Source organism: Ochotona princeps, chromosome 11 (assembly GCF_030435755.1).
Source record: "Ochotona princeps isolate mOchPri1 chromosome 11, mOchPri1.hap1, whole genome shotgun sequence".
Classification (NCBI taxonomy): Eukaryota; Metazoa; Chordata; class Mammalia; order Lagomorpha; family Ochotonidae; genus Ochotona; species Ochotona princeps.
This window is the reverse complement of record NC_080842.1, coordinates 38,380,626-38,452,714: the sequence shown is the minus strand read 5'-3', so window position 1 is coordinate 38,452,714 and position 72,089 is coordinate 38,380,626. Positions and strand designations below refer to the sequence as shown.

Here is a 72,089-nt window from a genome sequence, read left to right as displayed (position 1 = left end):
GGAGGAAACATGATTGTCCCAGTTTTTCAGATGAGGAAACCTGGAATTCTACTAAAGCTCTAAAGGGTTTTTATCCATTAGCTGCTGCTACTCAATAGCCACAAAGGTAAGATGATTAAAATGAGAATCACTTATTTACTTCAACTGTCTTATCAGCAATCTATGCTGGGTCCAGATGAATGGCTCTTCTGCTTTTAATCGGATCCCTTATGCTTCTCCAGTAGGCTGTAGTGTGTTTTGGCTATTGACTGGGTCAACAGGGGCAATGGGGCCATGTGTTTTTCATCTATCCCCAGGCTAGCTCAAGCTTGTTGACAAGGCAACGAAAGAGTTCCAAGAAAGTTGAGACGGTCGTTTCTTTAACCTCTTGGTAAAGTTGCAAGTCCAGTCCAGAATGAAGAAGTGGGGCCTGTTTAATGCGAGCAGCTATAGCGCTACACTATGAAGCACTTCTCTGCCAAGAGGAGTGGAAAATCTTAGAATCTGCCCAGGTGCTAACCCAGGTGGAGAGTTTTGTGGTTATCTTATTTCATATGGAGTCTTTTGGTACCTTTCCAATATTTTATAGTCTTTGAACCATCTTTGGTTAGCTGCATTTCGAGTTATGCAACAATCCATAGTGAATTGCTTACTACCATTTCAGTTTTGGATCACACTTTTTAAAAAATCCTTCCTTTTCTTTCCTTTTCTTCTTTCCCACCATCAGCTCCCTTCAGGCACCAGCCTGCTTCTTAGCCACTTGATTGTTGTTTCCAGGAATAGTGACGCCATAATGGGAGTAGCTGTGCAGAGTAGCTCTACAAAGAGCTAGAGATGTGCTTTATGCCATTCTCAAGTTTCCAACTTTTTGGTACCATTAACTGTTAACCAACCTACAATTTACTAAACCATTTCTACAGTATAATAAGATTATATAGGGTGGACATGGATTCAGTAAATGCAATGGAAGAAGGAAAGAGCACCTTCTGAATGGCCAGTAAGTTTGCTAGGAAGGAGAAACTTCAGAGTAAATGTGCTAAACACTTTCTCTACTCTAGAAAGTTTGGGATATGGAATTTGAACTGGATTTGAATTCAAACCGTCTTCTCAAATTTTAAAAATGTATATAAAGTGTACGAATTTCACCTGTTTCACAATACAGGTTTAGGCGCATTGTGGTACTTACAGCCTCCCTCTCTCTTGCCAGTATTTCCCCACCTACCTTCCTCCTTCCTTATTTTTTTTTTTTTATTTTTACAATGACCTACTTTCAGTTCACTTTGCAGACATGGGCTTAACATTCTGTTAAGTAAAGAATTCAACTAATAGTAGATAGAAAAATACCCTACTGTTGCTCAAGATTTTAGACAAAGGCTGTAAATAATAATCAAATGTCAACCTTCCTCATATAGATTCCATTGTTGGTACTCTGGATCATTTACAACAGATCAGGAAAAACATGATACTGTCATTTTGGGATTGATTCACTTCACTAGGTGTAATGCAAACCTTACTTATTATTGGACAAGCTACTTCTTTGAAACTTACATTTTTCAACTACAAAAATAGGAAAATAATATGTTTCTACAGCTGTTAAGAGTAAATGAAACAAATGTGTGTAATATGCCGGACACACATTACTTGCTTAACATATTCTTTTTCCCCTGGAGTGCTGCATCTTCCTTAACGGGAATCCCCAAATCCCTAACTTTCCTGTCTTGAATATTCCTTTAGTTGCTAGAAGATTAACTCAGAGAAAGGAAAACTCCTCCGGGGGGTGGTGGCGTATAACTGAGAAACAGCATGTCAGGTTCAGAGTTCTCTGTGACGCTAACACAGAACCTAGTGGGGAACTTGAGGGCTCTGGTGAAGAGATGATAAGGCAGCACTCACTGAGTCTGTGTTGCCACCTAAGGATGTGTACTGACTGACCCATTCTAGACCCTTCCAAGCTTGTTCTTCATGCTGTGTAACTTCTGACCAAGAACCAGCTATGTCCCTGGTGCTGCTAGCAGGACTGAGCGGAGTAGGAGAGGGCAGGAAGGAGGGTAAACCCTCCTTCATCCCTTGTTGGAGTGCTGGGTCTGAGTTCTGACTCTTGATTTCTGCTTTCGGGTAACGCACCTGCTGGGAGGCGGTGGCATCTGTAGCTCAGTCGCACCCATCTGAGAGACCTGGACTGAGTTCATCATGGTCTCTGCCCAGTGCAGCCATGGCTGTTGCAGGCATCGATGGAGTGAATTAGCAGATGGGGGATTCTCTCTCTCTCTCTTTCTCTGTATATATATATATATTTAAAGGAAGGAATTCGAATTGATTCTGTGAAATTGAATGAACTTTGGATTCAAGCTAGTTTGACACACTTTATATTTGAATTAAATGGTTTTCTATATACCATGAACCGCAACCTAACTTGATATGGAAGAAGATTGCAATGTGTTGTTGTAACAGGTAGCTTAGTCTCAGCCGATCACAAGCAGTCAATTATTCAAAACAAGTCAGACAAATGGAGGCTGTTGCTAATTGGGCTAGCTCTGTACTTCATTTCTTTTTCTGTATGGCTTTTCCTTTCCTGTAGCTATAAATGTGACTGGCCCATGTGGTAGGGTGGATCATTCTGAACCATTTTTGATTTAGTTTGCTGCTTGCTCCTAGAATAATACCAGTTAAAGGCTGTAAAGCTGTATCTGGTGTAATTTTGTCTTTTCACAATATCATAGGACAGCTTGGAGTTTATAAAGCACATCTTCATATACCTTATTTGAGTTTAATCACCCCATTTTTAAGATTGGGAAACTGATATTCAAAATGTCTAAGCTATCAAGATTTCACAGTTAGTATATGTCAAAGATTAAAATTCCTAACTTTCCCAGTTTATCACTCACAGTGTGTTATACATGTGTTGTTGGAGAAAGATTGGAAAAGGCCAACCCATACTGTTGTGAAATCATTACCAGTGTCGTCACAGACCACTTATGATAAAGAGCAACTGTTCTTTTTGTTTTGTTTTGTTTTATCTAAGAATTATTTCATTTATTTAAAATACAGAGTTACAATGAGAGACAGAGACAGAAAGAGATCTTCTGTTCTCTGGTTTCCACCACCCCCCATACATGATTGCAAGGCTAGGGCTAGGTCAGACTGAGGCCAGGAGCCCAGAACTCCTCTGGGTCTTTCATGAGGTTGTCAGAGCCTCAGATTCTTGGGTCATCCTTTTCTTCCTTCCCAGGCACATGAGCAGGGTGTTGGATCAGAAGCAGAGAAGCCAGCTCTCATATGGGATGAGAGGTCTTGACTTAACACACTGTACCACAACACTGGGCCCAGCTGATGATATTTTGCTGACACATACATTTAAATCTTATTTGGTGGCCTTTATGGTCTAAAGATGAGAGGAAAATAAGCAAGCAATTATAAACAGTGTGCTAATTACAACTTTACGAAGTCTTCGTAGTTTTCAGAAGAATAAATTGAGGGGTTTGTATCTAATTTAATTAGGGACACTCAAATAAATTTCCCAGAAGCAAAATCATTCAAGCTGAGAGGGAAAATGCAGGCAGGGGGTAGTTGGCCAGATGAGGCAATTTTAGAAGAATGCACCAGACATAGAGGGCCAAGTAAACAGTTTCTAGAAATTGAAGGTAATGTGAGGTTGGGCATTGAATGGAGACATGCAGAGCAAAGCAAAGTTCATGCCCTAAATTGCTTTGCAATCCAATTAGATCCTTGGACTTCAGCCCATGGGCAATGCAAAGCCTTCCGGGAAATCACAAGATTCGATGCGTATCTTAGACAATTGCTCTTGCTGCTGTGTGAAGAATGGATTGGCCAGGGCCAGGACTATTGGTGCAGAGAGATGAAGGAGGCTTTGTGTTAATCCAGAGGAGAGACTTTTTAAACAAACAAACAAACAAACAAAACAGCAGCAACAACAACAACAAACAGACTGCCATAGACTGGGTAGCATAATCAATAGAAATTTCTGTTGCACAGTTCTGGAGGCCAGGAAATCCAAAATTGAGGTGCCAGCAGGTTTGCTGTCTAAAAGACCCCTTCTGGAGGATTCTATCCCCATGACTTCATTATCTTTCAAAGGACCCCTTGTTTAATACCATCACAGGGGACTTTGGATGGAAGTGAAAGCATTCAATACCTAACAAAGCCTGTATAAGACACAACCACGAACAGAAAGAAATGAACTGATGAGAAAGGGACTCTCAAGCCACTGCAAATGGATCCTACTAATTGCTTGGATGTGGGAAGCTGGGAAATGTGAATGGAATGACTCCATTTGCTCTGGACAGGGTGCTGGAGTGAGAACAGCCTGCCAGAGTGAGACAGAGAGGCTCAGGGAGATGAGCACAGGGTGAGATGTGTTGATACCACTTTGTCCCAGCTCTTAATGTAGGTCATGTGTTGTTCATAGATAATTTGATTTCGTTCTCACAACAGTAACACAGAGTCATTGACCCCAACTACCATATGCCAGGAGCCTTGCACAAAACTACATGCATTGGCTTATTTACCCAGTTATTCTGTGAATGGGTGTCCTTATTTTCCTATTTTATAGATAAAGAAAGTGTAGTTCACAGCAGGTAGGTCATTTGTTCAAGCCCCATACCTAACAAGTGGTGCAACCAAGATTACAGATTTGTTCTAGAGCCCTTACTACTAGCTACTGGCTTCACATTGAAGGTTCAGGACCTGTGGAATATCTGAAACAGTGTGTCCAATGGCTAGTGAAAGGCTAAGCCTGAAGGTCAGGGAAGAAATAGGAGTTGGGAATAGAGACTTATAATTTACCAACTTATATATTTACTTAAAAAAAAAAAAGATTTGTTTGTTCATTTGAAAGGCAGAGTGACAGAGAGATTGGCAGGGAGAGAGAGGTTTTCCATTTGCTGACCCATTCCCCAAATGCTTGCAACATCTAGCACTAAGGCTAGATCAGGCCAAAACTGGTACCTTGGAACTCCATTCAAATTTCCATTTGGCTCACAGTGGACCAAGAACTTGAGCTGTGATCTGCTGCTTTCCTAGACACATTAGCAGGAAGCTGAATAGGAAGCTGAATAGCTAGGCCTCCAGCCAGCACTCTGATACAGGACGTGAGCATCCCAAACAGCAGCTTACCCTGCTGCAGCACAATCCGTATCTCTGCACATGGTATTTACAGCCTGTGCAAGTTAACAAGAAAATGACTATGGACAAAGCTCTGAAGAACCCACGACATGGAAACCTACGGAGCAGATGCTCTGTAGGGAAGTGTGACCCCGGGTATTAATGTTGCCTGGATCTTGAAGACAAGGTGCTGAGAAGAAGATGGCTTTAGCACCATGGCAGTGACCTCAGCAGAAGTCATTTCAGTGGGTGTTGGTGAGTCGCAGAAAGGAAAACAAATAAAGAATGGAGATGTAACTCTTCCAGAAATTCTCAGTAAAGGAGAAACTGCATTAACTGGAGAGGAACGTGGCTAGAAGGAGGGGATTTTTCTAGAAGATGGAAGAGGCTTGGAAGGACTCAGTGTAGGGAGGCTGAAGACAGAGGAAAGGAAGATTGGAGCTGCAGGGAGGTTCTTGAGATGGTGGTAAGGGGAAGGATAGGGCCTGGAGCTCAGATTTATTTTAAAATTTATTTTTAACACACATATTCATTCAGTGTTGGCTCTATGGTGTGTGTGTGTGTGTGATTATATCTTACTTTTTAAAATGACTTTCTTTTAGCTTACTTTTAGTTTTCAGCTAAGATAGAAGAGAAACACGTATGTTACATTCAGTCACAATCATGCACTGACCTAGTTTGGAAGGTCACAGGGCTAGGACAAAGGATCAGTAAGGACTATATTGGTCAGAGCAAAGAGTGGGTCTCTCTTAGTTGTCAGATGGCAATGGAAGTTCTAAATTCACTGGGAGATGACTTCTAGTCAGTGACATGCAGTTCAGATCAGCGTGTCTAGCCCTGACATGTCACAGTTTTGTTTCTCTGGCCTCCTTGGGTGGACAACCTAGCAGTCCACTGAAGCTCAGTCTTGTCTGTCTTCTTTTACATTTCACATCTTCTACTTGATTTGAGGCTCAGAGGTTTTTAGATAGCACTAGGAGCTCGTATTGTGGCACAATGGGTTAAGCCATCACTCTGGATGTCTGAATCCCATGTATTAGTGCCTAGGATCAAATACCACATCTGCTTCTGATCTAATTTCCTGATAATGCATGCCATGGGAGATAGCAGGTGATGGATCAATTTCCTGAGTCACTGCCACTCCCATGACAGACCTGGATGGTACTTGTGGCTCCTGACTCTGTCTTGGCCCAGCCCCAGCTTTTGCAGGCATTTGGAAAGCAAACCAGTAGATGGAAGATTTCTCTCTTTCTCATTTGCCTTTCAAATAAACAAACATACAAATAAGATGGCACGAAAGCCTATAGACCAAGCAGAATGGCAAAGAACAGGATCATGTGTGACTTTTGGTTGGAGGCAAAGGAGGAAGGACGCTGTCTGTGGTCTGACAAGTGAGGAGTTGAGGATGAATGTAACCAAGAAAGTAGGTTGTACTTAAAGTATCCACTGGGTTCCTGGCAAGTGAGAAACAAGGTATGCTGTGTTGTGTTGGGGATATGCTTATCCCAGGAGGCCACATGGCAGCACTTGCTCTCTCTTGTATGTTGTCCACTCTATCAATGCTCACTGCCTGGGTGGTGGAGGTCAGGTGGACAGTGAGTTGAAACCAAAACTCCCCCTCTAAGGGTAATAGGAGCATGGCAGAAGAGTGAGGATATTGGCAGGACTTATATGGATGGACACGATGAGGTCTGTATTGTATGCAGAAAGAAGTGACAATGGAAGTGGCTGGTAGAGAGAAGTGAGAATTCTCAGGGAATCAAAGAACAGGTGGAATGGGTATAGCAAAGGGAAAGCACTGTGACAACTTCAAGAATATCTACACGTTTTTTGGACACACCTTTGCAAAGGTGAGTTCTAATTCCTCTCTTACTTAGTGTGGGCTAAATTTAGTGCTTCTATTCTAGCATAGAAAAAAAAGGAAGAAGTAACCATTCTAAAAGGTGCTCTTGCCTTCACTTGCTGTTGTGGTGGGTCGGGTGGGAGACTCAGCTGGTGTGTCTTAAAGATGCTCAGATTGCCAGGGGTGTAAGTGACTGATGGGGGAGGTAGCTCCCTCCAGCTCTATTAGACATCTTGGCTGCATCCTCTTGAGAGACCTTGAGAATTACCCAGCCCAGCCACTCGTGTGCTCATGACTCTTAGAAATCATTTGAGATGCTAAATTTTTGTTGCTTTAAGTGTCTAACATTTAGAGTAATAGGTTTTGTTACGATAGACAATGACACGGGAACTAGAAAGAAATAAAGAGAATGAGAAGAAATAGTAGATTTCAGTGACTAAATGGGCAAGGGTTAATGGCAATAGATGCTGACAAGGACCAAAAGAGGAAATCAAAACTGAGAACTTTGGGAAACTGATATGTTTGTCAGGTTATCCAAATATATAATGGGTATCAAAACCAAGGGGGAACTTTATTATTGTTATAATTATTATTATTTCAAGTTTTATTTATTTTTATTGGAAAGGCAGATTCTATAGATAGAAAGAGAGACAGAAAGAAAGATCTTCCATCTGTTGGTTCACTTTTCCAATGGCCGCAATGGCCAAAGCTGAGCCAATCTGAAGCCAGGAGCTTCTTCCAGATCTCCCACACTGGTGCAGGGTCACAAGACTGGGCCATCCTCCACTGCTTTGCCAGGCCACAAGCAGGGAGCTGGAAGGGAAGTGGAACAGCTGAGACATGAATTGGTGCCCATATGGAAGCCTGGTGCTTGAAGGGGAGGATTAGCCAGCAGAGCCATTGCACCAGGCCTCTATCATCATCATTATTAGTATAGAAAAAGACTGTGAGTCACAGGCAGGGGCTTCAGTGAAGAGGAATGACATATGGGTGGGTGATGTCAGCTTGTGGAGGTAGGTGGCATGAACAAGAACCTTTATGCAAAAGGGTGGGAGTCACAAAAGAGCAGCACATGCCTAGGAGGAGGACCCCAGATCCGCTGTGGCTTCCAGGTACTCAAGATGTGGTAGAACGAGCGTCACTGGAAAGCTACTCAGCAGATAGCTAGAGTGAGCTCCAAGTAAAGAGCTGAAAATCCACTCAAGCAGGAGGTTAAAAAAATACACTTGACAAAGTACTGGCATTTGCAAAGTGTAATGGGGATGCCGGAAAGCACAGTAAAAGGTATGGGGAAAAGGAAGTACAGTGAGAGAGTGTGTGTGTGTGCGTGTGTGTGTGTGTGTGTGTGTGTGAAGGGATCAGGAAAGAAGTACAGGGGAAATTGAACCACATTGAATAGGACTCCAGCAAGGTTAATGGGCTGCTTGGGGGTTTTCCAGGCTACCCTGCCAACTCTGTCATAGCACTAATTCAATTTACCGGTAGCCCAGGCCTGTGATGTGCACATTGCTGGAGTGGCACAAGCACAGAGGCCCTGCTTGCTAAGCGTGGCATCTGGGTCACAGGGATTCAGGATGCTGAGATGATATTTCCCAGCCAAGAGAAAACAAAGTTTATTTTTCTCATAGAAAATGCTATTCTTAGAACATTCTAATTTATTTTTAACATTGCTTAAAGAATATAACTAGAAAACCATTTTTCCCAGTCCCACACAGGGAGATAATAAATATTTGTTGCTGCATGGCTTGTTAGAAAATAATTCAGTATATGGGATTTATTCAAGTTTTGCATAACAGGAGAATAATGCTTAAATATACAAATGAATGCTTATATAGGAACATTATCTCTGAGTTGGAATTATAAAAAATGGTAATTTAAAGAGCCTTAAAGAATACACACACAGTGTGTGAAAACATATTCCTAAAAGTATATGAGAAAGTATAAACTTTGGGTAATTTCCCTAGGTGTTAAATGAGTATTGTGAAAATGAGTGGAAGATGTGAGATGGGAGGAGGGAGAGGTTACTTGGTGTTCTCTTAACATTAGCAATGAGCAGCAACTAAAGACCCCATTGAGTCTTCTCTGAAATCAGAACAATGCAGCATTCTAGCCTTGATTACATCATTTTTTAAAAATAGCTGCTTTCACCAACAGATATCAGTTTATAATGAAAACGTTTTTTCATTCCTTTGGGAAAGAGGGAGGGGAAGGTTGGGAGCAGGAGTGACTAATGACTAAGTGAGATAAATATTCTAATTGTCCCCAGTCTCCAGTAAATAGAAATGTAACTGGCACCAAACTATAAGGTCACTTGCACATCCTCTCATAAAAATATTAAGCCTAATAGTCGACTCCATTGTTTGAATTTATGACTGTAAGTCATTAACATCATGTGTTTTACTATTAGTTCATTTTAAATGGATTAGAAACAATTGGCAAAAATAAGACAACAACATCTGTGGATGCTTCCCTGGTGACACTAATGGGGATGATAAAGGTGTGGTCTTGAGAGACAGACGTGCCTGGGGTCAGGGCTGTGATGTGGCAGAGGCACGGATGGTTGGCGCCTGCCCAAGGCCTGTGGCTGCTGTGGGCAGATGGGGCCTCTGCTTTCAGACCCCCTTCTGTGCTTCACAGTCTTCTACCACTCAGCATGCAAAATCTCACTGCTTTCAGAGTTACAGAGAGGCCTTGTTGCCCATTGGGTGCTGGGAAATATTGAACAGCTGCCTCTTAGTAAAGTTTGCAGGGTATAATGCTCTCCCCACCACAGCCAGTTCCTGGCTTCCCAGCTCTGTCTCCGGATGTGGAGTGGGGAAGAGTTGCACACATAATGGGCCCTTGGGAGCCAGTGTGAGCAGGCTCCAGCTTGCCCTGGCTGCTGCTCCTACTTCACCCCAAACAATCCCACCAGAGAAAGCCTCCTAGTCCATGATTAAGGCTTTATTTATAAGGCTTGGATTCCTTTCAAAATATAAATCTCTGGGGAAAGGCTGGTGGAGTGGAGTTCCTCTTCCTTGCCTCCTTCTCTTCCTCCCTCCTTCCTTCCTTCTTCTTTTTCCGTTTTCTTTCAGAATCTACTCATTTATGCTGAACTTTGTGTGAGCCACAGGGATACAAAGACAGATCAGAATTTATTTCTGACAGCAGTAACTTGTGTTCTAGCTAGTGGAGACAAAAATATGAGGAAAATCAACATCGGCGTACTATGTGATACATGCATGAGGGACAGCTCAGCCCATATGAGCACACGAGAATAAGGAAAAGCTTTGGAAAGCACAGTGCTTGAGCCTAATTATTAAGTATGTCAAAGGAAGGCTAGACAGCCACAGCTTTAGAATGAGCATCTCCTGGGAGCTGGACATTCTGTTAAGCTCACATAAATGGCCTTTTGTGGCCATGGGTTCTCCACTCACCGCTAGAAATATTTTTTTAATAAAATATTTATTTGCAAGTTACAGTTATGAGAGAGTGATCTTCCATCAGCAGGTTCACTGCCCAAAAAGTCATAATGTCCAGTGCTAGGCTAGGTGCAGGTCTGTAGGCAAGAGCTTCATCCAGATCTCCCACGTGGGAACAGGGGCCTAAGCACTTGGGTCATCTTCCAATGGTTTGCTAGGTGCATTAACAGGGAACTGGATTGGAAGTGGAGCAGTGGGGACAAGGATTAGCACCTGTATATTATGTTTGCATCATAGGCTGCAGCTTAACTTCTACCACGCTACAATGCCAGCCACACTCAGAAATATGTGTAAAATATTTCTGTTTTCAAATATGCATTTGTATGAAACTTCTAGACTTTTTTCCTTTGCATTACTTCCTAAACCATCCAGTAAAACAGTTATTTACATAGGTTTTACATGGTATTAGGTATTGAAGTAATCTGGAGATGATCTTAGGTATATGGGAGTATTTGTATAGGTTTCATGTCAGCACTAGTCCATTTTTTTCTTTAAGATTTATTTATTTTTATTGGAATGGCAGATTTGCAGAGAGGAGAAATGGAGAGAAAGATCTTCCATCTGTTGGTTCACTCCCCAAGTGGCCGCAACAACTGGAGCCGAGCCGATTTTAAGCCAGGCTACAGGAATTTCCTCCAGATCTTCCACATGGGTGCAGGATCCCAAGGCTTTGGGCCATCCTCTACTGCTTTCTCAGGCCACAAAGAGGGAGTTGGAAGGGAAGTGGATCAGCTGAGACATGAATCAGTGCCCATATGGGATCCTGGAGCTTGAAAGGGGAAGAATTAGCCAGATTAGCCATTGTGCTGGGCTCACTAGCCCATTTTCTATAAGGACTTGAGCTTCTGCAGATTTTGGTATCTGCAGAGTCTATTAGAAATTCTTGGATATTGATGGGCGATGGTATTAGCTCATGTCACCTGACATCAACCCTTAAATCATGCTCCTGTGAGCCCTACTTCAGATGAGCAGGTGGAGATTTAGAGAGGTTCTATAGCATGCCAAAGACCACAGAGCTGGCATAAAAAACATGGAGCCAAGGCTTGAACTCAAGAACTCTGACATAATCTCATCCCTTTACAATATATCACCCCCCAAATATGTCACCAAGTGTGATATGATTGAAAGCTTTCCAGCAGTTCAAACAGAGAAAGTGGGATGTGGGTGGGGGACATGGCTTAAACCATTACTAGTCCTAAGGTAGCATTAGCAAGTGCTCTCAAGAAGAACTCAGCCAGTGGCATCAGTGTAGCCCAGTGACTAAGATGCTGGTATAAAGACCTGCCATCTGTATTAGTGTACTTGAGTTTGAGTTCATGCTACAGCTCCTGATCCCAGCTTTCTGCCCATACAGAGCCTGGAAGGCAGTGGTGATACCTCAGGGGGAGACGCAGATTGAGTTATTTGACTCTAGCTGGAGACTGATGCTGGCATTCAGGCTGGTATCCTGTGAATCATAGGATGTGATCTTCCTCCCTTCTCTCTCTCTCAACCCAACCCAATCCAACCCAATCTCTGAGTCAGGGCATCATTTTGCACAGCTGTCTCTCAGTGTCCATGAAAAATTGGTTCTGGTTCTAGAGTCCCTTAGGGAAACAATATTTGCATATGTCCAAGTCCCTTGTAGAAAATGACATATTTGCATGTGGCCCATACAAATCCTCCTATAGTAGTCATTTCTAGGTAAGTTACAATAAATAATGTACAATTTTGTAATTGTTTTTGTACTTATTATTTAAGAAATTCTGAAGAAAGTCTGTACCTGTTCAGTGCAAATGCCTGTGTTTTTCTGTGTATTTTTAATCTGCATTTGGCTGAATCCTTGCTGCAAAGAGCTGACTGTCTGCAGCACCATGAGATGCAATTGTGTGCACAGTCCATCACTGAGCACACAGCCTGGCAACAGCGCATTACATGTGAGTGTGTTAGTAAATGTGCCATGAAGAAATTTTCTGTAACCAATTCCAGTAATAATTGGATTAGGTACTCATTAGGTACAGATTTCAATAAAGCTGCAATACTAACTTCACGCTGAAGCAAACAAGACAGCTTTGCAGAGCTAAAATGACACTGCATAAATCATCATCTGTGATTGCCCACTTGCAGGGTCTTGGTTAAACATGAGGTCAGAGTATCCTGAGATAGTGAACTAAGCCTTGAAATGACCAATGCCACAGGTACACCAGACTTTGGAACTAGAAGGTCCTCTGCTTTCTTATACAGAAGTAAAAACATAGAGCAATTTAAATAGAGGTATATCTGATGCTACAGTGTCTTGCTTTTGTTACTAGTTTGCTTGAAAGGCAGAGTGACAAGGAAGAGGGGAAGAAAGAGAGAGAGATCTTCCATCTGCTGGTTGACTTCTCAAAATTGCTGTAATGACTTGGGCTGGGCCAGCCAAAGTCAGGACCTGGAACTTCATCCAGGTTTCCCATTGTGGGTGACAAGAGGCCCAAGGACTAGAGAAATCTGCTCTGTCCAAAGTGCATCAGCAAGAAGCTGAATTGGAAGCAGAGGAACTGGAATCTGAACTACGTGCTTCAGTATGAAATGTGGGAGTCCCAAAAGGCACTTAGCCTACCATACCAAAACATCTGCCCCAGGTGATTTTTAAATAGAGTATCTGTGAGTGACTTTAGCAGAGCATGTACTATTATAGAAAATCAGTAATGCTCATTGAAATAATATTGGTTTTGGATTTTAGTTTGGACTTAACATATACATTTCCTTTGGTTTTAGTTGTATATAATAAATACAGAGAATTCATTTTATTAAATATTATTGATTCTGGGCCCAGCACCGTGGCCTAGCAGCTAAAGTCCTTGCCTTGAACACACCGGGATCCCATATGGGCACCGGTTCTAATCCCGGCAGCTCCGCCTCCCATCCAGCTCCCTGCTTGTGGCCTGGGAAAGCAGGCGAGGACGGCCCAAAGATTTGGGACCCTGTACCCACATGGGAGACACGGAAGAGGTTCCAGGTTCCCGGGTTTGGATAGGCGCAGCACCGGCTGTTGCGGCTCACTTGGCTCACTTGGGGAGTGAATCATCGGACGGAGGATCTTCCTCTCTGTCTCTCCTCCTCTCTGTATATCTGACTTTGTGATAAAATAAATAAATCTTAAAAAAAAATATTATCGATTCTAAGCTCTATGTTGCCATGTGTTTGAAAGTTTCTGATTTTGATTTTTTAGTCACAGCTAAGATTTTGATGCTTGGCTAAGATGATTTGTGGCCATCCAAGGCATTGTTCAACTGACCTCTCTGAATGTCTTTTGTTCCTAATGTTTACATATTATGGCTAAATATAGTGGTTTTCAGTTTTTCATGTTGTGTGTTGAGAAAGCGCTCATGAATGTGTTTAGACTACAAGCTACAGAAAAGCCCAGTACGCAGCTACCTGGGAGCCTGGAGGAGGCCAGTGTTTTCAGCAGAGGCTGGTACTGTCCTGGACATAGCCAGGGTGTTGCTGACACAGAAACAAGTGGAGCTGGACACTGCCTGGGAAAGTAGCAGAGCCAGCTCAAGTGAATGAGTGGCCAAGTCAGCCCTTGCTCCCCATTGTGTTTTCCTCAGCACCTGAAAAACAATGGTATGCTGATAAGTCCTTGACATTTGATGCTACTTTATAGGGTTTGCCAACTTCCATGGTGAGAGCATGCCCACTACAATGGGTTTCAAGCAGCCTGGATCATGGTACTGAGCATGATGTTGAGAAGAGATACCCAGAGGCACAAGGTGAGGTGGATTTCCACCAGATGCACACAGGAGTAGATGCCCCCAGGAGGGTGGATGATGATAAGATGGGGTATTTGTTTCCAGGGTAGTCTGTCACAGCAAGGTATGAGAGACAGTGTGGATTATACAACACAATACTTATTTTCTTACAGTTCTGGAGTGAGCAAGGTGCCAGTGGGATTGGTTTCCTCTGAGGCCTCTGTCCTTGGCTTACAGGTGTCTGCTCTTTCTGCCTCTTTGTGTGATTTGGCCTCATGTGTACATGTACCGCACATGTCTGTTTGTCCATGTTTTCTCTTCCTAGAAAGACACCAGTCACATTGGATTTGGGCCTTTCCTTAGCTGCCTGTTAGCCTCATTGCTTCTGGACAGTCACCAAGTGCAGTCACATTCTAAGGTACTAACGATTAGGACTTCAACACAGAAAACTTGGGGGAGCACAAGTCAGCCCATAGATGTGTTGAACATAATTAGGGGATAATGGATTTTGAGGAGTTTCTTTGTTTTTGAGAAATTATAAATGGAATAGAATTTGAATTTTGATAGCATCTGTGTTTCACAACCAGCCTAAAAAGTTCCTAAAGATTTAAAAATTGGCTTTCTTGGGCCAATCTCACTTTAAAAGAAAATAAGCAATTCTCCCTGTCTCACCCACTCAAGCTGAAAAAGACAAAAGCCCCCACGCACCAGTGCGTCAGTTTTCTTAGCAATCTTTTTCTGGCACTGAGCTCATTTTTGGGAAGGAGTGCAAAAATTCCCAGGATCATTCTAGCCTTAATATCCGTTCATGTTGGTAAAAGATCCTAATAATAGCTAGCCATTTCATGATATTTTTACAACTCGAAGAATTTCACGTGATTCTGCACTGTATTAAAGTGTTCATTGAGTTCCTGCTATGGACTGAGAGCTTAAAATTCTTCCCAAATCCCTATACTGAGACCCCCATCATTCATGTGAGGGTACTTGGAGGTGGGATCTTGGGAGGTAATTAGGTCGTAAAGGTGGAGACCTCGTGATGGCCTTAGTGTCCTTGTAAGAGTGGGCAGGAGTTCATTGTAGCCGATTAAGCCACCATTTAGGATACCTGCATTCCCTATCAGGGTACTCGTCTTCCAATCCAGCCTCTTGATAATGTACCTCCTGGGCATATGATCACTCAAGTATTTGGGTTCTTAGCTTCTGCCAGACCCAGCCATGACTATTGTGGGCATCTGAGGAGTGAATTAAATGGCTGGAAATTCCCTTTCTTTGCATCTCTGTCTTTCAAATAAAATGAAAAAGTAAAATTTAATTTTAAACAGTTAACTCATTTGTTTTTAACAAAATGGAAGAGAATTTCATTTTTTTTCTCTCCATTCATCTGTTTGCTTCCTGAGACATCAATGTGATGACTGGATCACTAGCAGCCACCATGGGCAATGAGGCCATCAGTGGAGGTGGAGGTGGGAGAGGCTTCAGTCTGATGGCTTATGGAGTTGTCATACCAACCCTGGAATGGCTAAGTATAACTTTGTATATGAGAAAGAAATAGAATTCTATTGGATCTAAGACTTCTTGGGGCATAGAGAATGTGTGAGTAGGAATGTTTTAGTATATGCATGTAAACTAGGTTCTAACTGATGAAAAATATATGTTGAAGCAGCATAGCCCTATTTTGCTAGGAAACCCTCTTTTTTTTTTATGCATAGGAAGGGATTATGGCCAGAGTAAGAGAAGTCATTTTCATTGAAGAGCCCATAAAATTTGATTGGTCAAATATGCATTTACTGTGTATTATTAATGTGTCAGGGACCAGAGAGACTCTACCCAGAAAGGCCTGCTTCCCTTACTTCACAATGGCATAGTCAACTGACTTAAAGCATTAGTTGCATTTCAGAGTCCCCATTGCAAGGGGGAACTGAAACGATCTCCAGTCACTGGCCCCGCTGGGAGAGTTGAGGGTCATGATCACAGGCCAAGCTGTCACGACTCGCCCTCTTTTGAACTTCACGCCAATCTGGCAGGAGGTGTCTTTGTCTTCAGTTTGTACAGCTGCAAACTGAAATGTAGAGAGCTAGACCAACTAACTCTTACTCTCCTCTGGTCTTTGTGCTTTTAGAACACAATGCACATTCCATAAGTATATGTTGAAGGAATTATAAAGGCCATGCCTTTTCCCCATTACCTTATTGAGTCTAAAGGTAAAAGACAAAGACATATGTAAAAGAGAAAAGGCTGATACATGGAGCTTCTCCTTTCCAAACACCTTCTGCGTAAATGAATGAGAGTGGTTGCAGGGGCCTCACTGGCATGAGGGTTGGATGAGGAGCTTTATTGCTATGTACTCCACTTGAGCAGGATCATCAGTCAGCCCACCAGTGAGGTCCCTGGCTCACACCATCACTTTTCAGGTCCTTCCTGTACTCCTGCTTGCGAGCCCTTCCTGTGGCCAGGCAGGTGGCACACATGTAACTGCCTGACAAGAGCGGACACTCAGCCAAATGGACACACTGGGTCTTCACTATCAGATGTGTGATATTAGGCAAGTCACTCAGTCACTGAGCTCAAACAGCTAATCAATACATGAGGGCTTTATTAGACGAGTAGAGAAACTAGGTAATACATCAAGTGCGGAGGATGCAGAGAAACAAATAAGAGTATTTGTCCTAAATGATCTAAATTCAGCGAAGGAACTTAAAGATACACAGAATGGTGTAGCTAACAGAGCTCTGACCTTCTGGCTCAGAAACAGAGTGTGAGCACTTTGTTCAGTCCTTACCTCTTAGCACGACCATCCTGCTAGGCTCCCAGACCCATTGGAAGCGTGTGACCATCATAGAATTGCAGGGTAGGGTCCCTTTCAGAGGTTCTCATGCTCCAGGCCAAGGACACTTGATGGTAAAGGCCCCAATCCTATGAAAGCCGGTGGGCCCTCTCCTGCCTGTGTCTGCCAAGCTCCTATGACCTACCCACATCCAAAGCAGTCCTCTCTGTTCACAGGCCTATGCGTACTCCTTTGTTCAGATGATAGCTTTCCACGGCATATAGAAAATAACGTTAGGACAAACTCCAAGTCCTCCAGGATACAAAAAGGAGACTCCAGATTTTATAGACAGATGGTCTTCCCAACAAGGATGATTTTACTTGGGTTGGCATGGTGCTAGCGAGGACTTGCCATGGTGGGTAGTGTTCCAACTCAGCTTGGAAGCTGAGAGTTATCCTTAGACAACTAACCGTAGCTACCATTGGAGCTGACCCTGTTACAGTGACACTGCTCTCTAACAACCCTGCCACAGAACCTGACATTAGCTGGCAAGATGAGAAAAATAGAGGCATCAGGAATTCTGTAAGTTTCCCCTGGATAACTTCATTTCAGCACACATTCCTGCTGCTTGTTGTACAATTGCTTTGATGATCAAACCAGATGCTCTTTCCTTGGCTTAGTATGCCCTCCTGTTACTCTTTAGTTGAATAGCTCCTTCTTGTTCCCAGGTCACAGGGTGTATTAGTCTGCTAGGGCTATCAAAACAAAATATCACAGACTGGATGCCTTCATCAACATATTTTATCATAATTCTGGAGTCTAAAATTCCAAGCTTAAGGTCAAGGTTGACATCTCCAGTGACTTCTCTCCTGGGCTAGTAGATGCTCCTCTTCTCTCCATGTCCTCACATGGTTGTTTTGTCTTTCTTCTGTGGGCAAATACTTCTTTTTTCTTCAAAAAATTTATTTTTGGAGTTATCATTGTGATATAGCCGATTATGTCTCCGTCTGTGATGCTGGCATCTCACCTGGGTACTGGTTCAAGACCTGGGTACTCCACTTCCATCCTGCTCTTTGCTTATGCACCTGGGAAAGCAGAAGATGGAGCAGGTGCTTGGACCCCTGTATCCACATTAGAGACCCACAGGAAGCTCCAGGCTCCTGGCTTTGACCTGCCCAGCTGGGATCCCTCTCTTTCTCTCCTTGCCTCTCTGTCACTCTGCATTTCAAATAAGAAAAACAGAGATCTCCCATCCACTGGTTCAGTCCCCAAATGGCTGCAATGGCCAGGGCTGGGCTAGACTAAAGCCAGGAGGCTGCAGATCTTCATCAAGATCTCCCACATGGATGACAAAGACTTGAGTGCTTGATTCATTTTCTACTGCTAACTCAGGTGTATTAACCAGGAGCCAGGTAGAAAGTGGAGCACTGAGACTCCAACCAGTGCCCGTATGGGATACTGAAATTGAAGGTACAGGCTTAACCCACTGTGCCACGATACTGATAGCCCCCAAACATCTTGTCCTTATGAAGACAACAATCAGAATGGGTTAGATCCCACCCTAATGTCCTTGTTCAACTTATCAATCCTCTAAAGGGTTTGTCTTCAGATGCGCTCTGAGACATTGAGGGTTAGGACAGAAACACGCATATTTGGGGTCAGGGCAACAATTTTGCCCAAAACACAGGTTAAATGTTACTACCCAAGATAACATCTTCTCTGATCTCCTGGATGGGGCTCATTCTTCCTGATGGGGGTTCTCGTGCTCTGCGTTGTGTTTCTGCTAGCCTGTAGATGCCTATTCCTGATATTTAAGTGGCCATGTGTTTGAAGTCCATCTCCCCTTCCAGAGCTAAGTGCTGTGAGGGAGAGATCACGTCAGTTTTGTCCCCCATCTGTCCCCATTCCTCAGCATGGTGCTTGGCATTTGATGGGCATTGCTATAGCTGGAGTGTCACTGTTGTTGGGAGTGGGTGGTTAGCCTAGTGGTTCAGATGCCCATATGCTGCACTGGTGTACATGGGTTTGGTTCCTGGCTCTGGCTCCTACTTCAGCTTCCTAATACTATAGACCCTGGGAGGCATCAGTGATGGTTCAATAATTGTGTTGCTACCATCCAAATGGGAGACCTGACATTCATTTCCAGCTCCCGCTTTGGCTCAGCCTAGGTCATGTAGACATTTGGGTAGTGAACCAGCCCATGGGAGCACTGTCTGTCTCTGTTTTTCTCTGTCTCTCAGATAACAGTTTGAAACAAACAAACGAAAATTTATTTTTCACAATTCTGTAGGCTGGAAATCCAAGACTTTGGTTCTTGGTTAGAGAACTTTCCTCTGCTTTACAATGGCCATCTTATTGTGTCCACTAGAGAAACGAAGTAATGTACAATCCCAGGAAGCATTGACAGCAGAGCAGCCTGAGTTTCAAGCAGGCACTCAGCCGTGAGATGCTGGCATCTTGAGTGGGACTTCACCACCATGCCAAATGTCTGCCCCTCTCTTTGCCTTGGAAAAAAGACTTTCTTCAGTCCCACACAGCACTTCTTGTATCTCTTGCATGAGAAATTGTGTGCATGGCCACCCCCTCACAAGCAAGGAAGGCTGGGACGTCCTTTTGCCCCTGGGCAGTGATGCTCTTAGGTAAACCTTGGGGTCCTGATCCAAAAGGAGAACTGGGAGAATGGATGGTGAGTCAGGCAAGATGCCGTTCCTCTCTCATCTCCTGGAGAAGGCGCAGGGCTGCTTTCCCTTTCTGTGCCCCCACCCTACCCAGAAACTGTCACTAATGTCTTCACATCTTCAACTGCAGGAAACAGAAGCGATGATGCTGGTGTTTTTCATCCCAGGCCAAAATGAAAGAAATGGTATCATTCTTCCACCCACACACTCATGCTCTTTTTCTCACATGCTCTGTTCCCTTCTCACACCTCTCTCACTCTCTCTCCCTCCCTCCAAACATGCAAACAGAGCTCACGTTACATCTGCTCTCTGAATGGCAAGCTGATGAAGGATGCCGTGCAGATGCACCACTGCGCAGTGGGTACTTGGCCCCTTGGTGTGTGCTGCCAGCAATGGAACCAGTGTTTTTCCCTCCTGTTCAGGGACAGGATCACTCCTTGCAGTGGGATCTGCCGTTGAAGAATGGGCTGTATTCATTTGGTTAATGGTGACAGAGAATACATTTATTTTGAAATATTTCTCACAGTCAGGACGTGGAGAATTTGTGTTAGCTTTCACATAAAATATGAAAACAATTTTTAAAGAAAAAGTTAGAAGGATATTAAGTATTTGGGTGTGAACAATTCAAGGTTGTTTCATAGGATGCCTGTCTTGCACTAATCTAGTTATTGACAGGCAGAACTGAAATCGGAATTTAAGGTGGAGTGCAGAACTGTGGCCTAGCCACTTCTGACAGGTGCATCCTCTGTAGGAATACTGGTTCAAATCCCAGCTACTCTGCCTCAGGTTCAGCTTCCTGATAATACACACACCCTGGGGTGTAGCAGATGGCTCAGGGGTGTGGGAAACCCCGATGGAGTTCTAGGCTCCTAGCTACAGGTTGGCTAAGCCCTGGCTATTGTGAGCATTTGGGAAGTATATCAGAAGATAGATGATCTCACTTTGCCATGCAAATATAAGCAAAAAATTCTACGCTATAAGATGACAGTAGGATCAGAAGGCCTGGATAAATCTGAATGCATCCCTTAGGTCTGAGTGAATCTGGGCTAAGACTTCATTCTGCAAATGAAGTAAACCTTACCAGTCCAGTAGCTGAACTTCATGCAAACTCTCAGGAGAGGATCCAGCATGGTAGCCTAGTGGCTTGAGTCCTCGCCTTGCATGTGCATTGGGCATTGGTTCATGTGTCAGTGCTCCACTTCCTTTTCAGCTCCCTGCTTGTGGCCTGGGAAAGCAATAGAAGATGTTCAAAGTCTTGGGACCCTGCACCCATGTAGGAGACCTGGAAGAAGCTCCTGGCTCCTGGCTTTGGATCAGCTCAGCTCTGGCCATAGCGGTCACGTGGGGAGCGAACCAGTGGACAGAAGATCTTTATTTCTGTCTCTCCTTTGCTCTCTGTGTATCTGCCTTTCTAACAAAAATAAACAAATCTTCAAAAGCAAAGCAAAACCAAACAAAAAAGCAAGACAAAAAATACAAAACTGTCAGGAGAGAAAGTAAGCATACTATCCCTTTTACCATATTGCTGCTCTTAGCCAATTCTGTTTAGTGGACACCTCACTTATATGAGGTTAAATATTGGAGAGGGAACGGAAAAAGAGAGAGAGACACAGATAGAGATAGCTTCCATCTACTAATTCATTCCCCAAATGGTCACAACAGTTGGAGCTGAGTCAATCTGAAGCCAGAAGACAGGAACTTCTTTCACATCTCCCACATGGGTATAGGGGTCAACCTCTGCTGCTTTCCCAGGCCATAAGCAGGGAGCTGGATGAGAAGTGAAGCAGCCTGGATTCAAACTGTTGTCCACATGGGATGCCAGGCTACAGGTGAAGAATCAGCCTGGACTGGCCCCACATTATTATAATTTTTTTTTACCACTGAATTCTTAACACATGTTATTAAAATCATTGCAATTAAAGAAAAACTTACTTAGGTATTTATTTATACTTGTTTGAAATCCAAAGAGATGGAGAGAAAAACACGCAGATCTTCCATCTTCTGGTTCACTCCCCAGTGCAGGCAGCAGCAGTCAGGTTGGGCCAGGATGAAATAAGGAGTAGCAAACTCAATCTGCATCTCCCACATGGGCAACAGGACTCAAGCACTTGAACCGGGACTTGCTGCCCCCTAAGGAGCAGACTAGCAGGAAGCCAAAAGCAGAAGTGGGGCAGGGACTTAAGCTTAGGACTTCATCTGAGCATTCCCAAGTGGTGTCTTATCCACTGTGCCAAAAGGCTGCCCTTGGAGTCTTTTTTTTTTTTAAGACTAAACTTTAATAACAGTACAGGTATTTCTTTTTTGGGGGGGAGTTGTACTCTTTTGTAATGACTCACTTAGGTACAACATATTGTTGTTTTATATTAACTCTTCTGGAGTCCTTACATTTCCAGGTGAATTTTAAGATCAGCAAGTTAATTTCTTTTTTAAAAATATATATTTTTTATTAATTACATTGCATTATGTGACACAGTTTCTTAGGCTCTGGGGATCCCCTAACCCCTCCCCGGACCCTCCCGCATGTTGGATTCCTTCACCTTTTTGCTGCATTACATTTCAAATTCAGTCAAGATTCTTTAATTGCAAGAGTATACCAAGCATACAGTCCAGATCTTATTGTCAAGGTAAATTCAACAGTTTCTTGGAGAGACCATCTCTGGTATGAAGGCAGAGCTGGCAGAATATCATCCTGATCAATTTAAAGCCACAACATAACATCAACGACAATTTACAACATTATGGAATTAATTGACATGGTATTGAGTAACCAATATGTTAAAAAAAAATCCAGGTTCTTAACCACATCCTGTGACTACTTCATTGACATTTTGATTTTGGTTTATACACAGAACCGGCTGCTATACACCTTAAAATGGCTATAGGGTACTATTCAGCTGTCTTATGTCAATTTTCATTTTAGTATTTAGCAGTTTATAGTGCTGAAGCACAATTTTGCTGAACTTGGCAGATTTCAGGGTAGTGTAAACTAGGTTATAACTCTAACGAGGCATATGTCAACAATTGAGATGCAGAACAGTTTTAGGAGGGGTGTGCAGAGAAATCTTCAATACCTTAGTGAGGAGTAACTAATCTTTGTGTCCTACCTAGTAAGGTATAAGTGAATCCATGCTGACCATTTCCTGTCTGGTTCTTTTTTTTTTTTTTTTTTAAGATTTATTTATTTTATCACAAAGTCAGATATACAGAGAGGAGGAGAGACAGAGAGGAAGATCCTCCGTCCGATGATTCACTCCCCAAGTGAGCCGCAACAGCCGGTGCTGCGCCGATCCAAACCCGGGAACTTGGAACCTCTTCTGGGTCTCCCATGCGGGTGCAGGGTCCCAAATCTTTGGGCCGTCCTTGCCTGCTTTCCCAGGCCACAAGCAGGGAGCTGGATGGGAAGTGGAGCTGCCAGGATTAGAACCAGCGCCCATATGGGATCCCGAGGCATTCAAGGCGAGGACTTTAGCTGCTAGGCCATGCCGCCGGGCCCTTCCTGTCTGGTTCTAAGCTTTCCTTGTTATTCTCTGCCTATCTATTCTAATGTGTGTGTGTGTGTGTGTGTGTGTGTGTGTGTGTGTGTGTGTGTGTTTGGGAAGGGGGCTCTGGAGCGACCCTGATGGTCATTGCAAGAGAGGGTGGGGATCCAAAGTTGGAACTAAGTAAGGACCAGAGAAAGCTCCCCTCTCTAGTGCTGAAGGAAGTTTACTGTTCTTCTGTAATAACAGTACAGGTATTTCATTTTCCCAAAAGAACACTGATGTGTGAAGAATTCCAGTGACTACATTGCACTGGTAACCCAGCTTCTCCTTCTCTCCCACCACATTTTCTCTTCCTAACCCTACCCAGCACCGAGTGTATCTGGGTCACACAGTTGCCAGCATTGGAGTTTCTGTGGACTCCTCCAACCCTTGTGTGCCTCAAGGCTGCGACACACAACGGTTCTCTGGCGGCTCTAGGACATTCCCCCTCTTGCCCCCATGGCTGCCATGGCAGGCATGCCTGCTGCCTCACATGTGGGTGTGCACAAGAGAATGAGCAGGAGGAAGAACTGCAGTGACTTGGAGCAGCAGCCTCATGTCACTGGGTCTGCATACTGGAGCCTGTCGAGAACCAAGGAGTACTGCTCTCCTGTGCTTGACTAAGGAGCCCTGGGGAATGGCTGAGGAATGAGCACTTTACTCAGAGTTGTTATGGTTTTGCTATAGTCTGAAGGTGTTTGATTCCCTGCAAAATTCATATTGACCCCTAGCTGTAGGCAAGTGCCTAGGTTTGGACCACAACATCTGTCAGTTCACATGAGGACTGGAGTTGGGGCTGATCCAGGCTGGGCTAGGCTCCTGCACCCACCAGCAAGAGCTGAGACTGAGGGTTGGTGGGGCTGAGCCAGGCTGGGCTAGGCTCCTGCACCCACCAGCAAGAGCTGGGACTGAGGGTTGGTGGCGCTGAGCCAGGCTGTAGCACCTGTTGGTGAATGCTGAGTCTGGGAATGGGCTGTGTTAGACCACAGCACTTGCTGGAATGCATAAAACCTGGGGCTGGGAGCTGGTCTGGTAGGGGAATTTGGGGGACTTCCCTGCTGGGTTGCTGCCTCCACAGGTGAGCATGTGAGCTGGCATTGGGGGATTGGCCAGTCCAGGCAGGGCTGCAGCACCCATCAACCAGTATGTGGGATTGGTCTGGAAGTGGGCCAGCCTGGCTAGGGTGCCTCACCTGCTGGAGCTGCAAAAACCAGAATAGGTAAAGGCTGGTTGGGCTAGGCTGCAGTACTGGCTGGCAAGTGCTGGGACTGAGTGTGAGTCATATCAAGCTGGACTGCAGTAGCCCTTGTTAAGTACAAGTCCCTGGGTTGGGGTAGTCTTGGTGGGGGAAATGTGTGCATTCCCCTGCTAGGCTACAGGTCTCACTGGTGAGCTTCAGAGCCAGGGCTGGGGATGGGTTAAGATGGACTGGGTGGCAGCACCTGCCAGTGTACATGTGGCTGAGTCTGGGGCTGATCTGGCTGAGCTAAGTTGCAGTACCCATGAGTGTACACGAGAGCCAGATAGGATGTGGGACCAGTCAAGCTAGATTGCAGCACTGCTAGCACACACAAAAACTGGGGCTGGGGGCAGGCCTGGTGGGGGTTATTGGTGATCACACCAGCTAGGCCATGGCACCCACTGGTATGCGAGGATTGGGTCTGTGGCGGGCTGGCCTGTGCTGAGCTGCAGCACCCTTCAGTTCACATGAGAGATGCTGCAGGGAGCAGAACTGACCAGGCAGCTGCATCTACCAATAGGTGCATTGACTGGTGATCACAGGTGCCAGACTGAACTGGATCCTGCATTGGCTGGCACACACGAGTCTAGTCTGACGTCACCCCAGGCAAGGTTTCTTGGGAGACTACCCAACTAAATCACTGAACTCAAATCCTAGCCAGGGGAAAATCACATTATATGTGCTGCAACCTTAAAGTACATGTATTAGGCCTGGGCCTCCTCAGCTGCTGATGCCTGTGCAGTAGTTGACATGCCCAGATGCACACGGGAGACATGACCGTCAGCTCATCTCGGCCAGCAGAGGATGTCAGGTGCCTTGTCAGAGGATGGAAAGCAGAACGAGATGGACAATTCTTGCCTAGCTTTGCAGCAAATGTGTAGGGCTGTGGATGCACTAAGGTAGATTTGGTTAGCCAGCAGACCTTGCAAAGATTCTATCAACCCTAGAGCAGTGAAGCTGACAACATCTCAGAATTATCAAAACAACTCAAGCAGTACCCTCAGCACATTCTTTCCCACCTCTGGATCCCTTGGGTGTCATGGAATGACCATCCCCCATCCCTTGATGCTGATGTATTCTGACAGGGAACACCCTCCTCATTTTCCCTGAATGCAGGCACAGGGAAGAAAAAAAAAGAAAGAAAAAGAACTGAAACATTTGTCCCACATACCTTCCTCCATAACTCTACTCTTGCCACCCTAATTGGAGGCCTACATGAGCATGCAGCCTTCTCAACTATGGAAACAATATTAACAATGAAATAAACTTAAATAAAAACCCGAATTCATGTCTGCATTTAATCCTTATGGTGAGGCGTGAAGGGGCTGGGAAGTTTATCTAATGATGGTATAGGTCTTGGGAGGGTAAACCATCAAGGCAGATTGAACACCTGGGCCTTTTTGTTTGTTTGAAGATGTATCTACTTACTTGAAAAGCAGACTTACAGAAAGAGAGAGAGGTGAGAGAGCCAGGGACAGGTTCTACCTTTTGGTGTGCTTCGTAAGTGGCTACAACAGCTAGGGCTGAAGCCAGGAGCTTGGTACTAGTATATCCAGCTCAGGTATGTGGGCCACCTTCTACTGCTTTCTCAGACACATCACTGGGAAGCTGCTTAGGAAGCAGAACAGCCTGGACTTGAACTGGTACTCATATGGGATGCCAATGTCTCAGATGGTGTCTTAACCAATCATGCCAGTATGACTTTATAAGAGGAGAGTGTTACCAGAAATGCCCGGTGGGTTCTTTCCTCAGCTTAGTATAGAAATAAAAAGCCGGGAATCTGTTGCAAACAGATTAGTTTATTTGTGAAGGGACCAGGTGAGCAGGGAAGGGAGAGGAAGGGGAAAGCACCTCCGAAGAGCCGGAGGTGGGGTGCCTCTCGAAAGAGGAGGGAGAGAGAGACACCAAAGGTTTGAGGAAGGGTCTTGGGATTTTATGCCTTCCCTGACCCCTCCTTGTTGGGTGGGGAACCTACAGGTAAGATGTTCCCCATTGGTGGTCTCTAAGTTAATTAGAAAATGGGTGGGCAATGCTGGTGCCGCCCATCTGAAGGTGTGGCCAAGACCTGGATGGTCTCAGAGAGGATTAAAATATAATAAAATAAATAAGAGGAAAGGATTCACACACACACACACACACACACACACACCACGCAGGCACCCTGTCTCTCACCCAAGGAAGCTCTGGGCTGTCTCAGGATTGCAAGCTGGAAGGCCATCACTATGTGCAAGCCCTCACATTTGGATCAGAACATGAGAGCCCAAGTAAACCTCTTTTATTGACTACCAACAGAAATGGATCAATGCAGTAGCAAATGAGCTATGTAGGATGCTGTTTTCAATTTCTGACTTTCTGCTAATGGGCACCCTGGGTGGCAGCAGGTGGTGGCTCTGGTGCTTGGGTTCCCACCACCCACATGGGAGATCCACGCAGATTTTGGAGGGATTCTGGCTTTGATTTGGTCCTGCACTGGCTGTACCAGTGGATGAGATCTCTCTCTCCATGAAATGAAATAAGTAAGAAACAAAAATTCTAACAACCATTCCAACTCAGTTATGTTCAGTAACACAAAAATGATTACTGTAAAACTAAGCATGTTTAAAAAGACAAGATCCCAGTATTGGTGATTTTTTTTCTCAGTTCCTTCATGCCTGCTTACAGCATGGCCAATCCCTTTATTGCACCCTGGAGGTGTGTTCTATTATGGCTCTGTAGACATTTTGTGACTCAATTTGCTGAGTAACTGATAAGAAATAAAGAGGAGACTTGAACTCAGGATTTTAGATTCCATCTCTACTGTTGTTTGAAATTTGTAGCCACCTGCCTGGCTTTGTGGGATCCAGTGCTTTTAGCGCCACCCTGCATCCTGCTTTGTTCATTTTTTTTTTTTTTTAGAAACCCAGGAGATGCTAGCTGAGTGCCTCCCCCACCCCCCCACGGAGCTTAAAATCTTCTTACTTGGCTGGAATAACAAACCAGCCTGGCTCTGGGTCCTGACGCCATCTACCCCGTTGGAGCCTCTCCCTGGGAGCAAGGTTTTGCCCGGACCGGAGACTGATCGGCGATCAGCTGAGCAAACACTAACGCCGGCATCAGCTCTGGGCGCAGGGAGCAGACAAGGGCGCTACGGGAGGTTTCCTGAGCGCTATGCCGATTGAAATCCGCCTCTCTCAGGTCTCCAGCCCAGCAGGAAGAGGGCATGCCTTGGGATTTGCGGCAGGGACCCGAGCTGCCCCTTGCCAGGTGGCGCCGGCGGTGCAGCGTTGGTCTGGGGTCGGTGGTGCGAGCCGCGGCGGCCACACCCAGCGCCCGCCTTCGGTGCTGCGCGCACACCGCCACTACGGCCCTGCGGCGGGTCAGGCCTGCGGCCCGGCCCTGCTCTTCTGGCTTTGGCGAGTGAGCAATTCCGCGATGCGCCACGCCACGCCGGGGTTGCAGTGCAGGCCACCCGGAAGTACCGTTGCAACGTAACACAGACTGAGTCTTTGCCGGGGCTCTGCGGGAGATTGGTTCGAAACAGGTCCCGCCTTCCTAGCCTTCCCCTGGGAATGCTGGAAAAACAAACAACAAAACAAAACAAAACAAAACAAACAAAAACAAAAAAACAAAAAACTAACTCCCTTCCCAACTGCTTTTGTAGGGCCCTCTTGTTCAACCCACGCCGCTAAGCCCTGCAGATTTGCTGCCCGGCTGATCATCCGAACAAAAAATGGTTGTTGCTGTTTGCTGAGTAATTATCAGGTGCTGGGTTCACTTCCTCATTCTGTGGACTCCCCCCAAAACTTTACCTGAGTGCTGTGATGACCTTCACGCTGTAGAAGAAACAGGTGCAGACAGCAGGTAAATGCATCCAAGGTCATTCATCAGATAAATGATAATCTCATATTTTAAATTCCCCTAGGAGAATCCCGAGGTCCCTCCTGGGACACCCCCACAAAGCTCCAGTCAGTTCTCATTCCATCTTCATGCATGTCTGGCCATGTATTTTGCAACAGCTTTGTGAAGTATGTACAGATGATGAAACTATTTGGTAGACGAGGACCACCACGCTCCAAGAGATTAATCATCTTTTTTGTCTTCAGAGGGGCGACATTGTGCCTGGGCAGCAAGCCTGGGGATGGGTAGAAGATGGAAAGAACGTGGGTTATCGATAATATCGTAGAGCCGTTGGATTAACCAACATGTTGGGAGCCTGTCTCCTCTGAGTTGCTTGTTGGGAGAAACGATGAATACAGATTCAATTTTTCTCAACTGAAATGCTTGGGACCAGGAGTGTTTCAAATTTTGGATTGCTTTGGTTCTTACATACCTATAATGAAAACTGTCCTGAGGATAGAACCTAAATCTAAACTCGGAATTTATCTGTTTCCTATACACCTTATAACCATCGCCTGAGGGTAATTTTACATAATATTTTTAATGCACCTGCAGACTGGACATATGAAATGAGGTCAGGTGTGGAATGTTTCACTGCTGGCATCACATCAGGGTTCATTTCGTATTCTGGGGTGTTTCATTTTTAAAATGTTTAGATCAGGGCCCGGTGCCATAGCGTCGTGGTTAAGGTCCTCGCCTTGCACACGCCAGGATCCCATGTGGTCGCCGGTTCTAATCCCGGTGGCCATGCTTCCCATCCAGCTCCCTACTTGTGGCCTGGGAAAGCAGTTGAGGACAGCCCAAAGCTTTGGGACCCTGCACCGCGTGGGAGACCCGGAAGGGCTCCTGGCTTCAGATTGGCTCAGCTCCAGCTGTTGCGGCTGCTTGGGGAGTGAACCATCGGACGGAAGATCTTCCTCTCTGTCTCTCCTCCTCTCTGTATATCCACCTTTCCAATAAAAATAAATAAATCTTTAAAATGTTTAGATCAGGCATGCTCATCTGGTTTATAGTACTTACTATTTTTAAGAATTTGACTTGCAGTTGCTGTTGTGTGTGAATCAAAGCAATCCAACTGAAGTGACTGGAATTGATGTGAAGATTTGTCAGGCATAAAGAGCTATGATTGGATGGGAGTCGGGGCGGGCATGGCTCATCAGGCTAATCCTTGACCTTTAAGCGCCAGTGTCCCATATGGACACAGTTTTGTGTCCCTGCTGTTCTACTTTCCATCCAGCTCTCTGCTTATGGCCTGGGAAAGCAATAGAGGACAGCCCAAAGCCTTGGGCTCCTGTACCTATGTGGGAGACCTGGAAGAAGCTCCTGCCTCCTGGCTTCAGATCTGCTCAGCTCTGGATGTTATAGCCATGTGGGGAATGAACCAACAGATGGACGATCTTTTCTTCTCTAGCTCTCCTTCTCTGAAAATCTGCCATAAAAAACAAAAACAAAAACAAAAACAGCTATTGACCATATTTCCCAGACCATTATCCTGCCTTTTATCACAAAATCGTTGAAAAGTTGCAAGTTCCTCAGGGGCAGGGAAACTTTATATGTAGTACATTCTGGTAGAAAAAAAAAAAAACCAGCAGGCGTAGAATTTAATCCTGGCCCTTCCTAGACTGCTTTTTAACTCACCAAAGAGATGAGATACAAAAAATGAAAGTGGAGGGACTAAGTACTCGAATCACATGAGGAAGCTAGTGAACGTCTTAGAAAGAGGACTGGATCATGAGTATCCTGCAAAGTTTCAAGATTCAGAAAGAACAAGGAAATGACCATACATTTCCATGCTTTCCAGAAAGTTGGAGAGGGTCATGTGGCTTATAAAGTAGATTTAAATATAGGCATTATGTAAATACATGTCTACCTGTCCCATTTATTTTCTTCAAATGGTGAGGCCCCTAGCCCTAAAAATGAATGATGAATTGGGCCTGGCGCAGTAGCCTAGTGTCTGGAGTCCTCACCTTGCATGTACCAGGATCCCATATAGCTGCTGGCTCACGTCCTGGCAGCTCTGCTTCCCATCCAGCTCTCTGCTTGTGGCCTGGGAAAGCAGTCGAGGACGGCCCAAAGCCTTGGGACACTGTACCCACATGGGAGACCCGGAAGAAGCTCCAGCTGTTGTGGCTGCTTGGGGAATGAACCAGCGGATGGAAGAGCTTTCTCTCTGTGTCCTCCTCTCTGTATATCTGACTTTCCAATAAAAACAAATAAATCTTTAAAAATAAATAATAAGTTAATGATGCTAATGTTTCTATCTGGGAGTGAGAGGGCTACAAACTCTACAATGGTCCACTCAGAGTCTCACAAATACTCCAGGAGATCTGCTTTGGAATCCCTTGGTGGAGGTGCGTTATTTAACATACATGTTTCAGGATCTTACACCAGCCCCCTGGAGTCAGACTGTGGAGAGCCGGGGCCTGCGACTGCCTTAACCATCTCCCCTGATGAATCTTGAGCATGTAGCACTCCCTGCTTATCTGTGTGTTTAGTTATATATTTTTATTCTGCTTAGTTTTTTTAAAAAAAAATTTACCTATTTTTATTTGAAATGGAGAGTTACAGAGAGAAAAGAAGAAACAGAGAGAGAGAAAGAGATCTTTCACTTGTTGGCTCACTCCCTAAATGGCTGCATAGCTGGAGCTGGGGCAATCTAAAGCCAGGAGCCAGGAGCTTTTCCCGTCTCCTACATGGGCACAGGGGCTCAAGCACACGGGCCGTCTTTTGCTGGTTTCCCAGGTGCATTAGCAAGCAGTCAGGACTTGAACTGCTGCCCGTATGGCGTGCTGGTGCTTCATGCAAAGGATTAGCCTGTTATGTCATAGTGCCAGCACCTTTTTTTTTTTTTTCTAGTATTTTAGTTACCTGTGGCCAATCTTGGTCCTAGAATATTAAATGACAAATTAAAAAAATAAATAATTCATAAATTTTAAAATCAATTTTATATAACATTTAGTTTTTTATTTTTAGTGTCTTTGTTTTATTTTTATTTTTTATATCATTATTATCACTTTATGATAAAGTTCCATAGGTCCTGGGATTTTTTCTTTACCCTCTCCCCAAATCCCCTAGCCCCACTGAGTTCCCCTGTATTATTACTATAGTATAGTTTTTCATAAACAGTCAGAAGTCCGTCATTGCAGGCATGGACAATGGCAGACAGTCCAGCAACCTATTGTCAAGATATAGTTAACAGTTTCATTGGGAGTCCATCTTTGATCTGGAAGTAGAGATGCACACTGTATTGTTCCCTCACATCTGGATATGATAGTTTTCATTACACAGTTATTATACATCCCCTTAAATGTAAAGCCATAAAACACAATCAATAACAGGAAGAAAAATAGAAATTTATAATGCCACGAAGTTAAATAACATGCTACTGAATGACTGATGTATCACTGAAGAAATGAAAATCAAAAACCTTGAAGAAAATGATGCTACTGTATGATCTATGAGTCATGAAGGATTTAATGAGAAAAAAGTGTTTTGAAGAAATGAAAATAAAAACAAAAAAATCAAAATCATGAGATATAGTTTCTGTTGATGTTTGTTGGTGAGATGTGTCTCTTGTAGGCAATAATTAGATGGGTTTTGGTTTTTTAATCCAACCTACTAATCTCTGACTTTTTTCTGTCACAACTTTTTTATTATAATAGTTATAGTTGCTCTTGTTATAATTGATCTTATACTATGGCTAGTATGTAAATTGCCTATTAGCCTTTAGTAACTGTGTGATGCAGTGACATTAAGTACATTCACAGTACCCTTTTCAGCATGCCAAACTGAAACTGTATACCCATTAAAAACTACTCCTTGGCAGTCATTTGGCCTAGTGTTTAGGACACTGGTTGGGTCACCCATATCCCATACTGGAATGCCTGGGTTCAATGCCTGGCCCAGCTCCCCCATCTTGCAGATAGACACCATGGAAGGTAGTTGGATTTTGCCATCCACAAAGGAGATCTTAATTGTGTTTCCAGTTCTTGGCTGCTGTGAGCATTTGGAGAGTGAATAGACCGAATACAACTCTCTCTCTCTCTCTCTCTCTCTTTGTGTGAATGTATGCCACTCTGTCTCTCAAATAAATAAATAATTGAAGCAAACATGTTTCCCACTCTCCCCAGCCTTCTTCTTGACAATTTTATTCCACTTTCTGTCTCTATGAATCTAACTATTCTAGGGACCTCATGTAACTGAAATTATGCATCTTTGCCCTTTTGTGAATGGTTTATTGCACTTAACAGCCATCTCCTAACCCATGTCAGAATTTGCTTCTTCCTTGAGGCTGGCTGCTGCTCCCTTTAACGAGCATGTGTAGACCACATTTTGTAGTTCCTCCATTCATCCCTGAATGGCTGCGGTGATTGCTTCCACCTTTCAGCTGTTACAAATAGTGCTGCTAAGAAGCTGGTGTGGAATGATCTCTTCTAGAGCATACGATCACTTTCTTTGCATGCCCTAGATGGGATTGCTGGGTCGTATGGAATTCTGTTTTGATTTTCTTAAGCCATCGTTGTACTGTTCTCCATGCAGGTCTCTTGGTGTCATTGTGCGTGGATTTATGTGATTATTGGATCATCTGTCTTCTCACCGTGAGAGCAGGGATCCCGTGTCCTGCCTCTGTGTATGGGTCTCATGAACAATGCCTGGGACATAGCAGTCACTGATATATCTGGTGGATTAATGAATGAGTCAGCCTAATACGAGCACAGCATTGTGTAAAGATAGTCTGTATTTATTGTGTTTATAAATTAGAGGCAAGATGTGACACACACAAGGCAGTGAGTAAATAAAGGAAGAATATAATTATGTACTGAACTGATTCTGTTTTTAAGCGTGAGAGGAATCAAGAGAAGAGACTTGCGTGGGTGGAAATAGGCCAGGAAAGATGCATAGTTTGGCGTAAGAAGAGAGGAAGGCAATTTAGGTAGAGGGGACAGTCTCCACTTAACACAGCTTTAGTGATGTATAAATAAGAAATAAAATTTAGGGGGGCTCGGCAGCGTGGCCTAGTGGCTAAGGTCCTCGCCTTGATCCCACATGGCCGCTGGTTCTAATCCCGGCAGCTCCACTTCCTCTCTGTCTCTCCTCCTCTCAGTATATCTGACTTTGTAATAAACATGGAATAAATCTTAAAAAAAAAAAAAGAAATAAAATTTATATATATTTGTGGTTTACAGTGTGATGTTTTGATATACACTGTGAAAGAATCACTGTAATTGAGCTAATTAGAAACTCCAATGTAGTTTTCTTCCTTTCTTTCCCTTCCTTTTCTTTCTTTCTTTGTGATGAGAACACCTAAGCTTTACTTACCCCTTAACCAATTTCAAGTGTGCAGTATGGTGCTTTGCGTTTGACTCACCCTCTGAAAACTAACTCTGCAGAGCTTACTCATTCTGCACAACTGAAACTGGGCACTACTTACCTTTTCCCTCCACTCTCTAGGCACTGGGAACCACTGTTTTATTCTCTGCTTCTAGCTCAACTTAAAAAAAAAATTCTATGTAAGTGAGACTGTGCAGTATTTGTCCTTCTGTGACTTATTTAACTTAGCCTGGTATCCTCGAGGTTCATGTTATTGCCGATGACAGGATCCCCTTCATGGCTGAACTGTGTTCCATTATGTATGTGTACAAAAATTTCTTTGTCCAGTCACCCACTGACAGACACTTAGGCTGATTCCCTCTGCTGGGTACTGCTGCCATGATGCCAGGATGCAGATGTCTTGGACATTCTGATTTTTTTCTTTGCATGCATATAATGCAGTAGTGGGACTGCTGGATCTTGTGTTAGCTTTATTTTAATTATTTCAGTAAGCTTCATATTGTTTCCCATAATGGCTATACCAATTTGCATTGCCACCAGCAGTGCACAAGGGTGGGGAGCAGTTTTAAGATTGTATCTCGGAGGCTCAAAGCTGGAGGGCTGGGCACAGGGTTAGCTGAGGACAGCTTGCATATTATGAATTGGGAGTCGTCACATGAGGTCTAAAACAAAGTGCCTGAGAGAACTGGAAGCAGCTCTCTCTCAAAAACTCATCAGTGTCTGAGTGAGTTTTGTGTTGCTATAACAGAATACTGGAAGCTGGTTACTTTCATTTTTTACAAAAAAGTGCGTTTTTTATTTGCTTTAAAAAATTTTTAATTGCCCAGGTTTGGGGCCTGAAAGCCCAAGACTGGGTGGTCCTGTCTGTTCAGTCTCTGGAGACACACGAGAACTACCTCACTCCACAAGAACAGCATTAGTTCCTTCTGAGAGCAGTGTTCTCATTAACCTGACCACCTCCCACCAGACCCCACTCCTTGAAAGTTCAACCACCTCCCCGAACCGCCACACTGGGCCCCAACCTCTCAGCATGCGAACCTTAGGGAGACACACGCTATATCCAGACAGACAGACAGGCAGGCAGACAATAAAAAGGGTTCTAGAACAGCTCAGTATACTGGAGGCCCAGGAGGGATTCACACCGTGGCAGAGGGACTGGAAGCAAGGTCTTGCACAGAAAAGGGCAAGGTGAAGGTGCTGCCAATAGAGCGGGGAGCACAATTTCACCTGCATGAGTCAGACATAAAGTGAAAATGAATCCTAAGAAGTGTAATTGTGACCTTGCTTAACCCTAAAACACCACAAACCCACACATTAGGGAGAGCTCTTTGTGCTAGGGGGATTGCAGTCATGAAAACCTTTTTCCCCCCTTTTTGGCTTGGTTGGGATGGGCTTAGGGGTTGAGCAGGACTGAGTCTGCAAGGTGGTGGGATAGCTGGCTCCAGTGAGGTGGGGAGAGAGAAGAGTTGGTGACAAGATTCGTGTGCAAACAGGATATGAACCAGGTGTGTGGGGAGTAAAGGGTAAAGGGCAAGCAGGCTGACCAGGAGGCAGGGAGAGGTGGAACCAGGAACTGAGATTGAATACTCAAGTTGAGGCCAGGGGTGGGAACCTGCAAATTCAAGTGGAGCATTCTATTTTGAGTGGAGGGAAAAAATTCATTGCATTAATATTTGAGCTTAGAATTCCTAGGGGAGAGAAAGTCTACTAACAAAGACCTTGACAGATCAACCTGAATGTAGAAACTAGGACTTGAATTCTATGTAGCCAGTGGGCAAACAGTGAGTCAGAGAGTCAGTTAATTGGCTTTGCAAAAGGAATGAAGAGAAACTTTGTCTTAGCAGTGAGAACTCAAGAAGAACTCCAAGGGATGGAGGGTGTCTTAGTCCATTTGGGCTTCTGTGACAAAATGCCAATTGCCAGATGTCTTATAAGCAATGGTCTAGAGGTTGAGGAGTCCTGGACTGGTTTTTGGTGAGGGCTCCCTTTCTGGTTTATGGTTGGCACCTTCTTGCTTCTGTGTTCACATGCTGGGTGGGAGAGGGGTCGCAGTGACTTCTTTTTAAGAATGATAATATTGCACCTGGTCCTCCTGACCTAGCACTCTCCTGAGGCCCCACCTTCTAAAAGCATCATCTTGGGAGCTAAGATGTCCACATACACATTTTAGAGCAACAGACCATAGCAGGAAATGCTGCAGTTAGGTTTTTGAGAGGCAGGTGCCGAGAGTGTCTGCTGAGGATCAAGTCTTGGGGTCAAGACTAGGGGTGGGGGAGGGAGGGAGATGGAAAGAGTGACAGGCTGAGCTGTATAGCCCTTCAGCTGTAGGGACCCTGTCAGACTGAGTCTTCAGCCTCCATTTGGGTTGAAATGGTTGGGCATTCATATGCCCTCCTCCATCAGTGTATTTGATGTGGGCCACCTCAGATGGGTGTGACCTCAGGTGAGAGGTTTTGCGGCTGATGCAGACCCTGGAAGGGGCAACAGCTGGACGTTTTCCACTCACCATGTCAAAGGCAAAGCTAAAACTACTCATTGGTCCTTCCTTGCAGGGTATGTAGGCTGTGCGTCTTTGTCCAGCACATAGCTTCAGGATTTCTGGACTTAGAGCTGTCTTGGCAGCTTGTGAGGGGCCATTCTTCAGCAGTAGGAATGACTAGGGCTGAAGAGAGAAGTAACATTCATATTGCTTGCAGGACTGAACTAGCAATCTAGCTAGGCTTCCAGCAGTCCCTGGCTCCCTGAGGCTGTGAATCAGCTGTACTTTGAGGACTGATAGCCTCAAGGCAGTGCGCAGTGGATGTGATGGTGCAAAATGCAGGAGCGTACCAGGGAGGGTGAGTGCCAGGGAGCGCTCCTGTGTCTAAGTCATCTACTAGGGACAGGGAGAAACTTCAGCCACCACATCATCCCTCATTCCCAGGCCAAGAACCCCTGAAGATGTTGGGGTGATCATTTGGTTTCATACCAGCTATGGAGCAGGCATTTGAGCTTATTTTTAATTATAGTTGACCCTTTGTATCTGCAACTATGGATTGATAATGTAGCTAGGGCACTCTGGCTGTGTCTGTGCTGAACATGCACAAACTCTTTTTCCTTGTCATTATTCCTTTAACAGTACAGCATGGCAACTATTTGCATAGCATTTACTAGTGTCTTAAGTATTCTAAATAACTCAGAAATGATTGAAAGCATATAAAGATATTCGTAGATTATTTGCAAATACTACGTACTTTTCTACAAGGGACTTCAGCATCTGTGCAGTTTGGAATCTACAGAGAGTTCTGAAACCAATGAACAGTGGCTATGCCTGAAAGGCAAGGAAACTCTAAGAGGATGGAAGGTTGCAAATATTGAGGAACAGGTGTCTCCATGGGTTGTTATGGAATGAACCTAACAACCCCAGAAGGTCCTCAGTAAGTCTTAGCCCTTAGTATTCAGACCTTGTATAGTCCTCTCTCACATGAATATCGAAAGGATATTACAGAAATGAAGGTATACAACTTCTGAGGAACACTAATAATAAGACATGTGACTACCATCTTGTTCTCTGTTGGGTCATTCCCTCTGGAAAACCAACTGAAGGAACTGAGTTCTGCCTACAGCCAGCACCAACTTACCCCCATATCCAGCCCACACACCCCCATAGGTGCTGCAGCTTTGCCCAGCCTGGTGTGCCCATAGCCCAGGCTCCTACACTTACCAGTGGTAGCTATAGCCTTGCTGTAGAGTATCCTGAGTTCCCCTATAAGACCCATTCCCAGCCCAGGATCTTGTGCATGCTGGTAGGTGCCTCACTCCAGCCTGGCATGGCCTGCCCACAGTCTCAGCTCTTACTGATAGGTATTGTAGCTTAGCCCAGCTGGGCGCAGCCCACACACTGTCCTGACTGTAATGTGTGCCAGCAGTTGCTGCAGCCTGGCCCATCCCAGCCTGGTCCTAAACCCAGCTTACACAAAAGCTGAGGAGTACTTCGACCTTATTTGGCCTGGCTGTTGTGTACCCCAGGTGGAGCTGTGGCCTGGTTGTGGAGTTCCCCAGGTTTTCCTACCAAACCTACTCCCAGCACTGGATCTCATGCTTGTTGGCGGATGCTATGGTCCTGCTTGGCATGGTCTGCCCTCAGCCTCAGTCTTTGCATGTGCCTGCAGGTGTTGCAGCCTGACCCAGCCCAGCCACCTCCCAGCCCTGGCTCCTGAAAGAGTTGATGAGTTCTGTGGTCCATCCTGGCTCAGCCTGTCATCATCCCCAGCTCTGGCACAAACCAGCAGGTGCTGCAGTCCCACAGAAGTGAACCCACAAGTCCCCTACAGAATCTGTCCCCAGATCTGGTTCTGTTGTGTTCAGCCTGACATGTCCCAGCCCCTGGCCCTACACTCAGAAGTGGGTACGGCTGCCTAGCCCAGCCAGGCATGACCCCTAGGCCCAACTTTCATGTATGCCAGCGGGCAGTATGCCAGCTACTTAGTTCATACATGCCGTCTGGTTTCTCCACTCTAAACAATTTGTCTTAGCTCCCTTACCTGCCTAGAAGTATAGTGGCCCAGTCTATAGAAGATCCCAGAAGCCATTCCTCCCCTGTCAAACATGCTTTTAGCAGCTCCCCTTTCAACATGTCCCCAGACCCTATTCCTGCAAGCAATCTGCAATGTCCTCCCTCCCTGCCCCACCTGGGAGTCAGGTTTGCAGCCTGCCGTTCCTGGCCTTTCATACATATCTTATTAATAAATAGAATAGAATAGAATAGAATAGAATAGAATAGGATAGAATATGCAACTATGGTGGCACACTGGTATAGTTAACACAAATTTGGCATTAACCAGGCCCCAAATGCCTGCTAGCTACTGGCTGCTTTTCTACCAGCAGTGTAATGTTTTCCTAAGTACAGGGCAACCTAGGCAGTTGCCTACGACTGGGGCCCGTTATGCTGCTAGAACTTTTATTTTGGATAATTATCTCAGCTCTCTGCCCTGCCCCAGTCCCATGCACACAGTGAATGTGGTGCTCACTGGGCAACGTTCTGAGCATTCTCTCTCCCACTCTCTTTGTAGCACCACCACAAGGATACTTTTCAAATGTCGGTGTGCAGTGAAGCAACTTACCAAATACCAGCATCTTCTGAGTTTCCAGCATAGACCAACTATGCAGGAAAAATGGAGAGCTTTGCTTAGTAGCAGAAGGCATTTATTTAATTCTCATCTAATTTTTTAAAAAAAGATTTATTTTATTTTTATTGGAAAGTTTGATATACAGAGAGGAGGAGAGACAGAGAGAGAGATCTTTCATCCATTGATTCACTCCCCAAGTGGCTGTAATGGCCGGAGCTGAATTGTTAAAATACCGTTTAACTTTGATTTATTGAAATTAAAAACATAATATATGTGGGATCTCTTCTTATATGACCCCAACAACAGGTGCTTAAGGCTTCTCAAGGTAGTGCAATCTATTCTTATTATGAAGTGAGGAAGCTTTTATCCTCATGATTCAAGCATCTTTTAAATTCCATTTTTTTGAATGCAGAAATGTAACACTCTGATATTTTTAAAATGGACTCCCGAAAGATGCTACTTAGAGATAATATAAAATGTATACTTTGTGTACCGTTTTCTTAATTGGTGAGTTATTATCTTGCCTAGTCATGATGTTTTGACCAATTGGGCCAATAAAACTATCCAAGTTGTTCATACACACAATGGTGTTGACACCAGCAAGGATATCTGAGCAATGATGGTGGCAGATGACAGGTTGTCAATGAAGGAATGGCAGAAAAAAACTAATGATCTGTGGCCAGTAATTGCTAATATTGACAATATAGTCTCAAAATGTCTATGAATAGAAGGAAAACAATAAAAGTCGGAAATACAAATCAAATTATGTCAAAGAGCTGAAACAGATTATTTTGGAGAGACAAAAATGACCACATGTATGACTTGTACCCAAGATCATATTATCTGTCTCTCTTCTTTTTTTACAGACTTTTTTTTTCGATGTTTCATGCTATATTCATGAAAGTACACATCCTTCATAAAAATCCAATTTCACATTGAAAATTAAAACATGTTACTGAACAAAAGTAAAGGACATCTGAACCATTTTTAAAAGAAATACAAAATATAATTTTACAACATTTTGTCCCCTTTAAAGGAAACTCATAGACAAAAGCCTTGATATTCATTTTCCATTCCCCACTCACCATTACCTTGCACCTGCAGCTCTAGGAAATTGCTGATCTATTTTCTGTGTTTTTTTTTAAGATTTATTTATTTTTATTAGAAAGGCAGATTTACAGAGAGAAGCTGAAACAGAAAGAAAGATCTTCCATGTGCTAGTTCACTCTCTAGATGGCTACAATGGCAAGAATTGAGCCTATCTGAAACCAGGAGTCTCTTCAGGATCTCCCATGTGGGTGCAGACTCCTAACATTCTAAGCCATCCTCTACTACTTTCTCAGGCCATAAGCAGGGAGCTGGACAGGAAGTGGAGCATCTGGGACATGAACCAGTGCCCATATGGAATGTCAGCAGTTGTAGGCAGAGGCTTAGCTAATAGAGTCATTGCACCTTAACCTACTTTCTGTTTCAAGAATCTACCTATGCTGGTTACTTAATGTAAACAGAATCCTATAATTCATGGCATTTTGTAGATGACTTTGTTCTCTAGTATACTATTTTCATGAGTCATCATATTTGTAACATCTCCAAAGTTTACGTTTTATTGCCAAATAATATTTCATTATATATATATTTTATTAATCACATTGCATTATGTGACACAGTTTTATAGGTACTGGGATTCCCCCCACCTCTCCCAAAACCCTCCCCCCATGGTGGATTCCTCCACCTTGTTGCATTACCCAAGTTCAAGTACACATGAAATCCTTTCATTGCAAGCATATACCAAGCATAGAGTCCAGCATCTTATTGTCCAGACAAATTCAACGGCTTGTTGGGGAGACCATCTCTGGTCTGAAGGTAGAGCCGGCAGAGTATCATCCCTATCAATTAAAAGCCCCGACATAACATCAGCAACAATTTATAACATTATGGAATTAATTGACATGGTATTGAGTAACCAATATGTTAAAAAAATGCAAGTTCTTTACCACATCCTGTGACTCCTTCATTGATATTTCAACTTTGGTTTATACACAACTGGGTTCTATACACCTTAAAATGGCTACAGATTACTATTCAGCTGTCTCGTGTGTGTTTTCATTATAGTATTTAGCATTATATAGTGTTGAAGCATAATTTTGCTGAACTTGGCTTTTTTATTGGGTAGTCTAGACTGGTTTATAACTCTAACAGGACATACGACAACAGTTTAGGTGCAGAACAGTTTTAGGAGGGTTGTGCAGCCAAATCCTCTATACCCTAGTGAGGAGTAACCAATGTTTGTGTCCCACCTAGTAAGGTGTAAGTGAATCCATGCTGACCGTTTCCTGTCTGATTCCAAGCTTTCCTTGTTGTTCTCTATCTATTCTAGAGTTTTGTTTGTTATTTGTTTTGAGGGGTTTCTGGAGCGACCCTGATGGTCATTGCAAGAGAGGGTGGGGACCCAAAGTTGGAACCAAGCGAAGACCAGGGAAAGCTCTCTCCTGAGTCCCCAAGGAAGTTTACTGTTCTTCTATTGCTGCGCACTGCTCAGAGCTCCTGGCTCTTGGATCCTGTGAGCAAGGATTTGGACTTCTTTCATCCCATGTGGTAGATCCAAGCTGGAGTGGATGACCTGAGTTCTTGGCCTCCGAAGGCACTCCAATTCCCTGTGGTCTCCTTGGCAGTTGGGATGTTGTCTTTGGTGCTCGTAGTGATGGTCCTTGGTGAGAATCCGGTGAAGACTCACGGATTTTCACCAAGGACCATTTAATATATTTGAAAGGCAGTTTGAGAAAGAGGTTGAGAAATAAGGGAGAGAGTGCTTCCGTATGCTGGCTGCAGAAGCCAAGCCAGGAGCCTGAGTTCTGTTTCCTACACAGATGATGGGGCCCGAGGGTCATCTGCTGCTGCTTTCCCTGGTGCGTTAGCAGGGAACTGGATCAGATTCAAACCAGCACTCTGCTAATAGGGATTCGGGGTTATAGGTGGCAGTTTCATTTGTTGTGATTCAATTCTGGGCTCCATATCATTTCTCTTTAAATTACCTTCAAATCCAAGGTTGGGCAGTGGGGGAGAATCCAGAAGTAGAGAAGTCTGTTGGAGAAAGTGGAAATATCAGAGGACTAAAATGTGTCATTATCCAACAGGACCTTTATTTATTGAAAAGACAGAGTGATACAGAGACAGGAAGAGACACACACAGAGAAAGAAAACCAGAAAAAGAGGGGGAAATGGAGATATACCATCCACTGCTTCACTGTCCCAAATGTCCACAATGTCCAGGGTAGGGGCAGACCAAAGCTAGCTCATCAGCAGGGAGCTGGATCAGAAGTGGAGCACTCTGATGTGGAATGCCAGCATTCCAAGTAGAGTCTTAACCTGTCACCACAATGCCAATCCCCACAAATTTTAAATTTTATTTCTGTAATTTAATTTTGTCAGAGTAGTGATATTTATCATTATGTAGTGTTTTTTTTTGTCTTTAGATCCCAGAGCATTTTCCGGCCATTAACTGATATGAAAAGCCTTGGGGCTTCGCTGCCACTGGGTGCATTTTTCCATTGGACAAGGTTTTGCTAGAAAGATAATTAGGTAAGAGGAAGGGTATTATTTTGTGAAAATATTTTTCACTCTTGACTTTTTTAGGCATATACAAAATAGAGAAAACAGCATAATGAACACCAGGATACCCACTCCCCAATTTTCAGTTTATACTTATCTTACTTTCTCACTTCTACCCTTCCATATCATTTTTGTGCTCATATCAGGCACCATACATTTTCATCCCTAAGTAATTATTTTTATGCTATAAAAAGTATTTATTTCATGCACACACATTCACACACAACACACATGCACAGCTCCTATCCGTGAACCCGTAGATTTATTTCCTAAATGCTCACAATAACCAGGGGGCCCCAGATACTCTCTCATGGGTGGCAGGAACCCAATTATTTGAGCCATCACCATTGCCTTCCAATGTGTACATTAGCAGGAAGCTGGATCCAGGAGTTGTGGATGTCCTGACCAGCATCTTAACCACTAAGCCATAGGCTGTCCCCACAGATATCCCAATACTTCTAGAAAATAGCCACAAGGACAGCATACTTCGTGTATTGTATAGTGGGTAAGTTCAGTTATGAGTTTTGATGTGGGTCTGTGAGCTATACCAAGCAGCTCTGTAAAGATGGCTGCATACTTTCTTTTAAGGAAGCATTTGTATGGAATCATCTCCTAAGACAATCTTCGGAATAATTCAAGGATAGAAGAAGAGGGTTGGATAAAAATTTTCCCCATTTTACAGTGGAGGAAACAGGTGAAACAGTGTGCCTTGTCTGGTATTTCATAGAAAGTGAGAGGTAAGTTTAAAGAGAATATAAACAGTGAGAAGAGCAATTCTCATCTTGCTGTTAAAAGCTTCAGAAAACAAGAAATCCTGGAGTCTATAGATCTGTATCATGAAAAATAAAAATTAATATGAAACAAATAAAAAATTAAATAGAAAGAAGCTAAGAAGCTTCAAGCAATAGCAGGAAAGGCAAATAAAAATTCTCCCACTCTCCTTTTCTCCTTTTTTCCCCCTTCCTTCCCTCCTTCCCAACTCCTCTTTTGCAGAAAACTTCCAAGACTTTTTGAAAAAGCTGGAAAGAGGAGTAGAAGAACACTTAGGGAACCCTAGAATCCTTAGCTTAGAAAAGTGTTCCACAAACCTTTTCGCCCAACCCCCTCCATGCAGTCAGCAAACACTACACTTAATGCTCAGTCTAGAAAAATAAACAGCTCTCCATTTAGAAAGATGCACTGGGTTGTAGTCATCCACTATGAATTAAAGCCATTTAGAGTTACAAAAACAAAGCCCCAAATAGAAGCTTTAAGCTTATGGAAATGAATCCAGGTCTAAGTGACTTTGAGAGAAAGAAGCACAAACACTGCTAGTTGACCCAGGGAGGCTCACCTGGATTAGGAGAAGGATCCATGCAGTTACACACCACTCCTCTCCTGGCCATTTTGCTACCACTGAGGAAATGAAAAGGAAGCCTGCATTTGCGCAAATTAAGGAATTAAGGATTCCATTGATTTGCTTAACAGAGGCAGTCTGTATCTTCAGTATGGACTGTGAAAAGACTTTATGGTCTGCTTCCCTAAAGGCCTTTATAGCTACAATATTATAGAAAGAAGCAGAGCTTCTGTGGGGTCCAGGCACTAGAACCCCATTATGGACTCTATAGGACAGTGCTTCCCAGACTGGTTCAGAAGAATATTAGAGTTCTAGGCTCAATGGTTTCCCATAGTCTAATAATAAGCCATCCCTACACAAAGTTGCCTTGAAGTAAGTAGATAACCCCAAAAGTCACTGAAACTAGTTTTCTCAAATGAATTTGAGAAAATCATCTCCCTCTCACTGTTTTTGCTCCACACCTGTTACCTGGTGAGCATATGCATATAATCAACAGGAACTTTGGAGATGCTATTGTGGTCCTTCCCTTTGGCTTAGGAAGAAAAGTATAGGGATCCTCTGGAAATGATTTATGTGTGTTTCTCCCCAGCCAGTCAGTGAAGTCTTTGAGAGACAGTAGTAGCCCATGCTTCTGTGTGTCCTAGCCTCTGGGGTAACTTGCTTAGAGTCAGAGCTTCATGTGTGGTAATGGAATGAATGAATAAGTGTACTGCTCTTCAGTAATAAAACCTTTCACATTCTCTTTGGAATCATTTTTTTTTTAATTTATGTGAGAAACACACACACACACACACACACACACACACACACACACACACACACAGCTGCTATATACCCACCATGACCAGGAGTAGGCAGAAGGGATGGCAGAATCCAGTTACTTGATCCATTACCACTGCCTCCCAGGGTCTGCACTGGCAGAAAGCCGGACTCAGGAGCTGAAGCTGTAAATCGAACCTTCCAAGGGTGTTATATGCTGCACACATCAGTGTCAGAGGCACGTTCTCCTACAAAGCCTTGGTGGTTGCAACTCTTTGTCATTTTAGAGAAGATTTAATTTGTGACATCTGTTCCATGTCATCTGGTAAAGTCTGGTTAAAATAGATGAGTAACCCAATGGGAGGATGCCATTTCAGATACCAAAGAAACTCATGGGTGACCCAAATAAGAGGCAATGCCAAGGAAAAATCCACTGGCAACTCAGTGCCAGTGGAATTAGCTTGTAGACTTTAGAGAGAACTCTTTTAGACTTTTAAATTGTAGGTTACTGGCTTGAACAAAATCTCCTTAGTGTAAAATCAAGCCTTTCAGAGCCTGATTCAAACAACAGGAGTGATAAATTCAGTCCTTTGAAAAGTACTTTTTGTTCTTGCCTGGCACTCCCTTCACGCTCCCAGGCCACTGATAACATCACCTTTCCCGGCATTGTTCTGGGTGTCATTGATGTTAAGCAAATGGGAAAGGAAATGTAATTCAGAGCTCACAAAGCTAAGGGGAACTGATTTTCAAGTTCATAACTTACAAATCCATGCCACAAAGGCCTGTGCATTTTAACCCACTAGGATGGAGTTACTGTCCTTGGACCTGTTCTTACCTTTTATTAGGAAAAACTTTTTTTTTTAAACAAATTAATGCTTTTGAATTTGCCGCACTGTACAAAGAGGCTTTTTTCCCCATGTGTTTTTTGGTTCAGTATCTCCTAAGTTATAGTAGAAGAATGTGTAAATAAGGCCCTGGAAGATAAAAGGTCTAATTAATTCTGAGTCTTTTGAAGCCAGCTAATGTTTATTAAACACTCACAGGCTCCAAGCAGTATAGGAGGAACAAGTGATAGGAAGAGGAACAAACAGCACCTATGGCCTAGATTAGCTAACAATCTCCTTATAGAATTGACAAGCACACACCTAAATGTTGAAGTAAGGGTGAAATAGAATCCCTAGAGGTTAGAGAAAGAGAGTAGTGAGTGTTGTGGCACAGTGGTTAAGTTGCAGTTTGCAGGTCCTGCATCTCATAGCAGAGTGTCTGGGATCAAGTTCTGCTTTCACTCCAATCCAGTTTCCTGCTAATGCACCTGGGAGGTAGCAGGTGATGGTCCAGGAACTTAAGTTCCTGCTGTTGTGCCCAGGTTTTGCGATCCCCAGAAAATCATCAGGAGTCATAAATTGATGCAAAGGCATAAAAGTGTTTTTTTTCAGACTAGACTCCCAGTTGACACCCCAGCACCGCCACCCTAGCCTCGCTGGGCTGGGGGGAGGGGCAGCTGCAGCAGAAACAGCAGGGGCAGAAGAAAAAGAGAGCAAGGTTGAACAGCACAGGGTTCTTACACATTTCAGGTCAATTCCATGTAATTATGCAGTCGTGTTTGATCAGTTTAACTGTTAACTTTTTTAAAAAGAGCAAGTTGGCAGGTTTCTATTGGTGGGTTTGAAGCAAGCAACTTTCAAAAGTACAAACTGATGGGCTATAGGGTAGTGGGTCTTATATAACACTAAGGACCTCCTTCCTGAGGAGTGCTCTGCCTACGTGACCTGCCAGGTGTTCTGCCAGGTGCCACATAGACTGTCAGGCCTGGAGTTCACACAGCCCCCAGCCGAGCAAGAAAGGTAGAAATCACAAAAGCAGAAAACACTTATGTTCTTCACTGCAATTCATGTGAGAGACTCAGATGAAGTTCCTGGCCTTGCCCCTGCTGTTAAGGACATTTGGGAAGTAAACCAGCAGTTGACGATTGCTCCCTCTCCCTCTCTCAAATAAGCGACTTTTTTTAAAGATTTATTTTACTTTTATTGTGAAGTCAGAGATACAGAGAGGAGGAGAGATAGAGAGGAAGATCTTCCATTCGTTGATTCACTCCCTAAGTGGCTGCAATGGCCAGAGCTGTGCATATTTGAAGCCAGAAGCCTCTTCCAGGTCTCCTACCAGGATGCAGGGTCCCAAGGCTTTGGGCCATTCTCAACTGCCTTCCCAGGCCACAAGCAGGGAGTTGGTTGGGAAGCGGGACCACCGGGATTAGAACTGGCGCCCTTGTGGGATCCCAGTGTGTAAGGCTAGGAGGATTTTAGTCTCTAGGCCACTCCACCGGGCCCAAATAAGCAACTTTGTGAAAAGAGATAGAGAAGTAGAGGGATGATGGGAAAAGAATCCATAGAACAAGTTGTATTTTAGTTGTATCTTAGAGGATAAATTCTTAAGCAAGTTAGGAATTGGGTTAGAATGTATCATACAGATGGAGAGAATAAATTAAGACCTTGAAAGTGCAAAGGGTCTTAGTCAAACGTTGCCAAATCTGGTCTCCTGCCCAGTGCTGTATGCTGAGTAGGAAGGCAGTGGTGAGGCATAATTGTCTAGCGGTTGGGGATGGAGAGAGCGGATGCTTGAATGCAGCCTGCCTTTCACTAAAAGTGATTTTCCAGACCTGGTTTTCAGACCTGATTTCAGGCAGCTGTCCAGCAGAAATTGTTCTCATGAGCTGAGTCACACTAAGTTGACTTCACAGCGGAAGTCGTAACTCACTGCTTTTCCTGTATACATTTACATCCCGAAAGGAAAAAAAAAAAGCTAGAACTCCAACAATGTACTTAACTCTTACGCAGTGAAATGCTATCTTTTGGGTAAGGGACATTATCTTTGTGATCAGGGGACCTTTTGGGAAGGCAGAAGAGCACAGTAGGTAAGTGCTGTTGTCTTGTTTGTTCCTTGAACCACAAGGTTAGTCCCCTAAGTCTCCTATTAATGGTACTAAAATGGCAGAAGCTTCATCTAATTACTGTGTTTACAGGTGGGGCCTTTGGAAAGTGATTAAGTTGGATTAGGTCATTGGGGTGGAGTTCTTGTGGTTGAATTCTCATGGCTTTATAAGGAGAAAAGTAGTGACAGGCAGACACACTCCTTGTCTCTTGCTGCCTCAAGACCCTTCCAGCAGAAGACCATCACCCCAGCCCAAGAAAATCATGGAATAGGAGCTTCCACAACAGTGAACCAGAATCATTCCTTCCGTTATAATGTGGCCTGCCTGAAGCAGCCATTATAGTAACAAAAAGCTGACCAATACAGTGAGTGAGCGTCAAGGGGTGTCTACTGAAGGTATGCATTTGAGGGTGGCCTTAAGTCAGATCAATGGTTCTACAGCTTATTTTGGTGTCCGCCTGCAAATTTCATTTCTTTCTGCTCCGTTTATCCAGGTGCCACACTCCCATTTTTATCCTCTCCCAACTTCCTCTTCATTTAACTCCATCTGTTTTTTTTTTTCTAGAGCTAACACCATCATACATACACCATATGGCATAATGTGATGATTTGGCAAAACCCAGCAACAAGAAATTGAACTCTCATTGACACCTCCCTTTCTGCTTCCCCTTCCTTCTGTTGCTAGTTAATATTCTTTGTGGTTTTGTGGGAGGCTCACACAGCTGGTAGCCTGTTGAAGAAGCCATAAGGGATGGAAGATACCACTTTAGAAATAAATACATCAATCCTGGAAAATGACTGAGTTTAATTGTACAAGGGAAACCCAGTAGACTGGAAATACTTGATTCCATAGTGATTCTGTTATTTGGCATTAAACCTTATCTATTATTCCATATACCATGTACATATACCCAATATCTCCAAAGCAAGAAGTATTCCATTGAAGTGCATTTTAAAGATAACTGAAATTTATCGTGTTAGGGATACAAGTAACACTTTTCTGTTGGAATTTTGTAAAACATACTACTCCCTTGCCTTCATTTTACCTTAATGTATTATAGACTATAAGAACAACCTTAAAGCATTTTTCCCTTAGTGTTAAAGAAAAGCAAGCTTAAAGGAACCTTGGGTATATTCAACAAAGGATTTATTTTTCCCAAGCCGTTTGAGAGTAAATTACTGTCATGATGTCCTATCATCCCCTTGATATTTGTGATGGGCTAGGTTGTGCCTTTCCAAAATTCCTGTGTTTAGTTCTCACCCATAATATCCCAGAATGTAACTGAATTTGCGAACTCTGTCACTGAAGAGATGGTTAAGTTAAAAAACAGCACTACTTGCAAAGGTCCTAATTCAATACTGGCATGATGTGACTAGTTAGCTAAAATGAGCCAGAAATCCCAACTCCCCTGCAAAATAATGCCAACTCCTTAACTGTCCAAATGATATATCCACTTTCCCAGGCTGCACCTGTCATCCAGGTGACATGCTCAGATCCCATTGTACATCCAATTGAGGTCATCTGCTTCCCTATAAAAAGGGGTGGGTGGAAGGCAAGAAGGAGCTCCCTTTCCGACATAGAAAGCACTCAGACCTAGCATTTCACTTGTTTCCTCAACACAGAGTGGAGGACCTCTCCACTCTGCTTAGAGGTTCTCTCTCTTCCTCTCTCTGTAACTATGCCATATTATATATACATACATAGGTGGCGTATATATAAAGTTAATTTATTTGAAAACACTACAGAGAGAAGGACAGAAAGAGAGAGAAATCTTCTGTTTGCTGGTTTATCCCCTGAATGACTGCAACAGCCACAACTGAGTCAGTCTGAAGCCAGGAGCTTCCGCTGGACCTCCCACACAGGTGCAAGGATTCAAAGCCTTGAGCCAAATTTTGCTGCTTTGTTAGGTTGTAGGCAGGGAGCTGGGTCAGAAGTAAAGCAGCCAGAAGCAGAAATGAGTCTCATATGGGTAGTCATTGTAGCAGGCTGAGGATTAGCCTGTAAAGCCACCACGCGGACCCCTGTAACTACGCCTTCCAAATAAATGAGTAAATGTTAGAGAGAGAGCGAGAGAGAGAGAGAAAGATGGATTATGGGCCTGGTGCAATAACCTATATGACGAAAGTGCTCACCTTGTATAAACTGGTATCTTACATGGGCACTGGTTTGTGTCCCGGCTGCTCTACTTTCCATCCAGCTCCTTGCTTGTGCCTGGAAAAGCAGTAAATGATGGCCCAAAGCCTTGGGACCCTGCACCCATGTGGGAGACCTGGAAGAAGCTCTTGGCTCCTGGCTTCAGATCGATTCAGCTCCCACTGTTGCGGCCATTGGAGAGATGAGGGCCAGGACTTCCTCTGGCTCTCCTATGCAGTTGCAGAGTCCCAAGGACCCGAGCCATCTTCTACTGCTTTCCCAGGCCATAAGTAGGGAGCTGGATAGGAAGTGGAGCAGCTGGGACACAAACCGGTGCCATATGGGATCCTGGCAGCATTGCAAAGTGGAGGATTAGCCTGTTGAGTCACTGTGCCGATCCATCCATCCTTCCTTCCTTCTAGATTTTATTTGAAAAACAGAGAGACAGAGATATGCTATTTATTGGCTCACTCCTCAAATATTTGCAACAACCACATGCCAAAGCTGAGAGCAGAGAATTCAATTTGGGATTCTCATATAGGTGTCAGGGACCCAAATTCTTGACCGTCATCACTGTTCCCCAGGGCATGCATTAGCAGGAAGCTGGAATGAAGAACAAAACTGAAATTCCAACCCAGACATACTAATGTAGGATATAAGTGTTCAAAGTGACCAAAATTCCAATGACGCTTTTCCTTCTATTTTATCTTTAATTTTATGGGACAATTCTTTAGGCTCTGGGGTTTTTCCTATTCCTGCCTCAAATTCTGTCCTCATAATTGATTTCCCCTATACTATTACAGTAGTATAGTCCTTCATTAGTAGTCATAAGTCCAACTTTTTGTTATTTATATGTGTCCTGACATTACTGGTACAGACAATGGCAGACAGGCTGATCTAAAGAGAGAAAGAGAGAAAGATCTTCTGTTCACCAGTTTACTGCCCAAGTGGCTGCAATGGCCAGAGCTGAGCTGATCTGAAGCTAGGAGCCATTAGTTTCTTCTGGTTCTCCCACATGGGTGCAGAGTCCCAAGGCTATAGGCCGTCCTCTACTGCTTTCCCAGGCCACAAGCAGGGAGCTGGATGGGGTGTAGAGCCACCAGGGAACAAACTGGCACCCTATGGGATGCTGACACTTACAAGGTGATGATTTAGCCACTGAGCCATTGCTTCTCACCCCCTTTCCCCCAACAGTATTTTCTATTCTGGTGCTTCTTTACCCTGCTCAGATTCTGCCACTGTGCCAAATATTAGGCCATCACTCACTGCTTTGCTAGGTGCATTAGCAGGAGGGTGGATCAGAAGCAGAGCAGCTGGGACTCAAACCAGCTCTCTAAGGTGAGTGCAGATATCCCAAGCAGATAGATACTTAACCCACTATACCACAGCACCTGCCCCAGAAGTACAGGCAATAAGCTGGGACCTGCAGTCGGAGTCTGCAGAGGATGCAATGCTATGGAACTGAGCCCAGCTCCAGATGGTGTCAGAATTAAAGGAACTCACTCAATATCTACAGAGAATTGGAGAATCGCTAGGCACTGAAAAACCAACATGTTTATTATCCTCAGTGTTGAATGTGGAAGAAAACGATTTTTCCCCCACGTAAGCAGCCTGAGCCCAGTTCCCTCTCTGTGCATGCATTTCTCAGGTTGTCTGCTGTTTCTGGTCCTCTACTCCCCTGCACACATCTCTGCATTGGGCCACCAGCTTAACTCCCAAGATGAGCCTTCACTTACTTAATTACTCCTCTTATGCTGGATATTTTCATGATTTCTGGCTATTCCTCTTGATAATTCTGTAAGGCACCTGTGCATGAACTTGGCTTTCAAGCCTGTGGGCCTGTTTCTCCTGGATGGTGTCAGGGGCAGCTCCAATGCCTCTTGAGTACCTGCAGAGTCACTGAGACAGTTGGTGAGCACCTGGGAGGTGTTCCATCAGTGTTTGGTAACTTAGCACAACTCTTCAGGGTCTGTTGTCTTGATTCTTAGTTTGATTGATTTGGGTAAGTTTATGAACTTTTCTAAACCTCAGTCTCCTTGGTCTGATCTCTTTGCTACTTCCGAATCCTCTCATTGGTGACTCAGTGAAATCCCTTAGCCAAATGAAGCTGAGAGAACTGAGTTGGTCTAATCATGCTCAGACTCCGTGGGGTCACTCCTGGATTTGTGTCACCCATGTAGCATCTCTTGTGTTCCTGACAATCACCTCCTGGTGCCACAGCTTTGAGTCATAACTGTCACGTTTTGGAACACAAGTCACTGCCTAGTACCGTTTCCTCTGTAGCCATGGCCGAATTGGGTTGCTGCTCCCTTCCACTCCGTGGTGGAAGTTGAGTGATGGACGCTGCTCTAGATAAACCGAGTGGAAAGGAAGCATCGCCTACATCAAGCAGAACCCAGGAAGCATTTATTCACTGTGTAGAAATTAAGATTCTATCATTCTGGCTGAATTGCTTTACATAATGTCTTCCTCTGCATGCAGCAGCCTGAGGGGTGTGTGTGTGTGTGTGTGTGTGTGTGTGTGATGCTATTTTAATGATTCCCTTAAACCTTTTTCATTGTATTAGAAAGTAAGTTTTTTTTTTTTTTAAAGGACTTGTTTATTTATTTATTTGGAAGGCAGAGTCACAGAGAAAGAGTGAGAGATAGGAAAGAGAGAAGATCTGGGGCCTGCATGATGGCTTAATAAACTAGTCCTCCACCTGCAAGTACTGACATCACCTCTGGGTGCTAGTTCGTATTCTGGCTGCTCCACTTCTGATCCAGTTCCCTGCTTATGACCTGGGAAAGCAGCAGAGGATGTCCCAAAACCTTGCGACCCTGTACCCACCTGGGAGACATGGGCGAAGTTCCTGCCCATTTGGGGAGTGATCCTGTAGATGGAGGATCTTTCTCTGTCTCTCCTTATCTCTATAAATTACCTTTAAAACAATAAGAAATAAAATCTGAGAGAGAGAGAGAAATTCTCTTGTTGATCTCTTTGGATTTCAAGACTTGGGACGTGGGAGCACAGATTTATTGAAAAGACCCAAGGGACCAAGGACTAGTAGTCCAAGGCAAACAGTTGATTGTGAAGTTTTTTCACATCCATTCTACCTAGGTCTCTAAACAGCGTTCGAGAACAGACAATCCTGGGGATATTTTGGCTGCAAAGACACCTGGATTTCTAGTTAGTGAGACATAAGTCCTAAAGCACTTCCTAGTTCTCATGCACTTGCATTCTTTCTCTAGGCCATTAACTGCAGTTGTTTTCCAAGAATAAATGCAAGCAGAGAGGGAAGTGGACCAATGTTGGGAGGGGGCTGTTCGTGCGCTTGCCTTCAGGTGCTTGTCTCCAGGCTTTCCCAAAGACACTCCCGAGGCTCACGGCTGGGTTAGCAGGTCTCAATATGTGCTCCTCCAAGCTCCTCATGACTACATTTCATCTGCTGCTTCACTCCACAGATGGCTACAACAACCAGACTCAAGCCAAGAGCCAAGAGCTTTATTGAGTGCCTCACATGGGTGCAGGGGCCCAAGTGCGTGGACCATCCCTCACTGCTTTCCCAGTCACGTTATCATGGAGCTGGATCAGAAGTGGAGCAGCCAGGACTCGAAGCAGAACCTATATGGGATGCTGGCATTGCAGGTGGTGGCTTGACCTACTATGCCACATCACCAGATTGAAGAAACTAAGTTTTTTTCTTTCTTTCTTTCTTTTTTCTCAAAACCAAACTAAGTAGAGTAAAAAGTCATTGAGGGGTCAGCTTTGTCTGCAGCAGGTTAAGCTGCCACTTGTATTTGGCATCAAATGTGAGTACTGGTTTGAATCCTGACTGCCCTTCTTCTATACTTGTCTGAGCCCAAAAGCCAAGAAGCGATTGCCTTTCTTTGTTCCAGTTCCATGCTAGTATACCTGGGAAGGCAGCAGAAGATTATCCAGTGTTTGCGCCCCTGCTACCCACATGGGAGACTAGGATGAAGTTCTAGGCTCTCAGCTTTGGTCAGTCCAGCACTGGCTATTGTGGCCAAGTGGGCAATAAGTCGGCGGTTAGGAGATCTCTCTGTCTCTCCCCATAATTCTCCCTATAATTCCCTATTGTCCTATCCTGTAAACAAAATCTGGAAAAGGAGTCACTTAGCACCACCTGATTTTTTAGTAAAAATGACACTTCTTCCCATCTACCCTTATTGTTGATTGTTATTTCCCTGAGGAGAATAACATTTTTTTTTTACCTTTGCCTACAATTTTTTAGAGATTTATTTTATTTACTTTAAACGCAAAGCTACAAAGAGAGGGAGGGAAAGACACCGAGATCTTCCATTGGCTGGTTAACTGGCTTCAGCAAGCATAGCTGGGCCAGATTGAAGCCGGGAGCCAGAACCTTCATCTGGTGCTTGGTAGCCAAGTGTTTGGGCCATTCTCTAATGCTTTCTGAGGCACATTAACAGGGAGCTGGATCAAAAGTGGAGCAACTGGGACTGCAACCAGCACTTTTAGGGGAAGTCAGTGTTGCAGGTGACAGCTTAATCAGCTTTGTTACAAACCTTGCTCCATCCTTCATATTTTAAGTAACACCTAAAAAGTTCATGTATTCAATTTTATTTGTTTGGCAGAGAGAATGGGAGAAGAAGAGAGCATGCTTTCATGAGCTGGTTCACTCCCCAGATGCTGTTAGCAGCTGGAGCTGGTCCAGACCAAAACCAAGACCCCAGAATTCAACATGGGTCTCTCATATGGGCAGCAGGGATCTGATTCCATAGCCATCACCTGCTGCTTCCTACGGTGTATTAGGAGCAAACTGGAATCAGAAGTGGAGCCAGAACTAGAGCCCAGGGATTCCCATATGGGATGCAAACACCTCCAGCAATAATTGCTACACCAAATGCCTGCTTCTAACTAGTGCTATAAAAAGATAATTTATCTTGGCTCTAATTCTGACTAGATGAACCAGAGTACATTTTGTTGTTCAATAAGAAGAAAGCAAGTTTATTAAAGGATTTTAGGTAGCTTATGGTATTTTGGATATTCCGGAGTAAAATAGATGGAAGCAAACTTTGAAAGATAATATCTCAAACCATATCACCCCTAGTAGGGGTTACTATGGCTGCGGATCCCAAAACCACAGCCCCAGGTCCCTCCTCGGCAGGATTGCAGAGGGAGGTGTCTCAGTCAGTGTTGATGCAGGGGCTCTTTGAAGGTTCTTTGTCACCTGTGTTGATATCGCACAACTTGAAAGCCACAGAGCCTGGGGCTCTGCACGACCCCTCCACATGCTTCTGCTGCCACTTGTGCTGGACCTACTGTGCTTCCTTGCCTCACTCACGTGCTCGTGTGTGTGTGTGTGTGTGTGTGTGTGTATACAGCCTAGCTGTATGCTGAAGTGTGGACACTGAAGCATGACACTTTCTCAGAGAAAGCTGGAGAATCCAGAGTGGCCTTACGTACCGTGACTGTGACTGGTTTCCCTTATAGCATGTGGCTTGTGTATCACTGTTATTGTCTACTGACGGCTGGGTAATGCCAACACGTCTGCTGTAACTCACTCAGATTCTGATGTTGATCTGTATTTTCACCTTTTAGTTTGTGCCTTGTAATTTTTGTTGTTGTTGAAAGCCGGACCTTCTGTGCTTTAGTCAATGGGCATTCAATGATGGGAGGGTGGGAACAGGAAGCATTCTGTAGTCCTCTGAACAGGTCATAGTGGTGTACTGGGTCTAAGGCCCTGGACTGTGAGTTTCACTCATGCTTCTCAATCATCCTCCTCAAACCCAGACCTCATCCCTGGGTGAAACAGGCAGGCTAGAGAGGGATAGAGTTGGGTCTTTCCCTTCCACTGCACTTGCCTTCTAGCTGAGTTAGGCTCTGATGAACTCTCAGTGGGTCGGGCTTTGATGAAATAGTTTTTACTGACGTCAGTCTTTGTGAAGAAGGAAAAAGACAAGAAGGACAACTTGGCATACAGTTGGCCGTTCTCTTGTCTCCATGGGGACTGGTTCCTGGACCTCCTTTGAATACCAAAATGATGCTCAAGTCCCTTATATAAAGTGGTGTGCTATTTGCATATGACCTAGATACATCCTCCCCTACACTTTAAACCATTACCTACAATAGCTCACAATGTAAATGCTATAGAAATAGACATCCTATTGCATTGTTTAGGGAATAATGATATGGAAAATGTATGTATTTATTACAGATGTGTTTTTTTTGGGGGGGTAATATCCTGTGGTTGGCTGATTCCACAGAAGCAGAGCCCTTTGGGCGTCAGCTACCATTTTTATATGAGGGACTCAAGCATCCACAGATCTTGGCATCTGTGAGGGACCATGCAACCAAGCCCCTGCTGGTATCAAAGGACCGTCGTATTTTAAAACAGAGGTTTTCATTATGCCTCTGCTGAGAATATAAGGAGTTTTTTTTTTTTTTTTTTTTCAACATCATGTCTTCAGTGTGAGAAGCTGGTAGAGCTCCTGGTAATAAAATCTAGGATAATTTGGGCACATCTCCAAGATGGATCCTCGTTGTCCACTCTGAGCCTTCAGCAATTCTCACTGTATTGCAGGTTTCCTGCCTGAGCACTTGCTCCAGCAGAAATTTCTGTTTGTGAGCTCCAGCTGTGACAAGGGTAAACCTCCTCTCCTCTCCTCTCCTCTCCTCTCCTCTCCTCTCCTCTCCTCTCCTCTCCTCTCCTCTCCTCTCCTCTCCTCTCCTTTCCTCTCTTCTCCTCTCTTTTCTTCTCCTTTCCTTTCCTTTTTTAAAATAGACTTGTTTATTTTTATTGTAAAGGCAGATTTACAGAGAGAAGGAGAGAGAGAAAAAGAGCTTCCATCTGCTGGCCTACTCCCCAAGTGGCTGCAACAGCAGAGACTGAGTCAATCTGAAGCCAGAAGTTTCTTCCAGGTCTCCCATGTGGGTGCAGGGTCCCAAGGGCTATGCTCTACTGCTTTTCCAGGCCACGAGCAGGGAGCTGGATAGCAAGTGGAGCAGCCAGGATATGAATTGATGCCCATATGGGACCCTAGAGTTTGCAAGGTGAGAATTTAGCCACTGAGTCATTGTGCCTGGCCTATCCCAATGATTTTTAATCTTGCAAGACATTTCACTGTCTAATGAGCAGTAAGGCTAGATAAACTCTATTTAAACTGTTGGCAGAATTTCATGTGTGCTGGATGTGTTTGATTGAAACAGTCTGAAAGACTGGAAAGGACTTGAACTTGGGGCCTGGACAGAACTGACAGGGAACACTGATGCAACTGTGTGTGCCCGTGTAACTTTGGGCATGCCATGTAATCTTTCTGAGATCCAATTTGTAGTATGTAAATGAGGATTGCCGTGTATTCCTTACAAAATTGCCACAATTAATGTCATTTGAGAATTTGTTAGAAATATGTACCTGAGTAGGATGGAGAAAGACAACTACAGAGAAGTAGACAGACACAGAGAGAGAGTGTCCACTGGGTATTTCACTTCCCAAATGCCCTCAACATCTGGGCTTGGACCAGGGCCAGAGCCAGGTGCTGGGAACTCAACCCACTTATTCCATGTGGATAATAGGGACCCAGCTATTTAAACCATCCCTGCTGACTGCAAGGATCTGCATTAGTAGGAAGCTGGAGTCAAGAACCAGAGCCACAACTGAGAATCAAACCAAGAGATGGACATCTTAAACCAGAGCCTCATGCCGGTTAGAACTCCCAACATACTGTTTAAAATCAAGTCCCTATACAATGCTTCTCGTGCAGATACTAGTTACTATCAGGTCTTGGTCTCCCATTATTGCTCAGCTTCCCTCCCTTAGCTTAAAGTTACTTTCCCTGATTCTACTAAAATTAAGTCATCAAATGGAGGAACTGGTAGAGCTAGCCCCCAGGTCCTTGGTCACAGATTTGTAAGATTGTTTATCTGTTCTATAGATAGCATCTTGATGTTTAGTCTCATCTTGTGCATTTTTCTAGAAACCCCAGATTCTGGGCATGAAATAGCTATCACCTGACTTCACGAAGTCAACTTTACCATCATCAAAATTTCCAAAAGAACGTGATATTGCTGATTAATCAAAGTAGGGCTTAAGCCCAGCAGACCAAACAGGGACATACCCACATGCTCAGCTTGCACTTTTCAGCTCCAACTTCACTTCCCTCAAGGAGCCTGGGAATTAAGTGACAGCTTTTCCAGTTCTCCACAATAAATAGCTCCTTCCTTCTACCACTCAGTGTCTTGACTGGCTTGCTCGTTGTTGGATGAGTAGACTCAGGTTTTGGAGGTTCCAAAATGTTATGTTATTATCTAATGTGGAAAACAGGAAGAGAATAGTAAGAACTCTTTTCTTCACTTCTCTTCGTTTACGTTTCTTTTATGATCTGATGTTCTAGTTCACTTCTAACAGTAACTGTCTTGACTGCCTCTTCTTTTTTCCACAGTGAGCTACAATGTCATCTTTGTTCCTTTAAGAGAATACAATCTACAAAATGCTGTAAAATCATGTTCTTTGGCAAAATGGGTATAAGGGAAATGCTGGCATAGGTTTATATCTGGCTGACATTTGTAAATACGTGAATTCTCTATTTCTAGCTCACATTCTGAGTCACTGGAATGACTTGGAATTCTCTATATATTCTATTGGAACAAGTTAAATTATTTTAAGTGGCACCTGGATTTCAATGATCATGCCAGTGTTGCGTGTATCAGTGATGATGGAGTTGGGTTTGGCTGTAGAGATTCCACAGCATCTCTCCTCAATGCTTGGTAAGTGAAGTTCTCAGATTCTTCAAGGCTCCTTATTAGGAAGCCTCTAGACACACCCAGATGAGTATGTTTGATTTGTTTCTAGCAACCTTTACTTGCCAGATGAGCTAAAAGGTCAGCTATTTATTAAGACGGAACAACAAAGAGGTGAGCCCTGTCTGAGTCACGGGTTAGGCATTGAAAGACTTTGGAGTTGGTAGTGACTGGATCCAAGTAAGTCAGATTTATTTCTTCCTGATGCTATTTCCAAAGTCATGAGGGGGATAAAGGCAGAAGATGAGATACAAGAGGTACAAGAGGAGAAAAAGCAACAGATGGGGAAGGGATATAAGAAGAGATAAGGAGAAAAGAGAAGGAAATCAGACTTTGAGTGCCCATCAGACATCTAGAATGGTCTTAATACATTTCACGCTTTTCTCTCATTTACTCCTTAAAACTATCCTGTTGAGTGCCTATCACTATGTCTGAATTGGATTGAAAGTAAGTATGTATCAAAAGGGTTTTTTTAAAAATAATAATCACCCACAGTCTCTTAGCAAATGTATAATTTAGCTTTGGCTAGAATCCAGTTGTTGGTATCCAAGTGTATTTTCCCTCGTATCCCTCTCATTTAACCAGGTATCTATCTTCTTTGTGTCATGTACTATGTGATAGGCATAACGATGTAGAATTGGAGACACCGCTCTCATTCCCTTGAATACAGAGTGTTCACAGTCTCCTATAGGACTCTGACATTGAAAGAATTTCCATACAGAATGTTGAATGACTTGTTCAAGTGCAATGAATATTGGTGCTACTTAGGGCCAAAGGCAAATATGAGGAAGCCTTGTCAGAGGAGGGAGCAGTACATGCAAACTCACAAAGGCAAGGAACATTGTTAAGCAACTCATTCTTGTTGGAACGCGAGGAGTGAGGAGGAGAGTGGCAGAAGTGAAGGCAGGGGCCTGATTCTGGTGGGTCTTAAGGACCAGACCCAGGAGCTTGGGCTTCATGATGAGCGGGCTAGGGAAACTGCTTCACAGGAAGTAGCTGGGTCAAATCTGTGTTGGACAGTCTCCTCTGGTAGCATTGCAAGGATGGGTTAAAAGGAGTTGAATGTGAAGCCTAAGAGTCCTGGACCTGGGATGGAATCGATGATTTTTCCAATTTGAGGCAAATGGACCAGGCTGTGATAAACCACATAAGTTCAAGTTCAATGCAAATAGCAGAGGTTTCAGCGGTGAGATTGAGAGACTCTGATCAATTACAAGGTGCAGGCTTTGAGATATCTGTGAATTGAAAGAATAGACTTAGCAGAAGAGAAGTTGTGGAAAGGCAGCAGTGAGGAATTGCTGGTCATGCACAGAAGTGTTGACATGCAGATTTCAGAGCCAACACCATGCTTCATGAAAACACAGCACGTTGTGGCCCCAGCTGTGGATTGGAGAGGGGGAAAGGTTTTGGAGTTTCTTGTCATTAATGTTAGGGAATGGCAAATGCTGAAGTGAACAGGAAGTCTCAATCAGGTGTGTTGAAGGGCTTAATAGATGTAGAACATGATGCTAACTGTTGTGGTCTGGATATGGGTTCATGTGTTGGAGATTCTGTCCCTGGGGTAGTGTTACTGAGAAATGGTGTGGAACCTTTAAGAGGCGGGCCTAGTGCGAAATTCTAAGGTTTACTGGGTGTGTGCCCTTAGGAGGGGATAAGGCTATTATGAGCAAGCCAGTCCAGCCCTTCTCTCTTCCTGCTTCCTGTCTCTCTGATCCTTTTCCCGCATACCCTCCTGCTTTCTGTCTTGGAACTTCCACAAGAGCCTGCACTAATGCTGTTTGGACTTTCAACCCTGCAAACTATGAGCTAAATCTACCTCTTGTTTATGAAGTCAGCAGTCTTGGATATTGTCCCATAGAAATGAAAAGCTGAAGAATGCACTCAATTTTAGTAGAATATTCTTGAGAAGGATAAAATTACCAATGATAACGTGGTTTGATTCTAAAAACAATGACAAAAAACGATTTGGCATAAGGAGGTAAGCATAATATCCTGATAACATTTTCAGGGTGAATGCTAACATAACTAACATGGGTCCAGGTGACAGAATGTTTCCCTAAAAATGGGGCTCTAAGGAATTGATACACTTAGGAGAGAGACAGAATTCCAAAGGGACTAGAGAGAACCCTACCCTGGGCCGTGTCACCTAGGGTTTACTTGCAGCGCATATGGTATTCTTTCTCATGTTTCGTTGACTACTGTTCCATTCTCACAGCATTAGTATAGTGTTTAAATAATGACAGGCTCACAAAAAAGTTTCATTTCTGGTATTTCAAGTCCAACTTTGGTGTGCTTGCCTTGCCTTGCCAACAATTTCTTGGCTATTTTTACTTAAACTGTTACTCTGCTGGGAAACTACGTCATAAGTAAACTTCAGTTTGGGTGTGATTGACACCCATACTCTTTGTTGTAGGTCAAGCTTCCCGGGACACCTTCTCAGAAAGGTTTACTGGAGAGTTCCGTTAAGGTCCATACCCTTGTGGGCATGAAGCAAGTGGGATTGGACAGAGGAAGCTGTTGGACATTGCAGTTGAACTGAACTGAAGTCAGCACCAAGCAGCTGATCCCCTAGGAAGTTGTCCAGATTGGGGCCTGCTAACCATACATTTGTTTGTTTTTTCCCTGTATCAATTTTTTATTAATAATTTTTAGAAATTTTTAATGATGATTACAAGGTTGATCAGGGTGGGAAGCAGCGAGGCTCAGGGAAAAGTTTACCATGCATTTGTAAAACTTCCTCCTACCATGGACTAGTCATCAGTGGCAGTTTCCCAGACAGAGAGGGTGTTAAGCTTGGGAGAAGTGGCTTTCTGCAGCTGAGGGACACCCTTGGAGAAGAACTGAGCCAGGAGCCTTCAGTAATCAAACTGAACGAGAACCTTCATCTTGAAGTGGGAAATTGTGACACATCACAGCACCCATAATCCCACTGAAATTTTTCTGTCTGGGTGTGTACCATGTCTTCCCTTTTATTTGAAGGTTTTCAAAGATTCAAATTGCTATCAAGACTTGTTTGCCCACCACACTGCTTGCTACATGTATTACTGGTTACTCCTTGTATGTGAAAATAATATATGCGTACATACTCTACTTATTTGTTTTCCATTAGTTATATTTTCTCAGCATTAAGAATTATTTATAGAAGGTAAACAGATTTTATGCATTTCAAAATACTATTTGCTCAGCTTTACTGAGGTGTGATTGATACACAATAAGTTACACAAAAGTAAAACATGTACTTGGATGAGTTTTGAATTCACTTATAAAAATATCACACAATCAAAATAATGAACATGTTAGTCACCCCCACATGTTTTCTGAGTTCTTTTGTATTTCTCCCTCCCTGACATCAAGTCCTGAACAAAACAACCATTGATCTGCCATTTAGCAAAAGAGTTTGTGTTTTTTAGGATTTAAAAAAAATTAATAGCACTATAAATAGGTATCCTTTTTAATCTGTCTTCTCAGCATGTTGTTTCATGTAAAATAACTCATTCTTTTTTTAAAAAAATTACCTACTAGTAAAATATGTCATCTCAACATCATTTGAGATGCTCTGGAGCTTTTGTGGTCTTCCACTGACCAGCCCAGAGCAATGAAAAGTATGAATTACCTGAGGCAGGACAAGGCACAATCAGTGTTCTGGCTTTAGTTCTCACACAGTAAACAAGAATGCTTTGCCTGGTTTACTCAGACTTCTGTGTTTTGTGTTGGTAATTTTGTTATTTAAAATGGGCCCTGATTGTAATAATGCATTTCCTTAGTGTGAGATGTTTTGTATTCCCTAGTGCAAGAAGGCTGTGATGTATCTTTTTTTAAAAGATTTATTCATTTTATTACAGCAAGATATACACAGAGGAGGAGAGACAGAGAGGAAGATCTTCCGTCCGATGACTCACTCCCCAAGTGAGCCGCAACGGCCGGTGCGCGCCGGTCCGAAGCTGGGAACCAGGAACCTCTTCCGGGTCTCCCACGTGGGTGCAGGGTCCCAGTGCATTGGGCCGTCCTCGACTGCTTTCCCAGGCCACAAGCAGGGAGCTGGATGGGAAGTGGAGCTGCTGGGATTAGAACCGGCGCCCATATGGGATCCCGGGGCTTTCAAGGCGAGGACTTTAGCCGCTAGGCCACGCCACTGGGCCCTGTGATGTATCTTTTAAAAAATTATTTATTTGAAAGGCAGAGATGCAGAGAGTGTGTATGTTAGTGTGTGTGCACACATTTGTGCGTGTTCCATCTGCTGGTTTACTTCCCAGATAGCCATAGTCAATGGCCAGGGCTGGGCCAGGCCAAAGCCAGGAGCCTCCACAAAGTTGCCTACATGGGGCAGGGTCCCAAGCACTTGGGCCAGCCTCTGCTTCCTTCCCAAGTGCATTATCAAGCAACAGGTTTAGAAGTAGAGCAGTTGGGACTCAAGTAGGTGTTCTGATGTGAGATGCTGCCATCCCAGTTGGCAGCTTAACCTGTGGTGCCACAACACCAGCCCCGTACAATGTATCTGACTGAGAAGACATGGGCGTTAGATGAGCTGAGTTCAGACAGGAGTTGCAATGCCATTGTCCATGAGTTCACTGCCAGTGACTGCACAATGTGTATGAAATAAAGTGTCTTCCAACAGAAAACACATATGAAACACGGTTATGCATGGACAAGTTGATAGAAAGGTTGACAGATACCTGACTCTTTGTCCCCCAGGAACCAGGGTTCAGTGTCCACCACATTTTATGGAACATTTTATGGAAGTAGCGAGGATCAGCTGTGCAGTGTGACTTTTGACTTTGCCTGCAGTCACGGAGGTCTGCTGTCAGTTCGTTGCCATCTTTGTCCCCTTTGGTGTGCCCATTTCTCCGATTGCTGTCAGGTGTGCATTCTACTGGTGAGAGCATTAGAGGAAGAAGGTGGAAGAGAAGGGGAAGCCCCACGGGCCCCGCCCATGGCAGCTTCCTGGGCTCTGCTGCACCCGAGCGGCAGCAGCCTCCCGGGGTGACTGTGCAGGTAGCCTGTTGCATCGCTTCAGAGCTGACACCTGTCACCGGCAGCTTCCTGCCAGCTCCGCACATCATTTCACGAAAGCCAGCCTTGGCTCCGCTTCCTTAGACCCCCCTGCAAACTGTCTGTGCTTCCAGAAACCCCAGGTCCCTGTATCATATCATGCGGGGTAGGAGACACAGAACCGCAGACGTCTGATCAAGAAGATCCACTAACAAAAGGCAGATGCACAAAGGGAAGACACAGGCGAGCAAAGAACACATGCCTCACATAAACACGGAGATAGCGGAGCAGAATGGCTCTCAGCGATGGCTTTGATTCCAGTTAACGCAGCATCTTCTACAAAGAGCAGCACATTTGTAGAGCCAGAATGAGACAAAAAAGGGGTGAAGTGGGGGGAGGTTTCTCTGTCTAGGGGTCACAGCATGCAGGAAGGCAGCCATGGGACTGAAAGGCCTCTTTGGGAGCTTCTTCCATGTGGGATTCCTCTGGTGTCATCTCCAGGCTGTCCAGAGTCCCCAGTTACACTCAGTTACACCCGTCACCTTGTCTCCTTGTCCCACCAGGCCCTGTTCTCAGGCGCCTTGATTATCTCCAGTTCCAGCATCCTTTTCACGTCAGGTGGTGTCGTCCGTCTCCCCGGTGAGAAATGGCTGCCTGGTCCCTGTCCTCCTGCCAGCAGCCTGACTCATATGTGCATATGTCTGACAAGGTGTGCTTCCACTGGGAAAGAGGGTGAGTGCTGCGGGACGGACTCCTGGTGGCCACCAGAACTGATGTCCTCCTCTCCCTCTGGGCCACACAGCTGAGTGATGTGTCTCTCTTGTGCCCTCTGGCTGGGGCTTTGTGACTGCACTTCTTCTATCCCTTCCCTACTGCTTGTGTCAGACAAGAAAAGAACTTTACTGTGATACCACTGAGATGGAATGACACCTGCTCTTTCTCCTTTTCCCACATCAAAAGACATTTTAAAATTGTGCTTTTGCTAATGTCTATTTTTTGTAGTAATCAAAACAAAACTCTACTTGATCCTCAACTCTTTGTCACTAACGACAAGAATGAAATTGGCCTGAGGTTGTAGCCTAATGGCTAAATCCTCATCTTGCATCTGCCAGGATCCCATGTGGGTGCTGTTTCATATCCCAGCTGGTCCACTTCCCATCCAGCTTCCTGCTTGTGGCCTGGGAAAGCAGTTGAGGATGGCCCAACTCCCTAGGATCCTGCATCCACGTGGGAGACCCAGAAGCTCCTGGCTTCAGATTGGCTCAGCTCCGGCCGTAGTGGCCACTTAGGGAGTGAACCAGCGGATAAAACGTCTTTCACTCTGTCTTTCCTTCTCTGTATATTTGCCTTTCCAATAAAAAAAATCTTCTAAAAAATGAAATAATTTTTGTCAATCTCTTCCTAGGTTGAAAAACTTGGCCTGCTGGTTCATCCATCTCCTCTCACATCCATCTATCTCCGTTGGCATAATTTGCATTTGATTTTCTAATCATGTTTTCAACCATCATGTAGGTTTCTTTCCACATGTACTAAACATTAATGCTTACTATCTATTCTTTTGCACCACAAGAAACTTTTATGAAGTTCTTTATTTGTTGTGTGTCTTGTTTACTGTAAATTCCTGTAGTTAGGCACTCCTGAGACAGACATGGAGAGAAGAAATGTTTTTTAAGTCCTCAAACAGCTGAGACAGTTACATAGAGATCTACTATCCACTGGTTCACTCTTCAAATGGCTGCAACAGCTGGAGTTGAGCCAATCCAAAGCCAGGATCCAGGCAGTTCTTCTGGGTCTCCCATGTGGGTTCTAGAGCCCAAGGACTTGAGCCATTCTCTGCTACTTTCCCAGGCCACATACAGGGAATTGGATAGGAAGTGGAGCAGGCGGGACACGAACAAGTGCTAATACAGGATGCTAGCATTGCAGGCTGAAGCTCATGTCACAGTACCAGTCCCACATGTAATTGTTTTTAAAAGGAAAACTCTAAACCTCTTGTATACCATCTAGGACTATGCTTTTGTTACTTTACTTTCTAATTCTTCCTCTGAGATAAAATAATTGCCCAAATAGTGGATCTTTCTCACCTGGTGTTTATTTCTGCTAGTTTTCATTTTGTCATCTGTTTCTTTTATGGTATCACAGAACCTGGCAAGCATTCTTTATATTTGAATTGTATTCTGTGTCCTCTTTTTGCTTTCATTGACATATTATGATTCTACGTATTTATAAGATGCAGTTTGATGCTTGATACATGTAGATATTTTAACTTGAACAAATCTGGGCAGTTATCACATATGCTACCTCATGCATTTATTATTTCTTTGTGGTGAGAACATTAAGAAAGCCTATCTTCTAGCTATTTTGACATTTACAGTACCTTACTGTTAACCATAGTCACCCTACCGTGTTACAAAACACTAGAGCTTGTATCTGCTATCTAAAGGCAACGTCATACCCATTGATCAATCTCACACCATCATCACCTCCCCAGTCTCTGGTGACCACCATTCCCTTTAATTCTGTGAGATCATCTTTTCTGAAAATTGCATATGAAAGTGAAGTCAAGCAGTGTTTGTCATTCTGCATCTAGCTTATACCAGTTAATGTTTCCCAGGTTTGTATAAAATGAGATTTCAATTTTCCATTTTTTAATGGCTGGATGATATTCTGCATATATCACATTTTAAAAATCCATTGTTGGGCATTTAGCTTGCCTCCAAGTTCTGACCATTCAGAATAGTGCTATGGTGAACGTGGGAGTATCCATGTTTCTTTGCCATACTGATGTCATTTCCTTTGGGTACAGGGAGACTACTCTAGTTTTCATTTCCTGAAGAGCCTCCATGGCATGTGCCACGATGTCTGTCCTAATCCCCATTCTTACCAACAGTGTGTAAGGGTTCCTTTGTCTCCACATCCTGGCCAGTTCTTGCTTTTTGCTATCTTCTTGATAGTAGCTATTCTGGGCCTGCTCTTTCCTATTCAAGATTTTTAAACATTTTTATTTGAAAGGCAGATTTGCAGAGAGAGAAGGAGGAACAGGGAGAGAGATCCATCCACTTGTTCACTCTTCAAGGGACAGCAGTGGCTGGAGTTGACCAGATCCAAAGCCAGGAGCCAGGAGCCAGGAGCTTCTTCCAGGTTTCCCACCTGGGTGCTGGGGCCCAAGGGCTTCAGTCATACTTTGCTGCTTTCCCAGGTCATAGGCAAGACTGGATAGGAGGTAAAGTATCTGGGGTGTAGGCAGAGGTTTAGCCTGCTATACCACTGTACTGAGGGCCTGTTCTTTTCTGATGTTAATGCAGAGCAATATGGTGATTTTTTTTTTTTACTTTCAGTTTTTCACCTTTTTTCATTTCATCAATATCCTTTTCTGTTAGTCAAATCCACTGACTTCTCTGTCCCTCTTTATTGTTCAAATCTTATTTTATAAGATTGATTTCTAGCATTTTCCTTGGCCTTATGCATCCAATAATACTCAAGAATGTGCATTTCGTTTCTTAAGGCCCAGGATATTTTTCACTGGTCCTGCAGTGTTTGTGTTCTCTTTCATGATCCTCTGATGGGAAGACAGCCCAGGGCCTTGGTTTTCTATCAACACAAGGAGGGGATGCTGTTAGACTCCTTCCAAATGGTCTGCAGAAGTTTGCATTAGCTGTTCAGTAGCACATCATTCTAGAAGAATGTTGAAACAGAGAAGAGGAAAGGGAGATGTTCCTTCTGTGTGATGTCTTTGGTTCTAGGGACCTCCCTTTGTGTTGAGAGCGCCTAACGATCTATGGGGCTGTCTAGGACAACACCAGGGACCAACGCCCTGGGGAGGGCAGCGGTAAACAAGTTCAGGAAGTGTCTTCCCATTGGGGCACGGCTGCGTGTCCCGCGTGCAGGAGTGAGCTTTCGGCTGATTGGTCGCTTCCCGCGTGCGGGAGTGACCTTTTGGCTGATTGGCTAGGTGTTATATATAAGCAGGTTGGGTCCTGGAGGGGAGAAAGAGGGGAGAGAAGGAAGGAGAAGACGGTTTTGCTGTTTGCATGCTGCCTGGTGGAATAAAGAGTTCCTACACGTTCACTCAGCGTCGGGTTTTCTTCCACGGGTTTGGAGATTCCCCGACACCTTTGGACTCAGTTATCTATTTGGGTCAGCCTTTGTAGGTGCATCTTTACCTGGCAAGGTGATGCTGCTGCTTTGCATGTCAAGTCAAAGCCTCTGCTGAACTATCCATGTTTCCATGTTGCCATTTGTTTTAACTGCCAAGAGAACCTTGGATGTGGGGCCTGGGCGGGAGAGATTACTCCAAGAACAGCACAGTGCTCCTCAACTGGACTGTCTGTGCTTGACATCTATGGACTTATTTCTTGACCTTAGGATGAGGGAGCTGCAATATAATAGGAAGAGCTTACAGAGCCTGTTCTTCTATAATCTTAAAGCTCAAGACATTAGTGTGAAGCATGTGGATGACAGGGCAGTTGATGGTTGGCCCAGTAGGCAGGTGGTGGATACTGAATAGTTATTTCAACCTGTTTCTTGTACCAATAATTAGTCTAACTTCCATTTACAGAAGGATAGCATTGGGACCTAGAGAACTGGTTGCAGGGAACCTGCTTGATATGACTGCAGCCGTCAGGCTCCTAACTGCTATCTTGCCCTCCAGGTGACCCTGGAATTCATCCTAGACCCTCAGGGATGAGCAAGTCACTAAGACAATCTGTATCTTTTATTGAACTCCTGGAATGTCTGTTATCTGATGCCTGGCATGTCTCTTAGGAATGTTAATATTTCTTGAGGAAATACAGGCACTTGCTAGTTGGCCATGGGCCAATTGTCTGGTTTAACATTTAAAGCCTTTTTTCTCTGATGCTGTGGTGCTGCAGTCCTCTTATTTGTAACTGCCCAGGACATGCTTCTGCCCATACATCCCTGTTAAGTTACACTGTGGTCCTGGTTTTTGTCTGCCTCTGTGGTCTCTCAGTGCCTTCTTCCTTTTGTGGCTGGTTCTTGTAACTTGATCCTAAGCTTTATAGAATCTCAGTCTCTGCAGTAATGACTCAACCAAGATGAGCCCACACAGGGTCATAAATGTTTGATGTAATAGCTCTATGGTCATTCCTATGCCGAGAAGTATCAGGAAGGAAACAGGACTTCCAATATCTGGAATGCAACGCCAGACATTCTATGTAACCTGGCACCACTCTGGGACACTATTTCTAGTGTGTCACCCTTCTACTTTCCATGGGGATATAGCTGGCCAAAGGACATTGCTGAGCTATCAGAAGAGATTAATTGACGTTGGAGAAGCACAATTTCCCTGCTCCACCTTGCGCTAGCTCTGGTCTTTATTGGCAACACGGTTTCTTTGAGGCGTGCAGATATTTACCCACCTTAGCTTGCAGTAGAACTTCCATCTCTCTCTCCTCGCCCACAACCCCGACCCTCCCTACAGTACTGAGCTCCTGAGCCCTTAGTCTACATAGCCATTCTCCATTCACTTTGGAAACAGCCATCATAGTGATAAAGATGAAGGCACTGATCCTTGGTCTAGATGTCTGAATCTTTGACCTGATATTGGCAGCTGCAGACTGGACATTTGGGTTGCCCTTGCAGATTCCCTCTGAATCCTTCCCTACCATTTCCCTCTTCAGATCCATGGTGGATAATGACCCAAGGTGACACATTACCTTTTCTTGGATTCCTCAATTCCTGCAGATACCAATAGCCCCTTTATGACACTCTTTTGCAATAATGGATTTGAGTGGTATAGCTGTTTCCTTCCTTCACCTTCACTAAGACAATCAAGTGGGATAGTCAATCAAGTGGGACAGTCTATTGGATGCTTTTCTAGGGTCTGTTTCTGGCCTTGCTTGGGATGTTATCTTCAATAGCAATTTTTCAAATAATAATTCAAAATGTTTAATTAGCACTTTAAGATTGTATGTTTTTATGGCATGCCTTGTGATACATGTGTAACATCCAATCAGGGTGAACATATCTATCCCCTGAAACTTTCGATGCAATCAGAAGATTCAGTACAGTCATGCTTCACTTGATAGAAGATATGTTTTGAGAATGCATTTTGTCATTATGTAAACATTACGAAGTACATGTACTCAAACTAAGATAGCCACAGTGTCGCCAGGTCTAGGGGCTGCCATTGTATGTGTGGCTGTCATTGGCAGAAGTGCTATATGCTACACATGACTATAAATATATTAGAAAGAAGGAAAGGCTTATGGGTCTCTACCCCAGGGTAGACAGTAAAGAGCTGCTTGCTTCCCAGTCTTCTCATCTTCCGTGGCTGCCATAGACACACTTTCACAGAACTCCCGAGGGTCCAGAAAGCACAATGTAAACATTCCATTCTGGAAGACACAGACATAGCTCCCAGAGTATGTCTAGGGAAGTGGGGTAAACAAAGGTGTTTCTTGCAGCCATCACTTGCAGTGTATAGACAACCCTCTGGTTCTACAGCCGTAGATTCAACCAGCCATGGATAGAAAATGTTTGCATTAGCACTGAACATGTTTAGACATATTTTGGCCATTATTCTCTCAACAACACAGTATAACCACTATTTACACAGCTTGGATGTTGCCTTAGTGTAATCTAGAGATGATGTGAAGAGTAGAGGAGGATGTTCATGGGTATATGCAGGTACTGTGCCATTTTGTGTGAAAGGCTCGAACACTTGCATCCTACGACTGGTCCCCAGCAGGCAGCAGGGGGCGACTGTGCTTACTGGGTACCTGACCCTGTTGCAAACATGGTGCATGAATTGGTATACAACAAACTTGTTGAAGTAGTCCCTGTGGACACTTTTCCCAAATAAGTATTTTTTGAAAGGCACAATCAACAATAATAATAGAAGTGCAGAGAAAAATAAAGTTCTAAAAAACACGAAAACAAAGTCATGTGAATGTTTGTGTCCTTATCAGTACATTAAATTACTAGATCTGACAGCTACTCTAACGCCTACTTATAATTATAAGCCACTGAAGATAAGCACAAATGGCAATTCGAAATCTCGGTAGCAGCTCCAATGTGTTATGGAAACAGTAATGACAGAGGTTCAGGTATTGTTAATACCACTTGGTGTTGCTGGTTTCTTTTTGGCCTATATTTGCAAGGAAAGTAAATGCTGTATGTCAGACAAAGGTAGATGACAAGATGTTATTCACCTCCCCTCACACCATCCAGTCTTACTGATTATTAATCTCAGGTGCCTCCACTCCATGTGCCCCTGTGGTGTTCTTTCCATTACCCCTGGCCTCTTATTATCAGGATATTGGCCAAGGAAGCCTCACCAACCAGAGGGAAGCTTGGAAAAGAGAGAAGCATGCTCTGTTTTGCTCATTGTTCCTGCCAGCATCATGCAAACAACAATGTTTGAGCCCACTGGCAGCAGGTGACTCCAGCAATAGCTGATTCTGATTTCCAGTTGTTTCTGCAGCCCCCTCAGAGACACACCCACAGCACTTGGGCACTAGCCCCTTGTCTGTTGTAACATGGCACCACAGAAACTCATTGTCTCATGGCAGTGGAGGCTGGAAGTTCAGGTGCAGGCCCAAGGTGAAGGCTGCGCCCCTCTGCCAGCTCTGGAGGAGAATCCTTCCTTGCTTTGTCTAGATTCTGCTGGACCAGTCTTTGGCATCACAAGGACTGGCTTGGCACCTAGCATACAGTCACTCCAGTCACACAGTCATCAATTCTACCTATCTTGCCATCATCTCTCCTTGGTGTGCAAATTCCCCTTATCTGTGAGGACATGGTTGTATTGGTTTAGGGTCCATCCCAGTAACCTCATTTTAAATCAATTACCTATGTAAAAGCTCTGTTTCTAAAGAGTCAACTTCAGGGGTACTGGGTGTTAGGGCTTTGAGTGTTAACACTACACCATATGTTTTTTGCATATTTTTTAGCTTTATTTATTTATTTGAAAGGCAGAGTTACTTAGAGGAGAGACACAGAGAGAGCTTCCATGTGCTGGTTCACTCACAAAATGGCCATCTTCTGCTACTTTCTCAGGCACATTAGCAGGGAACCGAATCAGAAATAGAGCAACCAGGACTCAAACCAGCACCTAAATGGCATGCAGGTATTGCAGGTAGCAGCTTTATGTGCTACACCACAGCACTGGCCTTCTGCAGCCTATCTTTTTTAGGGAGGAAAATAATTTGACCTATATACTCCTTCTCTGGGGACTGTGTGCCAGCTCTGTGGAAACCTCTGATCTTCAAGTTCTCCTAGCTTTAAGTTTGGAGCTGCTTCCTGCAGTTAAATTTCCCTGTCTCTGTTTTGTCATCCTCTGCTGCCTGTCTGATCAATTCCTTTAACACATTCTCTGTTATGATAACTGGTATGGGTTTGTTTTCCATACAGCCCCTGCCTGTAGCAGATCCCTTGAAACTTTCACCAGAAGCTCTGGTTAAAAGAACCTACCAAATTAAAGGGATTTCTAGTACTTGTCTCAAGAAAGCATCAGGGATTGTGAGGGTATATGAGTCTCCTGATTCAGTAAGACTTCTAAAGACCCATTTGTGCGCTTCCCCCTGCATTTTAAATGTCTCAGTTGTTCCTTTACTGTGTCCTGTAGTGATGCTAACATGAACCAAACTTGTGAGTTTGTCTTCAGGGCCAGTGAGGGGCAAGACACGAGGGTTAGGTGAGCAGGCAGCATGGCTGGGGGGCAGCCCTAAGGAGAAGAGAAAAATGGTTGAGATGCTGGGATTTTGGCACGGAAGAGGAGACGAATCAGGAAAGCTGTTGCTTAGAACTGGCTCTGGGGAGCTCCTAGGGAGACAGCTTTGGTGCCCTCTCACCCAGCAGCATTGCATGTTGGATGCTATTTTAGAAAAAGAACTCCAAGTAAAATCTGTAGAAGCCCTTGACTCTCCCCAGCCTGACTGGCCCTGAATGGTGCCTATGACCTACAGATACACCTG

The 72,089-nt window shown here is 44.1% G+C and overlaps 1 long non-coding RNA gene across 1 annotated transcript; it reads right to left on the bottom strand.

Moving 5' to 3' along the window:
- Positions 1-28,103: 28,103 nt before the first annotated feature.
- LOC131481439 (uncharacterized) lies at positions 28,104-69,476 on the bottom strand. The gene is made up of 3 exons (XR_009246335.1): positions 69,392-69,476; positions 36,037-36,192; positions 28,104-28,434 (listed from the first exon to the last, which is right to left on the bottom strand). It is a non-coding gene; the product is annotated as an uncharacterized LOC131481439 (long non-coding RNA).
- Between the last annotated feature and the right edge of the window lie 2,613 nt (positions 69,477-72,089).